Consider the following 72089-nt stretch of genomic DNA (forward strand, 5'->3'; position numbering starts at 1 on the left):
CCAAAGTCGGAATGTCGATTTCGTAGGCTTTGTTGGACTGAACACGCAGAGCTATGTTTTGAAGCGATTTACTGAGCATTAACGAATAGCTACTAAGTGGAACCTTACCATTCATTATGGTAACACTTGATAAATCATGCAGATTACAGCCATCATATGGGAGAACTCTGGAGCTGCAAGTACATGCTGATCTCTCATTTGTTGATGATTCCGACTTCAGAACATTTATGCCCATCTCAAAGTGTTGCACTTGTGAAGTGGACTCCGCCTTTGAACCGACAGTATTAAGAGGAAGATCAGACTGCACTTTCTGGGCTCCTATCTTTGCAATGCTCAAGTTATTCAGCCTCGTGCACTCACCAGAAACAAAGAATCCTCTGGTTTGAACCTCTATACCAGTTCCTCCAGCATTCTTCATATTGGAAATTACCTTAGCACACTGGATGCCCTTTCCGATGTCTGTACTTTGTGCCAGGAGGGCTTTGTAGAGCATCTTTCTTAGGCCATGGGTGGAAGTGTCAATAAGCAAAGTTTCAGTCTTATCAGAAGAGATAGTATCATTCATCTCGTCCCATTTCACTCTAATTTCGTTGGATTCTACGGAACAAACGTGGGTTTCCTCTCCTGTGGGTGAACACAGGTTGACACTGCCAAGTTGGTCCATCACAACACTTTTTTCAGCAGGAATATGTGCCTTTAGTGGTAAATCCTCAGACATAACACTGTCAGTATTGCTTGGTGTGGCAATGCCACTACCTGTTTTCTCGAGCTCACTATTTGTTTGGATAGATGATACACCCTGGAGGTAAGTTGCAGTTTTGGTACCAGTATTATCTTGATTCCATAGAGATATAATTTTCGGCGGAAAGAGAAGAGAGTTTTCCATAACACCACTGAGAAGACCTGAGGAAGATTCGTCAGCACAGCTGCTCATCGTTCTTGCATCCCTTTCGCTTTTACCGTTTTTTGGGAAGGCTCCTTCGCCATCGTTTTTGATATGCATTCCACAGCTCTGAATGACCATTCCATTACCAGCGTCTGGAGTCGTATCTACGCCATTTGCTCGTCTCTCATCGCCGCCACATGCGTGTATTGTTTTTCTTCCGATGGCCGGTGCTGCCTCTGGAGCGATCAAATGAGTTTTGGGAGCTGTCTTCAAGGAATCTGTGCTCTGCCAGCAGTCCCCAGTGGGCGCAGTACGCAGCTCTGCTGGAGCCACTCGATGAGCCATCTGCACGCGGCGGTCTCCCTTGCCCTCTCCAGCGTCCCATTTGACCAGTCTGTGCCGCATTTGACGCTCGCGACAGGTGTCGCTGACGTCACCACTGCGCGAGTCTGCCGACGTCGTTTCCGATTCGCTGCCGCTGCTGAAGCGATCGCGCCCCCCTCCGGGGGAACCCCCGGCGGCGAGAGCAGCTTCCGGTTCCGGTGGCGGCAGCAGGCGTCGGGGAAGTCCCGGGGGCCGTAGTGGGGGCCGGCGCCACTGGCGGCGTCGCGACGCAGCTGCCGGCGGCGCCGCCGCCACAGAAGTGCACACGCATGCCAGCATCCCGCATCGGCAGGTTCTACACGCGCGGCTGGGGCTCCGTAGTTCCTACAGCCAGCTCATGTGACGCCTGTGTGGAGTGGTCTCAGTACCATCGACGCTCTCGTCGCACACGGGGCAGCTACAGTTCTTCCGTGCACTGTGCAACTCTGGCCGACATTACTCGCTCAACCGTGTAAAGCTCTCCACTCGGCGCTAAGAAACCATTCTTGAGCCTTACTTTCCTATTAGTCACTCGTTTCCCGAGATGGTGAGGCTGGAAGTGTGAACAGAGAGAACACCTCAGCTCCGTAAATGACAGAAAACAGTTGAGCAGCTACCAAACAGATTATGATCCTGGATGGGTACATCTAAAGACTATATCAAGAAATGGGGCTTTAATGTTGGTCATCCATAGAGTGAATTCAGACAAGAGCTACCACACTCCACAAGCATCAATGCCCTTTACGTCCAACATCCGGCACAGAGGAGAATATAGCATTCACACCAGCCTGGGTACCTTAAACTTTTCAAAGTTTTCGGCACACGGGATATAGAGACACAAGTTCACTACATGTGTTATATTCTTCCAGTCTATTTGTTTATTTTCTGACACGATTGTAAGTCTGTGAATTTGTATTGTACGTTCAGCCTCTCGCACATCCAATCGGCGATCATTTTTCTTTAATATGTAGGTAATTCCAAAGCTAGCTGATGCCGCAGGGAGCAGGCGCAACTCCTGGCATATTGATCCAGTTTTCTAGCATCGATCAGCGGCGTACGTAACGTTCTCCTACTGCAGTTTTGTAAGACATGCTGTGGCCGACCAAACACAGCAGTACATGAGAAAATAACTGCTACAGAAGGAAATATTTGTTGACTCCGTACGAAAGAAAGTAAATAACTCTACAGCCCACTGCGAAGTTATCCACAGACTTTAATGTAGTTCCTCTGTGTACTGCTATGTATACCAGAGAGGCAGATGAAACAAGATTTTGAGATCTTACGTTATATCACTGCTCTCGAAACACATCTGTATGCCTTGCATCGTAGTATATAAAGTTACTGCGTTATTTGTAACGTGAGGTGGGTGCAGACAATCTGATTATATCCAATCTTGTCTCTTGCCACGATCAGTTATGTCTGTGTGCTGTGACAAGTGTTCATTTCTGGAACCCCTGCTGTTCTCCATCTCCAGTCAACAGAACAGTGAGAACCCATGGACACAACTCAAGATAAGCCCTCTTCTCTGCTCCACAGAAGAAGCACAAAGGCCCTGTTCAAAGCGCTATAATTGCATCATACACATATTTCAATGAGAAACTTGTTTCCCTTAAGTTTCACTTCATCATATGCATGACATTTCTAGGGATAAACATAAAAGGTAATGTTTGGCAGATCTTGCACTTCACTGCAGACTATATAATGGTCTCAGTCTTGAAAAAGTTCTGTATAAAAATGGCGATACCCTGGGACGTCCACCTGTTTCCTCGTTCATCCTTTCCAGCATTCGTGCAGGGAAGTAGGCCCATGGGCTCACATCCAGAACGGTGTGTTCTCACATAAGCTGACGGCAGAGCTAAAACGCCTGTACCGTGCGTGGAGCAGCGTTGGAATTCCGATACGAGCCAAGCACCCGCCACCTCACACCCTGTGTTTATCGCCGCGTTGCGTGCCGAGCCTCGCCATGTATTTGCAGCCGACGACGAGGCTGCACGTCGATCGCACCTCGCAGCAATGTGCTTTCACCTCACACAACCCAGCAACACGCAAATACGACGAAATCCACTCCATTCATAGGCCGTAAGCCCTCACGATAACGTCCAAAAGCGAGCTGGAAGTCGTCTTCACAGATTCTCCACGAGCTCTGTTGGATTTTCACATAACTAACATTCAGCAGTCGTCCATAGTCAATTGGCAACAGCTCTTGTTCGAAGCACAGAACTAATTAGGTTTCTCTCCGAAAATCAGACATTGCCAACGTTGGTGATACTTTACGTACAGACCTCCGAATACTGACATTATCAGAATCCTCAGCACATAATCACAATTAATTCAGTTACCTTCAGATTCAGAATGTCCGTCAAAAGAAAAAAAACTGTGTCTAGCAGTGAACTGAATGTCTTCCAAAGCGAATAATATGGTAAAGTTGGGAGTGTTCTTCACAGTCCCTCCACGAGTCGAATTTTCACGTCGTCATCGTTTGGAAGTTTGTCCATATTCAGTCCAGGACAGGTTCTTGATCGAGGTCCAGAATTAAACTGGTTCTTCTCCAAAGGTCACACGTTGCCGAGGTTGGAGAGCGTCACTGAAGATTACACCAGGATTTACGAGTGCCGCCCTCCCGGGGAAAAGAAATCTGCCAGGGAGAAGGACCAGGTAAATACAGAGCAGATGCAAATGTGTACAAAAATTCTAAACCCAAAAGTCCCACAAGGCGTACAGCAATGTTCTTTAAGACTGCTTTACACGGTAATCTTAGGTGGCTGGTCCAACGCAGGTCATGTGACACACATGCAACTAATTACGGGCCTATATTGCTATGTCAATGCGTTGTAGAAATATGGAACATGTTTTACTCTCGTATATTATGAGAGTCCTGGAGAACGAAAAATTTCATCCATAAAAATCAACACAGATACCGGAAAGTAGAGATATCGCGAAACACGGCTCGGTATTTTCGTCCTTGAGAACTAGAGCACCTTTTTGACATCGGCGACCACGTTGGTGCCGTGTTGTTTGACTTCAGCAAGAAACTCGATACAGTTCGGAACTGTCAATCAGAGACTCAGCGAGTATCGAATCAAACTCGAGGCTTCCTCGCAGACAAGACTCAAAAGCCTTTCCCAACGGAACAAGATCTGAGGATCCAAAGCTAGTTCCAGGAATATACCAAGGAAGTGTTCACGGGGCCGTTGCTCTCTGCAATACGAATACACTGGTGTTCACGTCTTAAAGACGAAAGCAACCTTCGCAAGAAGTCTCGCATCCAAGCAATGTAACTCGGCAAAACTTGGTCCAAACATAGAGACAAATGCTACGGTATGGAACAGAAGGAAACTGAAAGAAATACGCCAAGAGACGCAGAAATTACACTGCCTTTTAAAGACAGTAACTGCACTTAAGTCAAGGTGATTTATGAAAACTCCCTGCGCATTATAAAAGGCAGGACATATTTCTTAATACAGTAGAGTCTCGATAGTTCGAGTTTCCAATAATCCGAGTCTCATTATTTTTTAAAAAAGAAAGAAAAAAAGTTGCGACGATCTATTTTTTTTTTACTGACATGATAAATAATGAAAACATCATTGCAAAAGATAGATAGGGAGAGTACAGCTCAGTGACAAAGCAGACAACAATGCAATCAACACGGACGATTTGTTCGCTGCCCTGTTGCACGAACATCTGTTGTCAGTATGGCACGAAATACCCCGACTGCTGCCGGCTGCTACCAATCAAAACTGGGGAGTTCATACGCTGCTGTAGTTTCCAGTACCTGTACTGTACAGTGTTGTGTGTCGTTTTGTTTGTTGACTGTGTGTTCCGTTGTACACCTTACAAAGATCAGTGCTGTAACAAAAAAGAGGACCTTTGTGTCTTTGCATCTAATATTAGAAGCACTAAGACGACTTGACAATGGAGAAACAATAAAAAAAACTTGCTTTCGAATATGGTGTCGGTGAAGTTACTGTTGTTGACTGGCGAAGAAACCGACTAAAATTGGAACAGTTTTCTTCACAGAAATGCTCTCACGAATCTCTCAGTCGAAGTATAAAGAAGTCAGACTTCAAAAAAACAAGTGAGGCATTGTTCATGAGGTTTACACAACACAGACAGAAGAGTGCTCCGATTTCTGGCCCAATCTTGCAAGAAAAAGCTTTCTTTTTCAGAAACCAGCTGCAGGAAGGAGATGACAATTTCGCGGCTAGTGTGGGCTTGCTCGACAAGTGGAAGAAGAGATATGGAGTGCGTCAACTAGACGTACGTGGAGAAAAACTCTCTGGTCACGCTCAGGACGTTTCAAAATTTATCGTCGAGCTTAAAAAAATCATAACTGACGAAAATTTGTCTAATGAACAAATATATAATTGTGACGAAACGGGGCTAAATTTTAAAATGTTACCAGCGAGAACACTTGCTTCTTGTCAAGAAAAAAGTGCTCCAAGGCAAAGCAAAGAGCGGCTCACAGTTATGGCAGCTTGAAATGCAACTGGAAACCACAAACTAAAACAAGTTGTGATTGGGAAGTCTGCCAAGCCAAGAGTATTCAAGAATGTATCCATCTCAGCTCTTCCGGTTGTCTATAAACATCAGAATAATGCCTGGATGAATCAGGAAATCTTCAAGAACTGGTTTTTTGACTCATTTGTACCTGACTGCAAGATTTTTTTTAAAAGAAAGGAGACTGCCATGGAAAGCAATTTTGCTCATGGATAATGCGTCCTCACATTCAAGTGCAGGAGAACTGCAGTGCGACGGTATCCGCGCCTTGTTTTTCCCACCAAACGTTACCTGTCTCATTCAGCCCATGGATCAGGGCGTTGTGGAATGTCTAAAAAAAAAAAAAAAAGTATCGACGGCGATTGCTACAGGCAATCCTGCATCCCGAAGACAACGAAAGCATTGTAGGAGCTTGGAAGAAAGTGACTTTGAAAGACGTCGTGTACTGGATTAGCGAATCTTGGAGCGAAATAAAGTCAGACATCATTTCTAAGTCATGGAGGAAAATTCTACAGGAAAGTATGCCAAACACAGGAACTGAAGATTTAGCAGATGAGAACGATCAACCATTGTGTAATCTGAAACTTCCTGGCAGATTGAAACTGTGTGCCGGACCGAGACTCGAACTCGGGACCTTTGCCTTTCGCGGGCAAGTGCTCTACCAACTGAGCTACTCAAGCACGATTCACCCCCCCGTCCTCACAATTGGACTTCCATTCTCATTATTCCCTCTTGGTTCTTGTACGTATTGTACGAGTATATTACATAGAACATGCGGCATGAGTTTACACTGTCGGTCACTTTTTTCAGGTCTACAATTCTTATGATAGAGTCCTACATGCGTCTCGCAAAATGACTGCGACGTAGAAATTAGAGAACCTAAGAAGGATCCCACACGGCAACCGTATTATCATGTGAAATTTAGAATTCAGATATCAGTCAATTAAAATTGTTCGATACAACTCTCAAAAATTCTCGAGGAAATCGACTTTGAAGTTCTCCCAGCGTCTTTTAACATCCCAAAGCAACGGCGTTTTTTCAGTGTCTGCTGCGGCTCTGTGCAGGAATGCTTGCCTGCATTGTGAGCGGCCCAGGTTCGATTCCAGAGAGTGGTAAATTTTCAAAGAAAGCTGCATTTCCACTAAGTTTAAAATCCATAAAGATGGGACAAGTTATTTGTATTTTTTTTTCAATTTAAGCAATCTTTATTAACAAGTCAGTAATTAAGAATTAATAACCTCTTCAGTCCCAGTGTCCAGACATGAAAAATCTATATCCGGAGGAGCAGAAACAAAAACTTCCATTACAGTACTAATTTATGACATCCATACACCACACCTTATCAAAAGAGATGATTGAAATAATAGAAGAACTTTGCTTGTGACTGAAGAGGATATTTGCGACGAAAACTGGATTTTGTGTGCCAATGTAATGAGAAAAAGAAAACGTGCATTATTCATAAAAAATTACAGTTCCGTATGTGTTGATTAGCTCATATTTGATGAATTTAAATGAAGTAGCTATTCGACATGAAAGGATAAAAAACGAAAAAAATAATGGCAAAATGAAACTCGAACCAGTGATTATAAGTTTCGAGCGCTACTGATTTTTTCTTCATATTTATTTATCAAACGTTTCACGGATATGCTCGTCCAACATTCAACTTCATTTAAATATTTGCTCTGGGCAAGAATCGAACTCATTCCCCAATTCGCAGGCAAGCATGCTACCAGGGAGCCACGCTGTCTGCTGAAATATGGACCTAGCTTTATAGTACTCAAGACACTCGGAGAACTTCACCGTTAATTTTCTCGATAGTTTTTTATAGTTCTATCGAACTGCTTTGGCAGATCGATATTTGAGTTCCGAACTTCACGTACCGTACATATAGAAAATAAAATTTAAAAAAAAAAGTCCCATTGGCGTGTGGTCTCTTCGTAACGGCTAATATAAAGGCATAGCAACAGTCATCTTTCGACGCTCCTTTCGCAAAGTGGGAGATGATAGTTGGGTGCAAGGAGTAACCCGCGTGATAATTCGTTAGGTGGTTTGTGGATACAGTTACGAGATGAAATGAACTGGCAGTGCGAGCTGCTTCCCGTGTAGTCCTCTGCAGGGCGAGAAGAGGATGATGAGAGAAGTGGTGGTGAATTAGCCGGTACAGCACGAGACTTTGCCCCTCAGAGCAGGGCGCAGGGCAGGCTGTGACCGGGGCCTTGGAAGTTGGCACACCGGCCCAGCACCTGTTGAGCCGGCTGACGTCACACGCCCCCCGCCTGCCGCCGGGACTACCATCCTGCTCCGCGTCCCTCCAGTCGACCACTGTTCTCTGAAGTAACTCAAAGTCCCATCCGATTGCTTGCTGGGAGACCTTCGTCTCACGCACTTTGCCAGAGTCCTGTAGTATGAGTCAACCGCCCTACCGATCCGTTTCACGCTACCTGCACAACGCTGCGTCACAAACAGTATCGAGATAGGCGACAACCTCCTAATTGATTCAATTTCCCTCTCAGAGCTTTGGGCGATTGTTAACAAACGGAATCATACTGTAAAAAATACAATTGAAGTTTGGCCCTGAGTTACACGGTATTTTTGGACCAAGATATACCTTGGAAATTTGTAGTAAGTTCATATGGGACCAAACTACTGAGATCTTCGGTCCCCAGGCTTATACACTGCTTAATCTAACTTTAACTCACGCTAAGGACAACACACACACCCATGCCCCAGGGAGGACTCGAACCTCAGATTGGGGCAGCCGCGCGAACCGCGGCAAGGTGCCCCAGACCGAGCGGCTACACCGCGCGGCTGATATACCGGTTAATCAAAAAGTCAGTATAAATTTGAAAACTTAACAAACCACGGAATAATGTAGATAAAGAGGTAAAAATTGACACACATGCTTGGAATGACATGAGGTTTTATTAGAACAAAAAAAAAAAACAAAGTTCACAAAATATCCGACAGATGGCACTGGACAGCAAAACGTCAGTGACAGCGCATGACAATCGTGTGTAAAAGGAGCTGTAATGAGAGAGAGAATCAGATGCGCCAGCAGTCGCAGCATGTTGACGTTACCTGAAAAGGCGCTTTTAGTGAAGCTGTATTATCAGAATGGGGAATGTGCTAGTTCAGCGTTACGATCCTATCGCCATAGGAAGGGGATTCGAACGGGTAAAGGTCCGTTGACAAATCCAGCTGTGGCGAGAATGATTTAGAAGTTCGAAGCCACGGGTTGTTTAGACGATAGACCCCGTAGTGTCCGCCCGAGCACAAGGCGTAATGCTGCTGAGACAGTTCAGGAAGAAATGGAGACTGTAGCGGGTTCGTCTACGCACGGGGAAGTCAGCGCTCGTGCAGTCGCACGTCGCACCGGCATTCCATACACTACTGTTTGGTTGGCACTTAGGCGTACCCTCCGATGCTACCCGTACAAAATCTATCGGCATCATGAACTGCTAACTGGCGATTTAGTGAAGCGGAGGGCATTTGCGGTGTGGGCGTTTCAAAAGATGGCGGAAGATGACGATTGGTTGAGTAACGCGTTGTGGACCGACGAAGCTCATTTCACGCTCCGAGGATCTGTCAACACCCACAACTGCAGATTTTGGGCAACCGAAAATCCTAGAACTGTCGTGGAAATTCCTTTGCACGACGACAAAGTCACGATATGGGTTGGATTTACCACATCTACCGTTTCTTTTTTTTTTTTTTTTTTTTTTTTTTTTTTTTTTTTTTTTTTTTGTCATCAGTCTACTGACTGGTTTGGACTGGTTTGATGCGGCCCGCCACGAATTCCTTTCCTGTGCTAACTTCTTCATCTCAGAGTAGCACTCGCAACCTACGTCCTCAATTATTTGCTTGACGTATTCCAATCTCTGTCTTCCTCTACAGTTTTTGCCCTCTACAGCTCCCTCTAGTACCATGGAGTCATTCCCTCATGTCTTAGTAGATGTCCTATCATCCTGTCCCTTCTCCTTATCAGTGTTTTCCACATATTCCTTTCCTCTCCGGTTCTGCGTAGAACCTCCTCATTCCTTACCGTTATCGGACCTTTTTTCTTCGAGGAAATGCGTGATTCTGGTTTTGTAAGTGCTACCATGACGGGTGAGCGGTACGCCGATATGTTACAGAATCGCATCATCCCCAGCCTGGATGATAAACACTTGCTGGAATGTACGATGTTTATGTAGGATGGCGCTCCACCCCATTTTACTAGATGCGTGAAAGATCTCTTGCGCGCGTCGTTTGGCGATGATCGTGTGTTCAGCCGCCACTTTCGTCATTCTTGGCCTCCCAGATCCCCATACCTCAGTCCGTGCGATTATTGGCTTTGGGGTTACCTGAAGTCGCAAGTGTATCGTGATCGACCGACATCTCTAGGGACGCTGAAAGACAACATCCGACGCCAATGCCTCACCATAACTCCCGACATGCTTTACAGTGCTGTTCAGAACATTATTCCTCGACAACAGCTATTGGTGAGGAATGATGGTAGACATACAGGTTTTGGACGTCGCTGTTCCGTTTATAGTACCTAATCTTTCGTAAATGGTTCAGAGGTTATATACTGGAAAGATGTTACTTCCATGCTTCCAATTTTGATATCTCCCGTTTTTTTTTTTTGTTTCCGGTGTTGAAACACACTTCATAAGGTAACATTTCTGAACCATTTACGAAAGGTTAAGTACTATAAAAGGACTAAATTTACAGTGATATCAAAAACCTTTATATAAACACCGCTAATTACACAAAGAAAGACTGGACACACTTAGGTAAGTATGGCAGAAGCAAGGTATATCTTGGCCCAAAAATACTAAGTAACTCATGGCCAATTTTTACACTATGATACCGTTTCCTAACAGTCGTCCAGAGCTCTTACAGGGAACTTACATCGATTATGTAGCTGTCGCGTGACTAGATACCGTTCCTGTTACAGATGTAGTGTGACTTGCATAAAACGAATCGGTAGGTGAAGATGAATCAGCCTATATAATGAGCGAAATACTGGAGTTCACCGTATAGGTTAGGTGTCAGTGTACCAGACTTTAGGGATACTTCACATGTTACTCGCGTGCGTAGAGCGGGAAGAGTTACTGAATAAATGCCTCTAAACATGCCGTAATTAGTATAATCATGTCTCCTTCTAAGGTAGCGGTATACAGGAGACTTGAGTACGGGTGGAAGGGGAGTGTTGTTGCTAGTGGGTAGTGTACCGAGGAATACATGATGTTTACTGATCAGTGCTGCAATCTGCCGGCCGGAGTGGCCGTGCGGTTCTAGGCGCTACGGCCTGGAGCCGAGCGACCGCTACGGTCGCAGGTTCGAATCCTGCCTCGGGCATGGATGTATGTGATGTCCTTAGGTTAGTTAAGTTTAATTAGTTCTAAGTTCTAGGCGACTGATGACCTCAGAAGTCGCATAGTGCTCAGAGCCATCTGAACCATTTTTTTGAGTGACTGATTTTACAATCACAAAAAAGGAATGTGCACAATAAACCGCCATTATCAGTTTCCGCCATTTTTTGCTGTTTTCTTTATTGTCAACCATGTGATTGTGTTTTGTGCAGCGTCTGGTTGTTTAATACAACGATCAAACGATATGATGACTATTGGCGAAAATTTAACACTGAACCCTGTGACACAGAAATACAATATGATCTCAGTACACTTGTTTGTAATGTAGCTCTAGCTGAAATAGCGCATGTTCCTACCAAGAGGGGACGGTATGTGGAGTCTACGGCAACCGTTACACCGGTAAAATTGCAGTATGTGCACTCTGTTATTAGGTGAGTTGTGTTGCTTCAGGATGGCTCGGACAAGAATAATGTACGATCAGGTGCTCAGTATAGTCACTATATGGGGCAGTGACTAAGACAGGTGGACGTTGAAGCGAATGTCGCTGTCAGTCAGTGATGTCACAATGGTACAAGTTTACGGCGGCAGTTTCAAACACTTACAGGAGCGCATCTCTCACATCGCCGGCCCAAGTGGCCGAGCGGTTCTAGGCGCTTCAGTCTGGGGTCGCAGGTTCGAATCCTGCCTCGGGCATGGATGTGTCTGATGTCCTTAGAACTACTTACACCTAACTAACCTAAAGACACCACACACATGCATGCCCGAGGCAGCAGCGTGGTTCCGGACTGAAGCGACCTTAGCCGCTCGGCCACAGCGGCCGGCTGTAATGGAGGCCCGTTCCGAGCAGAGAGCTGTCATTGAGTTTCTCTTGGTTCAAAAATGGTTCAAATGGCTCTGAGCACTATGCGACGTAACTTCTGAGGTATTCAGTCGCCTAGAACTTAGAACTAATTAAACCTAACTAACCTAAGGACAAACACCACACACATCCATGCCCGAGGCAGGATTCGAACATGCGACTGTAGCGGTCGCTCGGCTCCAGACTGTAGCGCCTAGAACCGCACGGCCATTCCGGCCGGCGAATTTCTTTTGGCAGAAGTCCAGAGCATGTCAGATACTTAATGACGCTTGTGGAATGTTTACGGAGATCTGCCAGTGAACAAAAGTGTGTGATGCCTCTTTCGCGCAAACTTGTCCCATTTGCCGTGTGCCGGCCGCCCGCAAACAGCTGTGAATCGTGCAGTGTCCTAATCAACATCATTTCATCCCCATCGACGCGCAAGTCGCCGAAGTGGCGTCAAATCGAAAGACTTGCACCAGGCGAGCGGTACGGGAGGCCCTAGCCACACGGCATCTACATTTAACAGAAGACCAAAAAGGAGGAACGAAGGACCATATGTGCGGAATTGCATGCGCGTTATACGGCTGATCGTCACAGACGATGAAACATGGGTTCATCGCGGCAGCATACACCCTCTCCGTTAAAGAAAAAGTTCAAAGCCGCACCCGCAGCCAGTAAAGTCATTGCGACGGTCTTCTGGGACAGTAAATGAGTTATTCTGTTTGATGCCCTCACTAACAGTGCAACGATTAACTGTGAAGTATATTGTGCTACCCTTAGGAAATTGAGGAATCGATTTCAGCGTGTTCGTCGGCAGAGAAATGCAAACGAACTTCTCGCTCTCCGTGACAGCGAAAGGCCTCACACAAGTCTGTGCATGCGAGAGGAGATCAAATAAGTTTAATGTGCTGTTCTTCCTCATCCACCCTACAACCCGTATCTCCCACCTTCCTATTTCCATCTGTTTCGTCCAATGAAGGATGCACTTCGTCAGAAGCAGTGGGTGGCTAGCGAGGAGGCTATTGATGCTGCAAGACGTTGTCTGGGACGTCGACCAGTAGAGTGTATCATGCGGGCGTACAGACCCTCGCCGCGCGGGATGAGCCAAGCGGTCTAAGGCGCTTCAGTCATGGACTGTGCGGCTGGTCCCGGCAGAGGTTCGAGTCCTCCCTCGGGCATAGGTGTGTGTGTTTGTCCTTAAGATAATTCAGTGTACGTAGTGCGTAAGCTTAGGGACTGATGACCTTAGCAGTTAAGTACCGTAAGATTTCACACACATACAGACCCTCCTACTACGGTGGCGCAAGGTTGTCACACTGAATGGAAATTATGTTGGAAAATAGGGTTATGTAGAAAAAAGTGTGGGGAATAAATCGGTGTACTGGAATCCTGAATAAAATCAACCTGCTTTATCAAAGAAATGTGTTCCATTACTTACGAAGGCTTCTCATATTCTCGACTCATCAACACAAGTAAAGTAACTTCAGGCATATACCGGAGAAGTGTGTTGAGAACGTTGCTGTTCATGTCGTATGTTAACGACTTGGTAGGAAATGTTAGAGGTTACCCAGACTCAAAACAGTGAACCAACCAAATGAGCTTTGCCAGCAGAAATTTTTGGTGGATGTCGTCGAGCAAATATAGCATAGACTACCATAGACTACCCTGCACTTATACGCCACTTACTGGCAATACAAACCTGGAAATGATATTGAATTACAAGACTGACACTGGAGTTCTCATCTTTTTTTTTCCCACCATGAAGCGGAAGATTTGGAGGTTATCCCACATTCTATCTCATTTCACTTCCCAAACAGCACATTCCCGACCATGTGTTCCTTATCAAACCTTTACATAATAAGTCACCTCTACTATCTCCAGAAACCTGTAATAAGAATTGTGAAATATCCTGCATACAGACTCTCCAAGAGAAAAAGTTGTGAGACCCATATATCAATGGTGTAATCTTTGTTGTGTGCGCTACTGTTTTTTTAACTGTTTCAGTATCCACGGCAGAGATTGGGGATCAGACCAGCATTTGCCTAAATGACTGTGGAAAACTGCCTAAAAGTCACACTACGTGTGTGATTCCTAGAAGCCTACAATCATCAATCCTTGTGATCCCCTTAAGATTCTGCATGCCCATCAGCGTGCACTAGAACAACATCGTAGTGCCACTCAGAAGAAGCGAATTTCGAGCTTGCTGGAATAACTGTAGGTCAGCACCTTCCATTAATCAGTACAACGAAAAACCAAAAAAAGCTGCAAATTTCACTAATTTTTGTTCAGTAGAACTAGCGTCGGAGCGGGACCCATTTAGAAATCATCGTAACAGATAGTAGAAATGGTATCTCCAAAGATGCAAAAAAACATCTCAACACACGCGCAAACGAACACTTACATCGCATAGAGATGCGCTGTGGCTATTGTGCCCATAAGGTACTACTCCACTAGTAGAAGCCGTAGCCAACGTTTTGCTGCGTCAGTAGCCACCTGTTCACCCAAGTACTGCTCTTCGTGGAGTGCATCCTTTTTTGGACCAGACAGAAGTCTGAAGGTGAGAGATCCGGGCTGTAACGTGGACGAGCAAGTAAAAGTCCGATGAAATTTTGTGAGCTGCTCTCGGGTTCGCCGACTTCTGTGGGCCTTGCGTTGTCATGACACTGAGAAGTTCCTTTGCACTTTTGTGGCGACGAATACGCTGAAGTTGTTTCTTCAGTTTCCTGAGGTTCGTGCAATGCACTTCAGAGTTGATCGTTGCCCCACGATGGAGGACATCAAACAGAATAATCCCTACAGAATCCCAGAAGACCGTCGCCACGACGGTACCGGCTGATGGTGCGGCTTTCATATTTTACTTCGGGGGAGATGTGGTGTGGCGCCACTCAATGGATTGCCGTTTTGTTTCCGGTTTGAAGTTTCGGACCCATGTCTCACCGCCGGTTAACACAATCGAGAAAAAACTGTCACGATCGGCCTCGTAACGCGCAAGCAATTTCGCAGAGATGGTCTTCGTTGCTGTTTATGGTCTTTTGTTAGGCGGCGAGGAAACCGACGGACATACACATTTGAGTACCGCAAATGGTGGGCGAGTGTGACACCGCTACCAACAGAGACGTCCAGTTGAGCAGCGAGGTGTTTGTAATCCGTCCATCACCGCGAATGAGAGTGTCCGCACGTTCCGCCAATGCAGATGTTTGCGGGCGGCCGGCACACGAGCGATCGGGCAGGTTTGCGCGATCTTGTTGCAGTGACGACAGAGGCCCAACGACTCACTGTACGTTTGCTCACTGTAACGGACCTCCGTTACAGAAGCCGTTTTGAAGGCTATGTAGAGTCCCGCTACCTATCGGAAAGCAGAAAGGTGGAAGGAGTACATAGAGGGTCTGTACAGGGGCGATGTACTTGAGGACAATATTATGCAAATGGAAGAGGAGGTAGATGAAGATGAAATGGGAGATATGATACTGCGTGAAGAGTTTGACAGAGCACTGAAAGACCTAAGTCGAAACAAGGCCCCGGGAGTAGACATCATTCCATTAGAACTACTGACAGCCTTGGGAGAGCCGGTCCTGACAAAACTGTACCATCTGATGAGCAAAATGTATGAGACAGGCGAAATACCCTCCGACTTCAAGAAGAATATAATAATTCCAATCCCAAACAAAGCAGGTGTTGACAGATGTGAAAATTACCGAACTATCAGATTAATAAGTCACAGCTGCAAAATACTAACACGAATTCTTTACAGACGAATGGAAAAACTGGTAGAAGCCGACCTCAGGGAAGATCAGTTTGGATTCCGTAGAAATGTTGGAACACGTGAGGCAATACTGACCCCACGACTTATCTTAGAAGAAAGATTAAGGAAAGGCAAACCTACGTTTCTAGCATTTGTAGACTTAGAGAAAGCTTTTGACAATGTTGACTGGAATACTCTCTTTCAAATTCTGAAGGTGGCAGGGGAAAAATACAGGGAGCGAATGGCTATTTACAATTTGTACAGAAACCAGATGGCAGTTATAAGAGTCGATGGACATGAAGGGAAGCAGTGCTTGGGAAGGGAGTGAGTCAGGGTTGTAGCCTATCCCCGATGCTATTCAATCTGTATATTGAGGAAGCAGTAAAGGAAACAAAAGAAAAGTTTGGAGTAGGCATTAAAATCCATAGAGAAGACATAAAAACTTTGAGGTTCGCCGATGACATTGCAATTGTCAGAAACAGCAGAGGACTTGGAAGAGCAGTTGAATGGAATGGACAGTGTCTTGAAGGGAGGATATAAGATGAACATCAATAAAAGCAAAACGAGGATAATAGAATGTAGTCGAATTAAGTCGTGTGATGCTGAGGGAATTAGATTAGGAAATGAGACACTTAAAGTAGTAAAGGAGTTTTGCTATTTGGGGAGCAAAATAACTGATGACGGTCGAAGTAGAGAGGATATAAAATGTAGACTGGCAATGGCAAGGAAAGCGTTTCTGAAGAAGAGAAATTTGTTAACATCCAGTATTGATTTAAGTGTCAGGAAGTCATTTGTGAAAGTATTTGTATGGAGTGTAGCCATGTATGGAAGTGAAACATGGACGATAAATAGTTTGGACACGAAGAGAACAGAAGCTTTTGAAATGTGGTGCTACAGAAGAATGCTTAAGATTAGATGGGTAGATCACGTAACTAATGAGGAGGTACTGAATAGAATTGGGGAGAAGAGGAGTTTATGGCACAACTTGACTAGAAGAAGGGATCGGTTGGTAGGACATGTTCTGAGGCATCAAGGAATCACCAATTTAGTACTGGAGGGCAGCGTGGAGGGTAAAAATCGTAGAGGGAGACCAAGAGATGAATACACTAAGCAGACTCAGAAGGATGTTGGCTGCAGTAGGTACTGGGAGATGAAGAAGCTCGCACAGGACAGAGTAGCATGGAGAGCTGCATCAAACCAGTCTCAGGACTCAAGACCACAACAAACAACAACCTATCGGAACTTTATGAAACTATAGGGGCTTAAGTGGGTTCTACAACAAATTCCACATAGTTTTCAGCCTAAATTGACCGAGTTAAGAAAGTGTTGGATTACTTATTGAACCGTCCCTCGTGTGTTGCTCAGTTGCAGTTCGTTGTGCTATAACGGGTCGACACTAACAGTTTGGACACGTGCTTCGCTCCAGTAAACAATGTAACGGCAAAGTGTTGCCTTTGAAAACCTCGGCCGGCCACCACAACTGCGCGGGCCCCATTCGCAGCGGCAGCTATCTGCATGCACACAGGAGCGCGCTCTGTTGCCAGCACACAGCACCGGCGGCAGTGATTGGCCGGCAGGTTAGACCGGCCGAGCGCGCACACAAAGTGTCCACACAGCCGGCCCGCAGATAAACCAATTATCGGCGAATGTTTGGCGCCAATGCGCGGCGACAATTAGCGAGCTGGAACAGCGTGCGCAGCCATCGCCGGAATTACCTCTCCGAGCGGCAGCGAATGCGCTCCGACTGGCTTCCGCGCTTCAGTAGAGAGCGCGCGATTTCCTAGCCGTGATTAAAAGGTCTTCCTGTCACCGTAGCCGTAAGGCTGCTCAGGATGAAAACTCCTCGCTGTATTCGCTTCAAGACAGGTACACTGATGAGCCAAACCATAATCACCATGTGGAAGTATGTGGCAGTATATGTCTATGTACATGTCATGTTGTTGTTGTTGTTGTTGTTGTTGTTGTGGTCTTCAGTCCTGAGATTGGTTTTAATGCAGCTCTCCATGCTACTCTATCCTGTGCAAGCTTCTTCATCTCAAAGTACGTACTGCAGGCTACATCCTTCTGAATCTGCTTAGTGTATTCATCTCTTGGTCTCCCTCTACGATTTTTACCCTCCACGCTGCCCTCCAGTACCAAATTGGTGATGCCTTGATGCCTCAGAACATGTCCTACCAACCGATCCCTTCTTCTAATTAAGTTGTGCCACAAACTCCTTTTCTCCCCAATTCTATTCAATACCTCCTCATTAGTTATGTGATCTACCCATCTAATCTTCAGCATTCTTCTGTAGCACCACATTTCGAAAGCTTCTATTCTATTCTTGTCTGAACTATTTATCGTCCACGTTTCACTTCCATACATGGCTACAGTCCATACAAATACTTTCACAAACGACTTCCTGACATTTAAATCTATACCCGATGTTAACATATTTTTCTTCTTCACAAACGCTTTTCTTGCCATTGCCAGTCTACATTTTATATCCTCTCTACTTCGACCATCATTAGTTATTTTGCTACCCAAATAGCAAAACTCCTTTACTACTTTAAGTGTCTCATTTCCTAATCTAATTCCCTCAGCATCACCCGACTTAATTCGACTACATTCCATTATCCTCGTTTTGCTTTTGTTGATGTTCATCTTATATTCTCCTTTCAAGGCACTGTCCATTCCGTTCAACTGCTCTTCCAAGTCCTTTGCTGTCTCTGACAGAATTACAATGTCATCGGCGAACCTCAAAGTTTTTATTTCTCCTCCATGGATTTTAATACCTACTCCGAACTTTTGTTTCCTTTATTGCTTGTTCAATATACAGATTGAATAGCATCGGGGACAGGTTACAACCCTGTCTCACTCCCTTCCCAACCACTGCTTCCCTTTTATACCCCTCGACTCTTATGCCATCTGCTTTCTGCACAAAATATAAATAGCCTTTCGCTCCCTGTATTTTACCCCTGCCACCATATGAATTTTAAAGAGTGTATTCCAATCAACATTGTCAAAAGCTTTCTCTATGTCTACAAATGCTAGAAACGTAGGTTTGCCTTTCCTTAATCTTTCTTCTAAGATAAGTCGTAGGGGCAGTATTGCCTCACGTGTTCCAACATTTCTACAGAATCCAAACTGATCTTCCCCGAGGTCGGCTTCTATCAGTTTTTCCATTCGTCTGTAAAGAATTCGCGTTAGTATTTTGCAGCTGTGACTTATTAAACTGATAGTTCCGTAATTTTCACATCTGTCAACACCTGCTTTGTTTGGGATTGGAATTATTGTATTCTTCTTGAATTCTGAGGGTATGACATGTCATGCAATTCGCGTAAATAAGGAGGCGCTCATTTGCGTATGCGGTGATGGTGTCCGGTAGCGACCCAGATGGGTTCCATAGGATTTACATCAGTCGAATCTGGTCACCGAGACATCAGCGTCAGTTCATTATAATGCTCTTCAAGCCACTGTAGCACGGTTCTGGCTCGGAGACACGGTCAGCTATATTGCTGAAAGATGTCACAGCCGTCGGGGAAGACATCAAACACAAAGGGATGCAGCTGGCAGCATGTCTTCGATTACTACCACAGGTCCCATGCAAGCGCAGGAGAATCTCTCCTATAGCGTATGCTGCTCCCAGCAGTCTGTGTCCGTGAAGCACTCCACATTTCGAACCGCCGTTCACCTACAATTCCGATGGTCCCTCGCCTGTTGCTGGGCCAATATGTGAACACGTGGGTGTGGTCTGCTGAGGATCTCCGTGTTCAACATTGTACGAAGAACGGTGTGGTCCGGAACACTTGTGCGTGCACCAGCATTGTGCTACTTCCGCAGAGATGCCTATTTATCCCACTTTACAAAGTAGACATGCCACCCAATCCTATGTTCTGTGAAGAGTCGTGGACGTCCAACCATCTAGCGCCTAGAGGTAGTTTCACACTACTACTACCTCTTCCCGTAGATACAACGACAGTAGCACGTGAACATTCGACCAACTTCGCCATTTTCGAGATACTCGTTCACAGGCTTTGCGTAGTAATAATCTGCCCTTTGCCAATGGATTTCCCTTTTGCAGCCCATATCTCCGCTATGATGATACTCCGTCTGAGTTTGCCCCACTTACACACTTTTGTTAACACGTCACGTGCCAGCAAGGCGACCACGCGGCATCCAATCTCGCGGTGGGCAGTGGTCATAGCGGAACTTCCTGGCAGATTAAAACTGTGTGCCGGGCAGAGACTCGAAGTCAGGACCCTTGCCTTTCTTCCAAGAGCGCTAGCTCTGCAAGGTTCGCAGAAGAGCTTATGTGAAGTTTGGAAAGTAGGAGACGAGATACTGGCAGAAGTGAAACTGAGGGCAGGGTGTGAGTCATGCTTGGGTATCTCAGATGGCACAGCACTTGTCTGTGGAAGGCAAAGGTCCCGAGTCAGAGCAGAGTGAAAACCTCATAATGCTCATAGTTATTTTAAAATGCGGACAACTTCAGCCAGATTTCCACATTCTGAATGAAATGATCCGCACTGGCTGTAAAATACTTTTTATTAAACGTCACGACTGGTGTCGCATCAAGTGATAAAGATTCTTTTTAACGAGTCATAGCGGAAAGGTAACTGCTTAGAAACCACTCCCCTCATTTACGTCAAGTTTTAAACAAATACGGCGCTAAAAGAGGTAGTCCATACTTAAAATGAAAGCGACAGCAGAACCTCGCCACAAGCAGGAAGATGGCTGAACGGCAGCAGCCAGGGTACTATATTCCGATGTTACTGCAAAGGACATAGGCCTGTGGCTTTCCACAGCAGGCGTACATAAAATACCGTGCAATCAGGTGTACGTAGGAAGCACAAAAAGAATCATTAACACTCGCGTTAAAGTAACGTGCCTGTGAATCCGATTCGAAAAATCGATTTTTTGTTTTTCATCTTAAATCAATGTTTAGCGAATTTTGAACAAAATTCTGGTGAAAAGGACTGAACAGCAGAACAGGAAATTGTTTAAAAACCAACTTATAGATCAGTTGGTGTGTGTCGACGCCCATGTTTCCGCTGCTTTCACACGTCAGTGTTGTCATTAGGCTCCTGTTAGAGAACTGCAGCGTACAATTCATGTTACACACTTGTTGAGGTTGTAGAGGGGACTTAGTACATCAAGTTTTACATAGGATCCCATGCCCGTAAACGTCATCCAACGACGCTACAGAGCGTCAAAGTTATAGGCGCTGGCGGCTGTTTGTAACATTGAAGGGTGATGAAGAAGAATAAATTTATCAATTTGAGGTAAGTGCTCCTGGTTCGGAAAAAAAACGAGTCGAAAGTTATAAGCAAAAACCGCTCTGATACCTTTAACAGTGGAATACATATACTGGCACCGTTGTTGCTAAGATCGTAACGTAGCCAACTTTCATAGATCGTAGTATGGATAAAAACAAGTAAAAGTGTCTAGCAAACATGGGCTCTAAAATGCATACCTTCAGGGCTGTGAGCACTTGTTCAATAGAGGCGATTATTTCACAGCAGCGAAGAAGAACAAGCGCTCGTAGCTCCTCAGGCACGCATTTTAGTACCCAAGTTTACTGTAGATTTTTTCCCTGTTGTTGTCCATACTACCACCTCTGAAAGTTGCATATCCTAAAATCTTAGCAACGACAGTACCAGCACATGTATTCCGCTGTCAGAGATATCAGAACCGTTTTCGCTCATAACTTTCCACTCGTTCGTTTCCGGTACAGGGAACCTTACCCCAAACTGACACATTTATCCTTATCTCTCATCCTTGAAATTTTGTAATATCATTACGGAATCTCCCCGTGTACACATACATTTACAGGTGCCGGCGCCTATAACTGACGCTCTGCAGCGTCGTTGGGTGACATTTCCAGCCATGGGTTCCCATGTAAAACTTGATGTACTATGACCCCTCTACAACCTCTAGAAGTGCGTAATATGAATTGTGAAACACCCTGTATACAACTATTTTTCAAGTTGACATCCCTGTTAGAAGAAACGCTTTGCTATGCTGTTATGTTTCCCTTGCATGTCTTTGGTTTTCGAGCGTTGTTTTCCCTATAAGTAGTTTAAGTTGCTGCTATTTCGTCTTTCTCGAGTGTTATTATGTATGCAATTTGTTTTAAAGTGGGACAGTTAGCAAGTGTGAAGTTTTAGAGTTGCTAGGGATATTTACTGGGTTCAATATGAGACAATCAATGTTGGCAATTGATTCCATGGGTGTGGCATAAGCTGAAAAATGAGTTCATGAGGCAAATGGAGACATCACAATAGCATGGAGAAACAAGAAAACGAAGAAAGCAGATGAGGAACATGTAAACCAAGAATATTCCGCAACTAGAGTGTATTAGAAACAACAGCTGTGAGTCATGGATGAAATATAAATTTGAATTGAATTTTCCGAGAATTAAATTATCTGACATATTTATTTTAAGGACAAAAAATTTGTCTGAGCTAGAAGTCTGAAATTTCATGTGGTGTTTCAGGGTATCGGTTGGAGAAAAATATACTACAGACACTAACGTGCTGCCTATAGGAAGGAAAATACATACTTCTTAATAATAAAAGTAATCTTTATTTGTGATTATCATATGTAAATACTACTACAATAAAAACTTGTGGCTGAAGTAGTTTACTTTTTAGATAGACATGATGTTAATGTGTAATTAAAAGTTTCAAGCACCTAACAATAAGTAAGAAAGTTAATTAATGAATAGATTCCAACTACAAACCAGTATACGAAAATTTTATTATCAATCTTCACAAAAGAATTGTAATAAATTCATCGTGAGAACTAATGCGATTAATTATATCAAACAGTTCAGCAAGAAACATTCCTATTCTCATACAAATTCCATCTACTAAATATTCGCGTTTTTTACTTAGAGTCGTTAAATTTTATGAAAATTGTTGCTATTTTTCCAGGCGTTCACAAGCAAGTTACCTTAACCCTGTCACTGGCATTGGAATGAATGTGTCGCACGATAGGTTGTCAGAGAACCAGTGGGAAATTGTTCCATGTTATCGACATATCTCAATGTCGCACTCATAAAAAGAAGCTTGTTAATAATTTGTAGAATTATTATAATTAAAGCTTGCACTTGTAGGTTGCGCTGTGCTCAAGTTTCATTGTTAACCCTCTACCCCGTTCCGCTCCTTACTCTTCGCGCCTGCGCTTATATGCAACCCAATGAACAGAAATGCAAAGCGGGCTGCTGGTGTGCTTTCCCCGGCACTTCGTGTCTGCACTTCACGCAGGTATTGACGTTTACCGTGTCACAAACGGTGGACGTTTACCGTGTCACTAACGGTGCTCATATTTAATGTTAAACAAGGTAAACAGCGCCAGCACCTCCATAGTACAAGCCTCGTAACACTCGTCGGAACGGCTCCGTCAGACGCACATTCTCTCATTGTTTTCCAGCGAGAACTTAATAAGCTCAGAGCCTGGCCGCAAGTCTTGTTTAAATCGACACCTCCTTCTCAGTTTACTAGACTTTCCGACATCCTCTTTTCGACACACTCCTTAATACCTTTGTTCCAGACTCTTGCGCCACGATATTTGCAGTCAAAACCAACAACACTAGCGAAGTAGTCTGTGAGTAAGAAAGAAAAAGAATTACCGGGGTGTACAATGACCTCCAGGGTTTGTACGACAGTCTATCCTACAAATGCCAATTCTCTACTATACATCCGGCTGTACAAAAAAACATCTATAGTTGTAAGTATAGAAGGAACATATAAAGAAGCGATATAAATAAATGATGTATGGAGACACGGCTGTAGTTTACCTCTACTTCTCAATATATTTATTCTGACGTTGCAATTCACAGCTGGAATTCTATGATAAATACTGAGGTACAAGTAAACAATTCGGTAAAACTAAAAATCAGTCCTATTTGCTGGAGACCTTACACTGATTTTATCAAGAGATGACGATTTACAAAATGCAGTTAACGAACTACATAAAATATGTACAGAATATAATAGGAAAGTACACTGTAGTTAATCTAAGTCAAGGACATTTTGTGGAAAATCCTGAGTGAGAACTAAGAATTGAGGATAACTATGTAGGAAAAATGTTCCGTAGGTTAATGTGGCCCTTAATTTATCCTGACTCAATTTCTAGTACGTAGAGCAAAGCTCAGAATAGGATCTTAAACGGAATATGGCTACTTTTAACTTGGAATCAAGAGTGATTCGAAAATGATATGAAATACAGATGTTACAAATGTGCTTAACAATGACGCTTAGTCGAAATTAGCTAACTGCACGACTAAATAAACATCGCATTACCACCTACAACGGACCATTTTTACGTCTATTAAGCGTGTGTTGACTGTGGATCCCCAGAAATACAAAATTTTAATTTATAATAAGTTCACTACTCCTGGTGTCTAGGGAAATCTAGTAGGACACTGACCGCGTAAGTAAAGAAAGCGGCTGGTATGAGGTGGCGTCCGATAGATATCCAATATACGTAATGTACAGGTAACGCAGGCCCGACCATAACTGATCAAAGCTACTAGGAAAAGTGCCGTAGTCTGCGCTTACCTATGATAGGCAACGGTAGTTTTACAGCTGTAGTAATGAGGAGTCAAACAGCGCACCATGAACGATGGGAAAATATACAGTGTAAATCAATATGGCACGCCCCTCCTGCGAAACGAAGAAAATTTGGAAAGAAAACTGGGATGAAAACAAAGAACATGCATAAAGATTGGACCCAGAGAGATGACAGAGTTAGGTAAGGAATTTTGAATCAAAAGGGAAAAGAGAGCCAGGTAGACAGAGAAATAGATGGGTACCGTAACGGGCCGTAACTGGCTAGTTCGCAAGTGCAGAAGAAGAGGAGAAAAAAAATGCGCGTAAAGGCAAGCGTAATACGGCACGGCGACAGAGAGGACCCAGCGCGGTGCCCTGTGGGACGCGCATAGCTTTGGCGGGCGCCACAATGGCCTCCGCCGGCGAGTGAGTGGCGCGCCGCTGCGGCGTGAATAACACGGCCCGCCACCGCCGGCCGCCCACGCTAGCTGATGAGCGCCGGGATTGGCAATTTTCACGGCCTTGTCCTCCGCGGCCGGGCCGGGCACCTGTCCCTGTCCTGGCCCCCACACCACAGCAGGACACGGTTTTTTGCGACACCGCCCACCCACTCAGGCCGCAGCAGTGCTTACTGGTCAAGGGGCGGACTTCCCGGAGGTGGATGTTTCTCGCCATATATATCGGGTGCCTCGATTTGCTGCGGTTCGGCAAGTTCAGATACAAGGACACAGCTGGCTTGCTTCTCATTCCATCAAAAGGCTACAGATACATTTGGATTCAAAAATCTTCAAAAATTCTCGTGTTTGTGTTTGCCTCTTGCGTCATTAGAAGCGCAGAGATAGCTGTCTAAAATTTAATTTTCAATGTTCGAAATAAAACATCCACGTTCATAATGGTGCAACTTGTATAAAATTAATTTTATTTTTTGTTGGATATAAGCAGATTTTCTCTTCTAAGACGATGAAACTGTTAAAAGTGTATGGAAAGATAGACGATGGAAGCTGAATTCACACATATTATGAAAATATATGTATGCACGTCAGTCTCTCTCTCTCTCTGTGTGTGTGTGTGTGTGTGTGTGTGTGTGTGTGTTCCACATCTCGTCCTAAACCAGTGGACAGATTTCAACCAAACTCGGTACACATGTACCTTAGTGTCAGGCAACAATCACTGTGGGGGTAAGAACCTCCTACCTATCAAATCGGTGGGGGTGAAAAAGAAGCGTAGCCTGTGACGCATGAATTACTAGAATTTAGTCATCCAGTATCTGAGAATTAGAGCACTTAACGATTTGCATGAAACTTAACACATAATTTGAAAAATTTCAAAAAACTTTTCTCGCTGACACTTCCTACACAACAATGAAAGCTGTTTATTGCTTATACACCATTGAACCTAAGCGCAAAATTACAAAACTGTACGACACTTAAAAATAGAGATACGACGTCATATTGACATGTGTGAAAAACTGCCGCATCATCCATACTCCGCAAGCCACCTGACGTTGTGTGGCGGAGGGTACCTTGAGTACCTCTATCGGTTCTCTCTTCTATTCCAGTCTCGTATTGTTCGTGGAAAGAAGGATTGTCGGTATGCCTCTGTGTGGGCTCTAATCTCTCTGATTTTATCATCATGGTCTCTTCGCGAGATATACGTAGGAGGGAGCAATATACTGCTTGGCTCCTCGGTGAAGGTATGTTCTCGAAACTTCAACAAAAGCCCGTACCGAGCTACTGAGCGTCTCTCCTGCAGAGTCTTCCACTGGAATTTATCTATCATCTGCGTAACGCTTTCGCGATTACTAAATGATCCTGTAACGAAGCGCGCTGCTCTTCGTTGGATCTTCTCTATATCTTCTATCAACCCTATCTGGTACGGATCCCACACTGATGAGCAGTATTAAAGCAGTGGGCGAACAAGTGTACTGTAACCTACTTCGTTTGTTTTCGGATTGCATTTCCTTAGGATTCTTCCAATGAATCTCAGTCTGGCATCTGCTTTACCGACGATCAACTTTATATGATCATTCCATTTTAAATCACTCCTAATGCGTACTCCCAGATAATTTATGGAATTAACTGCTTCCAGTTGCTGACCTGCTATATTGTAGCTAAATGATAAGGGATCTTTCTTTCTATGCATTCGCAGCACATTACACTTGACTACATTGAGATTCAATTGCCATTCGCTGCACCATGCGTCAATTCGCTGCAGATCCTCCTGCATTTCAGTACCATCTTCCATTGTTACAACCTCTCGATATACTACAGCACAATCCGCAAAAAGCCTCAGTGAACTTCCGATGTCATCCACAAGGTCATTTATGTATATTGTGAATAGCAACGGTCCTACGACACTCCCCTGCGGCACACCTGAAATCACTCTTACTTCGGAAGACTTCTCTCCATTGAGAATGACATGCTGCGTTTTGTTATCTAGGAACTCTTCAATCCAATTACATAATTGGTCTGATAGTCCATATGCTCTTATTTTGTTCATTAAACGATTGTGGGGAGCTATATCAAACGCCTTGCGAAAGTCAAGAAACACGGCATCTACCTGGGAACCCGTCTCTATGGCCCTCTGAGTCTCGTGGACGACTAGCGCGAGCTGGGTTTCACACGAGCGTTTAAATGCAGTACTTCTATTGTACTCTGTTCGAAACAGATTTCGCAGAAAGTACCCAAATTCGCCGCTGAATGTACCTACAATATTATATCACTGTGCGACACATCGTTCAGGAGATACGACGTCATAAACAATGAGATTCGTGAAAAAATGCTGCATCATGCACGATGATTGAATTGATGACCTCATTGCTACTAACTCCCTTCGCAACGCATTTTGCAGCTACAGTATCCACATATACCGATGAATGTACCTACAAAATTATGTTACTGCACGACACATAGTTCTGCAGAAATGACGACAGAACATTAAGCACCAGGCATGCTGTATGGGCGTGGACGCATAGCTGTAAATAAATACGTGGGCAACGCCGGGTTTGTCCACTAATATAGTTATATGATTTAATTTTACGTTTGTCTTTTCCAATGTCGTTGACGCGGTGGGTACCCCCGTTCCTACCAGATCACCGAAGTTAAGCACTGCTGTGTGTGGGTCTGCAGGGCAACGTCGCCAAGCACTCGGCCCTTGTGAGGCCAGTCGAGGAGCTACTTCATCGATGAGTAGCGGCTTGCCACGAAAACTGACAACAGCCGCGGGCAGTGTACTGAGAGCACGCCCCGCCCTCTGGGCTGAGGCTGATATGGCGGTCGGTCGGTACCGTTAGGCCTTCCGAGGCCTGTTCGGAAGGACGAAGCATTCCAGCACAGGCGGTTGTGCTGGTTCAGCTTCAAGTACGGCAGATCGGCCAGGCGAGGCTATAGGCCTGGCTAGCTGGTGGACCCTCGACCCAGCGATGGCAGCCTCACGGAGGAAGTCTACGTTGTAGCGGGCACCGTTTCATCCACCCACCGATTTCATGCCCAACGACATCGAAATAAGTGTCCAAGGAATAGAAAAGCAACTGGAATCACTCAACAGAGGAAAGTCCACTGGACCTGACGGGATACCAATTCGATTCAACACAGAGTACGCGAAAGAACTTGGCCCCCTTCTAACAGCCGTGTACCGCAAGTCTCTAGAGGAACGGAAGGTTCCAAATGATTGGAAAGGAGCACAGATAGTCCCAGTTTTCAAGAAGGGTCGTCGAGCAGATGCGCAAAACTATAGACCTATATCTCTGACGTCGATCTCTTGTAGAATTTTAGAACATGTTTTTTGCTCGAGTATCATGTCGTTTTTGGAAACCCAGAATCTACTATGTAGGAATCAACATGGATTCCGGAAACAGCGATCGTGTGAGACCCAACTCGCTTTATTTGTTCATGAGACCCAGAAAATATTAGATACAGGCTCCCAGGTAGATGCTATTTTTCTTGACTTCCGGAAGGCGTTCGATACAGTTCCGCACTGCCGCCTGATAAACAAAGTAAGAGCCTACGGAATATCAGACCAGCTGTGTGGCTGGATTGAAGAGTTTTTAGCAAACAGAACACAGCATGTTGTTATCAATGGAGAGACGTCTACAGACGTTAACGTAACCTCTGGCGTGCCACAGGGGAGTGTTATGGGACCATTGCTTTTCACAATATCTATAAATGACCTAGTAGATAGTGTCGGAAGTCCCATGCGGCTTTTCGCGGATGATGCTGTAGTATACAGAGAAGTTGCAGCATTAGAAAATTGTAGCGAAATGCAGGAAGATCTGCAGCGGATAGGCACTTGGTGCAGGGAGTGGCAACTGACCCTTAACATAGACAAATGTAATGTATTGCGAATACATAGAAAGAAGGATCCTTTATTGTATGATTATATGATAGCGGAACAAACACAGGTAGCAGTTGCTTCTGTAAAATATCTGGGCGTATGCGTGCAGAACGATTTGAAGTGGAATGATCATATAAAATTAATTGTTGGTAAGGCGGGTACCAGATTGAGATTCATTGGGAGAGTCCTTAGAAAATGTAGTCCATCAACAAAGGAGGTGGCTTACAAAACACTCGTTCGACCTATACTTGAGTATTGCTCATCGGTGTGGGATCCGTACCAGATCGGGTTGACGGAGGAGATAGAGAAGATCCAAAGAAGAGCGGCGCGTTTCGTCACAGGATTATTTGGTAACCGTGGTAGCGTTACGGAGATGTTTAACAAACTCAAGTGGCAGACTCTGCAAGAGAGGCGCTCTGCATCGCGGTGTAGCTTGCTCGCCAGGTTTCGAGAGGGTGCGTTTCTGGATGAGGTATCGAATATATTGCTTCCCCCTACTTATACCTCCCGAGGAGATCACGAATGTAAAATTAGAGAGATTAGAGCGCGCACGGAGGCTTTCAGACAGTCGTTCTTCCCGCAACCATACGCGACTGGAACAGGAAAGGGAGGTAATGACAGTGGCACGTAAAGTGCCCTCCGCCACACACCGTTGGGTGGCTTGCGGAGTATAAATGTAGATGTAGATGTAGATGTAGAACGAGGAGGCCAGTATTTGCAAGCGCCAGGCTGACATTGCTGTTGACTGGTTGCCGCAGGAGTTACTTCCGTCATTTGCTTCAGCCTCGCCGATGTGACGAAAGGACGCACTAACTTCTCGAGGGAATAGACACCACGAATCCTGAAGGGCTGTCCAAAAATTCCGTAATAGTACGAGGGGGTTTAGATCTCTTCTGGACAGAACGTTGCAAGGCGTCCCACATATGCTCGACAATGTTCATGTCTGGGCAGTTTGATGACCATCAGAAGAGTTTAAACTCAGAAGAGCGTCCGTGGAGCCAATGTGTACCAAACGTGAGGTATGGGTAGTTGCATTGTCCTGCTGGAATTGCCCAAATCCCTAGGAATTCTCAAAGGACATGAAAGGATGCAAGTGATCAGGCAGGATGCTTACGTATGTGACACCCGTCAGACTCGTATCTAGACGTACCAGGGGTCCCATATCACTTCAACTGCACACGCCCCAGACCATTACAGAACCTCCACCAGCTTAAACAGTCCCTTGCTGACATGCAGGATCCATGTATTCATGAGGTACCCGTACACGTCTATCGGCTCCATACAATTTGAAACGAGACTCGTCCGACCAGGCAACGTGTTTTCAGTCGTCAACAGTCCAATGTCTGTGTTGACGGGTCCAGGCGAGGCGTAAAGCTTCGTGCCATCATGGATACAGTCCATATAGGTGATGATTCGTTGAATCGTTTGTACGCTGACACTTGTAGATGGCCGACCATTGAAATCTGCAGCAATTTTCGGAAGGGTTGCACTTCTGTCGCGTTGCACGATTCTCTTCAGTTGTTGTTGGTCCCGTTCTAGAACGATCTTTTACTGGCCGCAGTGCTGTCGGAGATTTGATGTTTTACTGGATTCCTGATGTGCACGGTACACTCGTGAAATGGTCGTATGGGAAAGTCCTACCTCGGAGATGCTGTGTCTCATCGCTCGTGCGGCGACTATGACGTCACGTTCAAACTGACTTAAATCTTGATAACCCGCCAATGTAGCAGCACTAACCGATCTAACAACTGCGCCAGACACTTGTTGTCTTATACAGGCGTTTCCGACCGCAGCGCCGTATTCTGCCAGTTTACATATCTCTGTATTTGAATACGCATGCCTGTACCAGTTTCTTTGGCGCTTCAGCGTATAAATTTATTTTAAATATGTTTCATGGACGCTATGCAACTAAGGTCGGAGCGAGAACACCGTTTAGGTATAAAGCAAGCTTAGCCCCTCGTTCTGGCTCAGATGGACGTATCGAGACAGACTGGTAGCCGGCTCACCCTTTATCAATGGTGTCAATTCGGATTAGGTATGGAGGGAATAAGGTCAGCACACAGTCCTCCCGCTCTTTTTCGGCTTTCCTGGCGTTGGAGTCTCTACTTCTCACTCGAGTAGCTCCTCAACTGGCGTCACGATCGTTACGGTCTTCCCACAACGGAAAAATCCCTGGCAGTACCGGGAAACAATCCCGGACCACCAGGTCCTCCACATAGCAACCGGACACGATGACTACCGACCTACAGAGTGGGACACCATTTTCATATAAGTAAACATTATTTGTTTACTATCACATACGCAAATGCTGATTAATATGACACATCAAGTACGACAGGTAATGTTTTACTTATCACCTCGAACCCATAAAGTAATGTACTTAATTTTTTAGGTACATGTCTGTAGTCCCGGTACACATTAAACACGACCCTCCCCGCCATAGCACCGTAGCACGCCGTTAATAGATCGTAACAAAATGGAGTAGCCCACCGATGAAGGAATTGCAAGTCACTCTCAAAGTGGTGTCATCGGGATAATTTGGGACATTTTTCGAAAAATGAAAGAGGCTGACGGACAGAAATGTCGCGTTTGCCTCGCAAAATACAGGCAACCAGAAAGAAGCATTAACAGGCGGTGGTTTATTATTATTATTATTATTATTATTAGCTTTGAAGTGCAACCAGAATCTCTTGAGGCCATCATTCATTGCCCCCATTCGTGTTCTGACAGAGGCGACCCCCTTCGTCTTTTGAGTTCTTTTCGCAACTTAAGGCCCCTGTAACTTTTCACAATCTATCTAGTTCTTCACAATTCGTTTAAATTCTCTGTGATTGTAATTTCACTAAGAACTTTATCACCGTTGCCGAATCATGACAATCATTTTGCCTTTGGCCTTACGATGTTTCTTTCTTGGGTGATCAGCGACCATATTATATTTTCTGTGCAGTTCCATATTTGACCTGAAACATATTTGCCAATCAGTCCGCCTGTTGTCTGAATTCTTCCCTTATGTCCCATTTTATCGACTGAAACTTCCCGGCAGTGTGCCATACCGAGACTGGACCTCGGGAACTTTGCCTTCAGCGGGCAAGTGTCCTACCAGCTGACTGGCGACCCGTCCTCACAGCTTTAATTGCGACAGCACCTCGTCTCCTACCTTCCAAACTTAACACAATTTCTCCAGCGAAAGTTGCGGGACTAGCACTCATGGAAGAAAGCCCGACAAGGGGACTGTCCGAATTTCCGCTCACCGATCTGATCGATACTGACAGGGTGTGTAGGCACGTCTACAGCATAATATGTGAACAAGAAGATGCAACTGTCAACTGTTTTCAAGAAAAATAAAGTTTGAAAATTGCAGCCGGGTTTATATACTTCATATCGACGCTAATACCCAAGGAGTCGAGCAAATAAACACTGAGTTTTATAAAGGCGAGGTGTCTGGATCGAAACTCGCGGACGGTACTAATGATTCTGGTCAGCTATCTGCACCAATAACCGTTTATAAATGTAATACAAGATTGTTTTGCAACACACACACTCAAAAAAACCATGCACATGCAAAAATTAGGCGTTCATTATATGTGCTATACGTCGTAGTAATTATTGTTGATCAGGTTTCTACGATCAGTATCATCCTGATTCGTCAGTGCCCCATAATTTGCATATTATACTCGTCTCAAATGGTTATACAACAATGCACCGAAGCGCCAAAGAAACTAGTATAGGTATGCGTATTCAAATACAGAGCAGGACGGCGCTGCCGTCGGCGACGCCTATGCGAGGACAAGAAGTGTCTGGCGCTGTTGCTAGATTGGTTACTGCTGCAACAGTGGCAGATTATTAAGATTTAAGTGAGTCCGACCATGGTGTTATAGTCGCCGCACGAGCGATGAGACGCAGCATCTCCGGAGATAGAATTTTTCAGCACAAACATTTGACGAGACTACCACGAATGTCAGGAATCCGATAAAACATCAAATCTCCGACATCGCTGCAGCCGGAAAAAGATCCTGCAACAATGAGACCAACGACGACTGAAGAGAATCGTTCAGCGTGACAGAAGTGCAACCCTTCTGCAAATTACTGCAGACTTCAATGCTTGGCCATCAACAAGTGTCAGCGTGCGAACCATTCAGCGAAACATTGTCGATATGGGCTTTCGGTGCCGAAGGCTCACTCGTGCACCATTGATGACTGCACGACACAAAGCTTTACGCCACACCTGGACCCGTCAACACCGGCACTGTATTGTTGATGACGAGAAACATGTTGTCTAGTCGGAAGATTCGCGTTTCAAATTGTACGGAGCGGATGGACGTGTACCGGTATGGAGACAATTTCATGAACCCATGGCCCATGCATGTCAGCATGGGACTGTTCAAGCTGGTCGAGGCTCTGTAATGGCGTGGGGCGGGTGCAACTGGAGTGATATGGGAGCCGTGATACGTCTAGATGGGACTCCGACAGGTGACACCTGCGTCCATTCATTTCCGTTGTGCATTCCGACGGACTTGCGCAATTCCAGCAGGACAATGCGACGTCCCACACGTCCAGAATTGCTACACAGTGGTTTCAGGAACACTATTCTGAGTTTAAACGCTTCCGCTGCCCAATTAACTTCCCAGACACGAACATTATGGAGCATATCTGAGATGCCTTGCAACGTGATGATGTGAATAGATCTGTACCCTCTAGTACTCTTATGGATTTATGGACAGTCCTGCAGGATTCTTGGTGTAATTTCCTCCCGCCTTACTTCAGATATTAGTCTAGTCCACGCCACGTTGTGTTGCGGCACTTCTGCATGCTCGCGGGTGCCCTACGCGATATTAGGCACGTGTACCAGTTTCTTTACCTCCTCAGTGTACATATCGCAGTAATTACTGTTGTCCAGATTTCTACGATCAGTTCCATCCTAACTCGTGCAGTGCTCAATAAGTTGCATATTATACTTGTTGCAAATATGTTTACAATAATATAAATAAGGTAACTATATTGATTTGGTGAAAGTTCGCGTGTATTCTTTTCTTATTTCTCAAATCATTAGATAGTGATGACTTGCATAGTCGAAATAAAGCTGTCGTTGGAATTAAGCGGTAATTAACAAAAAAAGTGAGTGATCGCTGATATGAAACTTACTGGCAGAATAAAAGTGCGTGGCACGGGTTGTGGAGTCGCGCTCGGGTAGCTCAGTCGATAGAGCACTTGCCCGCGATAGGCAAAGATGCTTAGTTCGGCACACAGGTTTAATCTGCCACGAAGTTTCATATCAGCGCACACTCCTCTGCAGGGTAAAAATTTCGTTCTGAAATTTATCTGCTATCCTCGTCTATTCACAAAGTCTCCGAAGATATAATCCTTGTATTGCTGTGTTGAATACTCCGCATAAGTTTCTGATAGTACACTGAGTGGACAATGAATACAATACTGGGAACATTGCGGAATGCAGACGCACCACAGTTGCGTGCCAAACGCATTTAAGGGAAACGGGTCACTGACTCTTGGCAGACCGCGATACATTTTCTCTCGCTTCAATACCCGTGTATACAGAAAGGAAGAAAGCGACAGCGAAAGCAAAACAGATGAAACCGAAGTTGCGTAGCCAGAAAAACACACTGCCGGATGTTATGGAGGGTTGGGGGTGGTTACAGGGTGAGCGGGAGGGAAGGAAACGGGGAAGGGAAGCTGAGATGCGGTAAGCGCAGCGACTCCCACGCACAAAGTTCGGCCTGCCGCAGAGGAACGTTGCAGCGAAAGGCGATGGTTGGCCATTCCACGTCATGGCTCTACTGCAGTGCCCTGCATCCGTGAGGGACAACCAAATGAAAATCGAACACCCGCCGCGACAGGACCGTGTATTGGTTCTCTTCAAAAGTAACTACCACGCATGTTAAGACTTTTATGCCGCTGGAAGACGAGACGATCATTTTGTTTCGTAAACGCGGCCGGCCGCTGACGGATCCAAACCCTACCTACTCCCGCGCTTGCTCGTCCTCCTGAAACCGACGTCCATATACATCTTTCTTCAGGATGCCAAAGACGTGAAAACCAGGCAATGAGAGATCCAGGCTGTACGGAGGATGCTGCAGTGTTTCCCAATCAAATCACTGAAGCCTAGCCTTCGTCTGTATGTCAGTGTAGGGGTGGGCGTTATCGTGCAACGGGATGATTCCGTCCGACTGTATTTCTGGGCGTTCCGTATGGCGCGTCTCATTCTCTGCAAAGAGTCTTCGTAGCGCTGCTCGCTGATTGCGATTCCACGCTCGAGGAACTGGACGAGCAGAGGGCCCCCGCAGTTGAAGAATGAGGTCGTCCTGACTTAAGCGGAACTTGTGCGAACAACTTTGGATTTCTTTAGCTGGGGAGATGGGGGACGTCTCCACTGTTGACTTTGTCGTTTGCCCCCGGGCTGTCGGTAGGCAATCGGAATCGTCCTGTTTCTCGGTAACGCCCGCCCCCAACACTGACAATCAGACGGAGGCTACGCTTTCGCTATTTGGTTGGCAGACACTGCGACCTCCTTCGTACAGTTCCGGGTGATTTTCACGGATTTGGCGACCTGAAGAAATACGCGTGTGAACGTTGGTTTCAACTGGACGAGGATGTGCAAGAGTGGTTGTGGTTGTGGATCTATCAGCAGCCTACCGCGTTCTACGAAATACCAGTCTCGTGTCTCTGTGGGATAAATGTCTTAACACGTGTGGTGGTTAGTTTCGAATGGACCCGTTCCATGGACCAGTTTCGGCCGTCGGTCGGCTTTCATTTCACTGCACCTTATACGTTTTTAAACGACTAAAACTGTCATTCGGACTGTCTAACGGCTTCCAAGGACACAAATATTAGATTTTCAGTATTACATGTAATTACTAACCAAATTTAAAAATTAAAACGCTATCATAACTCACTATTAAGGGGAATAAGCTTACGTTAAAGACTTAAAACAAGAACTTAAGATAGGAACTGTGTATACGACTTACGGCAGCGTAATTCACGAAGGGCAAATTACGCAAACTACACTCATTCAGTGCCATATTTGACAATGGCAGCACCCAGCAACTTCCAATAAACTTTACACAGACTTTGAAACGGTTTCGAAACTTTTTCTCGCTGACACCCCCTGCTACGTAATTGCAGGAAAAAAAGCTTTTCGCGTACTATATTTCCGCTGCTCACGCAGCCTACGACGATAGCGACTCACACCTTTTTCTTTTCAGATGTGCAATATCGAGCTGAAACCATTCATGGATGATTACATCATGTAGATCTGCGACACTGAGGCGATGCTGAATGCTCTTTTCCACCGTCTGTTCCAAATACACTGTCCAGTCACAATAATGTGACGGCTGCGAGACGTCCAGGAAGAGGGTCAGCGCCGGCCACTGTGGCCGAGCGGTTCTAGGCGCTTCAGTCCGCAACCACGTGGATGCTACGGTCTCAGGTTCGAATCCTGCCTTGGGCATGGATATGTGTGATCTCCTTATGTTACTTAGGTTTAAGTAGTTCTAAGTGTAGTTAAGTCCCATAGTCCTTAGAGCCACTTGAACCATTATTTGAAAAGAGTCGGCGAGGTTCTGGAAGCTACCGACTGAGACGTCGTGTAATGCCGGTTGAGAACAGCCCGATAGAAATGTTTCCACTCATTCTCGACTAGGTTTAAATTCGGGGAGTTTGGTGGCCCGGGGAGTACAGTACAGTCTACATCTACATCTACATGGATACTCTGCAAATCACATTCAAGTGGCTGGAAGAGGGTTCATCGAACCACCTTCACAATTGTCTTTTATTCCAATCTCGTATAGCGCGCGGAGAGAATGAACACCCATATCTTACTGTAAGAGCTCTTATTTCCCTTATTTTATCGTGGTGATCGTTCCTCCGTATGTAGGTCGGTGTCAACAAAATATTTTCGCATTCGGAAGAGAAAGTTGGTGATTGGAATTTCGTGAGAAGATTCTGTCGCAACGAAAAACGCCTTTCTTTTAATGATGTCCAGCCCAAATCCTGTATCATGTGTGACACTCTCTCCCATATTTCGCGATAATACAAAACGTGCTGCCCTTCTTTGAACATTTTCGATGTACTCCGTCAGCCCTATCTGGTAAGCACCCCACACCGCGCAGTAGTATTCTAAAACAGGACGGATAAGCGTCGTGTAGGCAGTCTATTTAGTAGATCTGTTACATTTTCTAAGTGTCCCGCCAGTAAAACGCAGTTTCTGGTTAGCCTTCCCCACAACATTTTCTATGTGTTCCTTCCAATTTAAGTTGCTCGTAATTGTATTACCTAGGTAGATATTTAGTTGAATTTACGGCTTTTAGATTAGACCGATTTATCGTGCAACCGAAGTAACGAGTTCCTTTTAGCACTCGTGTGGATGACCTCACACTTTCCGTTATTTAGGGTCAACTGCCACTTTTAGCACCATTCAGATACCTTTTCTAAATTGCTGTGCAGTTTGTATTGATCTTCTGATGTTGTCAATGAACGACAGCGTCATCTGTAAACAACCTTAGACGGCTGCTCAGATTGTCTCCCAAATCGTTTGTGTATATAAGGAACAGCAGAGGTACAGAGCGAGCTGTGTGACACATTGCATTGTCCTGCTGGTAGATACCATCATTCCAAGGAAAACTAAACTGCATGTAGGGGTGGACATTGTCCCCAAGAACAGAGGCATACATGTGTTGATCCATTCACCCTTCCCGAATGACTAGGTGACCCACGAAATACCACGAAAACATTCCCCCGACCACAACGCTCCCTTCTCTGGTCTAAACCATTCCGATAATCCATCTGTCGGATGGGCCATAAATCGTGATTCATCTGCAAAGGCCACATACCGCCTATCAGTAGACGTCCAGTTGCGGTATTGGCTTGCGAATTCCAGCCTTTGCCGCCTATGAACGGCATTCAGCACGGGTGCCTGAACCAGGCGCCCTGCTGCGGAAGACCGTACGCAGCACGTTCGCTGAACGGTCGTTGAGGAGACACCGTCGGTAGCCCCTTGACTCATCTGGGAAACCATCTGGTAAACAGTTGCGTACATTTACATCTACATGATTACTCTCCAATTCACATTTAAATGCTTGGCAGCAGGTTCATCGACCACAATCATACTATCTCTCTACCATTCCACTCCCGAACAGGGCGCCGGAAAAACGAACACCTAAACCTTTCTGTTCGAGCTCCGATTTCTCTTATTTTATTTTGATGATCATTCCTACCAATGTAGGTTGGGCTCAACAAAATTTTTTCGCATTCGGAAGAGAAAGTTGGTGACTGAAATTTCGTAAATAGATCTCGCCGCGACGAAAAACGTCTTTGCTTTAATGACAACCATCCCAACTCACGTATCATATCTGCCACACTCTCTCCTCTATTACGTGATAATAAAAAACGAGCTGCCCTTTTTTGCACCCTTTCGATGTCCTCCGTCAATCCCACCTGGTAAGAATCCCACACCGCGCAGCAATATTCTAACAGAGGGCGAACGAGTGTAGTGTAAGCTGTCTCTTTAGTGGACTTGTTGCATCTTCTAAGTGCCCTGCCAATCGAACGCAACCTTTGGCTCGCCTTCCCCACAGTATTATCTATGTGGTCTTTCCAACAGAAGTTGTTCGTAATTTTCATACACAGGTACTTAGTTGAATTGACAGCCTTGAGAATTGTACTATTTATCGAGTAATCGAATTCCAACGGATTTCTTTTGGAACTCATGTGGATCACCTCACACTTTTCGTTATTTAGCGTCAACTGCCACCTGCCACACCATACAGCAATCTTTTCTAAATCGCTTTGCAACTGATACTGGTATTCGGATGACCTTACTAGACGGTAAATTACAGCATCATCTGCGAACAACCTAAAAGAACTGCTCAGATTGTCACCCAGGTCATTTATATAGATCAGGAACAGCAGAGGTCCCAGGACGCTTCCCTAGGGAACACCTCATATCACTTCAGTTTTACTCGATGATTTGCCGTCTATTACTACGAACTGCGACCTTCCTGACAGGAAATCACGAATCCAGTCACACAACTGAGACGATACCCCATAGACCCGCAGCATGATTAGAAGTCGCTTGTGAGGAACGGGTGTCAAAAGCTTTCCGGAAATCTAGAAATACGGAATCAACTTGAAATCCCCTGTCGATAGCGGCCATTACTTCGTGCGAATAAAGAGCTAGCTGCGTTGCACAAGAACGATGTTTTCTGAAACCATGCTAATTACGTATCAATAGATCGTTCCCTTCGAGGTGATTCATAATGTTTGAATACAGTATATGCTCCAAAACCCTACTGCAAACTGACGTCAATGATATAGGTCTATAGTTCGATGGATTACTCCTACTACCCTTCTTAAACACTGGTGCGACGTGCGCCATTTTCCAATCTGTAGGTACAGATCTGTTCGTCCGAACATCCCCCGGCAGTTTTGGTTCACCCCTGTCATCTACGGCCCGTGTGCGTCACAACAGCCCCAGTGCCGTTTATGGATGGAGCCATTTTACTGTGCACGGTTCACATTAATGACTACCGGGGCACGAGAAGTTTACAGACTCGGCCGTTTCGGAAATGCCCCCATCCTTGGCCCGAAAGCCAATGGTCATGCCCTTTTGGACATCAGATAAATCGCTCTCATTACGCATTACAACGAGTTTAATGTACTGTGGTGTCCCTGATGCGCTTTATATACCCTCTACTGCTAGCGCTGCCATCTGCCGTCTGTGAGTGGTTACTGCACTTTGACGACGAACACCGGCGGTAGTCACATTAATGTGACTGGGCCGTGTAGTACAGAGTTATTGTACCCTCTACGACAGTCTTCTACACACGCCACGGTATGCGATGCTCGCCCGCAGCTCTGCACCTGCGACGCGCCATTATTTTCCACCCCGCTGGCGGCGTCCGCTGTCAAAGAAATGCGAGTAATTTAATTTGGCCCGCGCCGCCGCAGCAGGTGCGTGGGTGGAGCCCCCGCCTCTCCCCTTTCCCCTCTACCTGTTAATCACGTGGCTCACCGCGGCAGGCGGCGCGAATTACTGCTCCCTGCTAGAGACCCTTTGACGGCACAGCTAGCAGAGGCCACCGCCAGCGCGTTAACCCGCCATCTCATCTGTCGTTTCGACCGCCTCCGTGCTCCACCGATAGCGCCGATGGCTACTGATTACCGTGTCCCAGTTTCGATTCCCGTTGAGGATATTAGTGTTTACTGGGGAGGATTGCAGCGGTAAACTTTTCAGGCAGATTACCACCGAATGGAACATTAAAAGAGACGCTGTCACGAGCGGCAAAGTATGATCTGTAATTATCAGCTGAATTTAATACGACGACAACGTAATCGTGCTAGAGACGGCAAAAGGGCTTGGAAGATCAACAAACATAGTAATGCAACCAGTTTAGAATAGGTACCTACTATCTACAGTCTACATCTACATCTACAAACATACTCCGCAATACACCATACGGTGCGTGGCGGAGGGTACCTTGTACCGCAACTAGCATCATCTCTCCCTGTTCCACTCCCAAACAGAACGAGGGATAAATGACTGCCTATATGCCTCTGTGTGAGCCCTAATCTCTCTTATCTTATCTTTATGGTCTTTCCACGAAATGTAAGTTGGCGGCAGTAAAATCGTACTGCAGTCAGCCTAAAATGCTGGTTCTCTAAATTTCCTCAGTAGCGATTCACGAAAAGAACGCCTCCTTTCCTCCAGAGACTCCCACCCGCGTTCCTGAAGTATTTCCGTAACACTCGCATGATAATCAAACCAACCACTAACAAATCAAGCAGCCCGCCTCTGAATTGCTTCTATGTCCTCTCTCAATCTGACCTGATAGGGATCCCAAACGCTCGAGCAGTACCCGAGAATAGGTCGTATTAGTGTTTTATAAGCGGTCTCCTTTACAGATGAACCACATCTTCCCAAAATTCTACCAATGAACCGAAGGCGACTATCCGCCTTGCCCACAACTGTCATTACATGCTTGTCCCACTTCATATTGCTCTGCAATGTTACGCCCAAATATTTAATCGCCGTGACTGTGTCAAGCGGTACACAGTAGGCTTAACAGAGACAGTAAAAAAGCTCCTTTAAGTTGTTCTCTACAGCCTTGCCAAAACAATTTTTTATGCAGGGTGAACAAGAATTTTCAGAGGTGGTAATACGGACCAAAACAAGGAATAATTCTTTAGCAAACAGGAGTTCCAAAGATCCATGATGACTTGTTGGTCTTGGCCATTGTGAGACACATTTCTTCTGCTGCAAGCTCGTTGCGTTCCATATTTTGGTAGGAGGTTGTATGGACCAAAAGAAGTAAAAAAAATTGCAGTACACACTGACTCTAAAATGCATAACTCAAGAGCATTTGTTGGTACGTCCCTGTAGCTGTGCTGTCAGCACGGTGGATTGCTAACCGAAAGGATACGGATTCGATTCCCCACCGGGTCGACGATTATCTGCGCTCGGGGACTGGGTGTTGTGTTGTCCTCACATTCCTATCGTCGTAATTCACATTCCACTGCCGCGCAGGATTAGCCGAGCGGTCTGAGGCGATGCAGTCATGGACTGTGCAGCTGGTCCCGCGGAGGTTCGAGTCCTTCCTCGGGCATGGGTGTGTGTGTTTGTCCTTAGGATAATTTAGGTTAAGTAGTGTGTAAGCTTAGGAACTGATGATCTTAGCAGTTAAGTCCCATAAGATCTCACACACATCACATTCCACTACTGAGATAGCTGTATGGGCACGTCCAGGTAGCCAATACATTGAAAAGACAGAGCTTGTTCAGTAGGAGCGATGTGTTCCACAGTAGCGAAGATGAACAGGTGCGCGTAACTCTCAAGGTATACGCTTTAGAGTCCACGTTTACTGGACATACTTTTCTTGTTTTGGTCCACACTATCACCTCTCAAAATACGGAAAGCAAACTTCTTTCAGTAGAAGAGATGTGTCGCACAACAGCGAAGATGAACAAGTAGCCTATATGTAACTCTTAACGTATCCATTTTAGAGACCATACTTACTAGATTTTTTTTGCCCTTGTTTTTATCAGTACTATCACCTTAGCTGTGGAGTTCTGGATCATCCTGTATTTATCACAAAAATTCTGCTACAAAACATATTTTACTTAACTTTCTCCGCGAATCGGATAAGTCTGTGAGTAAAAAATTAGATCTCTTACTAAAATTTCTTTATAAATAAATAAAGTTTAATATGGGATATGGACAGTTTTATTCACAAAATATTCGCAATGAATGCGGAGTCATGCAGGAAATTCATTTTGTTTATTAATAATGAACTGGTTAATGTCTTGAAAAGGGGTTATAAGGTAATCATCAAGATAAGAAACGCAAGGGTCAAAGGCTGTAGTCGAATTCAGTCACGCGATTCTGAGGGTATCTGATTAAGAACAGAGATACCAAAAGCAACAGAAGCGTGTTTCTATTTGGGTAGTAACATTACTTGCGATGGAAAAGTAGAAACTGGTAATAGCAAGAGACACGTTTCACAAAAAGAAATATTTGTTAATATTTAACATAAATTTAAGTGTCTGGAACTATGTTCTGAAAATATTTTTGAATTTTGTGGTAAGGTCTTATGGGACCAAACTGCTGAGGGCATCGGTCCCTAAGCTCACACACTTCTTCATCGAACTTTAACTTACGCTAAGGACAACACACACACCCTTGCCCCGAGGGAGGACTCGAACCTCCGACGCGGGCAGCCGCGCGAACCGTGACAAGGCGCCCGGAGACCGCTCGGCAACCCCACGAGGCTGAAAATTTTTATTCAGTGCTGAAGAGGTGAATGATGAATCATACATCACGCCCACTTGCTTCCACACAACCAGTTATGTATTGCAATAATGGGTATTTCATATATATAATTTCAGTCTCTGAAGTCTGCGTTCTTGCAACCTGTAGCTGGAGTCAGCCCAAACAATTACTGCTCGTCACGGCTTTCATGTGATGCTCAGAGTCGACGGAAAGCGTTGGTTTGTTTTCCGCTACAAACAAACTCATTTTTAACAGAACTTTACGTGCCCATTCGACAGTGTGGTCTATCCATGTGTGTTAACAGGGACAATAAAACAGGAAGAATAACCAGAACTCCAGCAACGACTGGGCAGCGCTACTCCATGGCAGAAGCAGTCAGTTCACGCCAAGGCAATGACGATCACGGTGATGAGTTAAGAATGCTGTAAGTAGTAAGAAGCTATTACAAAGCGGTAGCTGCCTTCCACTACACACACTGTTCTACTCTGAAATCCGTATTCATTTGCAGTCTCCGACATGCTATGGGTCAGGCGTCCTGCAACCGTCATCATGTCACGTTCAAAGTAGGCTCAGTCGAGACGAGCTGGCATGTTCACTACACACTTCACACTTGTCAGCAGCAGACTGCTCAGATATCGCGCCTACACACACGCATCTAGTCGCAACATTTGGAAGCATTACACGGCGCATCTTCAAATGAGACAACCCTTACCGTGATTTTCGGCCATTCGTTTCATAAACTGTGTGTATAAGGGAGAGAAAAAGAGAGAGGGAGAGAGACAAGAGGGAAGAGTGGAAGGAAGGAGACAGGGAGAGGTAGGAAGGGCAGGGAGGGATGGAGGTGGACGGAAGGAGAGAGAGAGAGGGAGGGAAGGAGAGAGACAGGGGGGGGGGGGAGAAGCGGGAGACAGGGGATGAATGGTGGGGGAGGAGGGATGGAGGAAAACGTAGGCAGACGGAGACAGGCAGAAATTTCACAGCAGTGATTTGCATGGTGCGGAGTTCCAGTTGTGCGTGCGATCATTCCAAGACATGGCATTCCAGAGGATAGCACTCATATCCTCATCAGGCTAGCCAGATACCGGTTTTGCGTTATTTCCGTGCCTCACCTCAGTGGAAACACCGGTTGCCGTCAAATCCCCTCAGTTAAACGCTGTCCTGCTTGGCTGCACTTGGATGGGTGACCGTCTGGGGTGCACTCGGCCCTTGTGAGGTCTATTTAGGAGCTTCTTGACTGTGAAGTGGCGGCTTCGGTCACGAAAACTGACAACGGTCGGGACAGCGGTGTGCTAACCACATGCCCTCAATAACCGCGTCCAGCGACACCTCTCGGCTGAGGACGACACGGCGGTCGGTCGGTAACGTTGGGTCTTTCAAATCGCTTAAGACAAATGTCAGGATTCTTTCTCTGACTGGACACCGCCGATTTCTTTCCCAAGCTGTGACTGCGCTCTGTGTCTGATGACCTCGTCGACGACGCGACTTTACTCTACCAAGATGTGCCATTCTCCTGATTAAAATGTACACACCGTACCGTAGTTACCTGCAACCTCTGCCTTGCTGGTTAATAACAGGTGAATATTCTGCTGTATCATTCGAGTACACGGCTCCAGAAATCAGAGGTGGAGTTCCACTCCCGTACGGAATCCTCATTACGGCACGAGACTGCAGCCGTTCGGCTTTTTGCCAGCAGAACGCCATTTCCTGCGGCGCATTACGAGATGGGAGGGACGCGGTATTGGGTTGACGTCTGCATTAAAACTGCGTTCCCCCTACGCTCCTCTTTACACTCTGCCTTCACAAACGAGACGGAGTAATTCCGGTTTTTCCGCCTTTCAAATGACGCTCGCTCGTTAGCCCTATTCATTCCATTCACACTATTCTATTACGCACATCACGTGTCATGCGTGCGCGATGAACAAAGCGCGGTATGTCTAATGAATTTCCGTATCCAGTCGTGACAGGGTGCACGGAGGAAGATGACTATCCAAGAAGCGTTAGGAACACTGTCAGTGTCACTACAAGGTCATTGGGAGACCCAGAGGTAGCACGAAATGATCTGGAGACCTCGTTTTACAAGTAATGCATCTAATTTGGGTAAGAGCCTCGTACTGAAATATTAAAATGTGCTTTCCGTTTGTATTGTAAAATAAATTACAGTAATTACCGCTCATTCATTACGTTTTTCAGCTGGTACGATTTTTTTACTGTGTGAAGAATAGAAAAAGACGAAATAAAACTGATGAGCCCGACACAGTCTGCTTAATAGAGGGTGGTTAAAATTAAAGTGCAGGTACTCACAGAGGTCAGGTGTAGGGAGTCACTATTGTAAGGAAGCGACATGCGATATTCATCTTATGAATGCTGTAGTTCTAGTGCCTTGAATCGCACCTCATTTACGCTGAAAACCATATATACCGTTCCTAATCAATTAGCTAAGTAACTATATTAGTTCCAATTTTAACCACCAGGAGCAAATCTGGCACTGTGACTGTAAGTAAGACGTTAATATTACTTCACGGTAAATGACGACAGCCAAAACAGTTGCAGGATAAAGGTTTATTAAAATTCTTGACCAAGGTATCGGTATGTATAAACATACCTTCATCAGAAGTAAAAAACCCTGAACATGAAGACACTTTCATTAGCAAAATCTTAGCATCGGAAATGAGAAAGAAAAAACAATAAAGCTTAAGTAACCGTAAAATTACCAGAGTAATACAGGCACAAAATCTTTTAGTTACTTACTAAAATGACATCCTGCAATGGAGATTAATAAAACAATTGTGCCAAAGGCGTCGTCAATAGTTAAGACATCATCTCCATTTGTACAACATGATTATGGACACAGGGTCAATGCGAACACAGTTTAGCACCAGTACTTCGCCTATGAACTATCGTGACGAGAGTGTGAAAGCACTAGGGCAGATGGTTTCGCCGAGAGAGGGCACTTGTGGTATGTGCCAGACACTCGTGCATATTAAAATCCATGGATGCATACACAAGCGCATCAAAACTATTAAAAGTTGTGCTAAGTCAAACCTTCTGCTTTAATAAATAAAATATATCAGACCATTTAAAAACATCTGTGTAAAATAGAAAATATGGAGCCAATTTACCTGTGTCCTAGTGTCAAACAGATGAAGGTTGCGCTATGGAACACATCTAACGAGAGAGGGCACTATCGTAATGCGCGAGAATCTCGCGTAACGTAAGCGGAAAAATACATACCAGCGAAAACAATCAATATGTTACAGTGAAACGAAACCATCTGTCGTTGTGAATAAAAACATACCAGTCAATTAACCACACGTACTTATCGAAAATCACAAACAGCAAACCTCAAAAATACGTATAATATTACCTTAGCCATTGGATTAGGAACGGTACTTGTGCAGAATAGGCCAGACAAGTGAAAATGACATAATACCTATCTTATTATTAACTGTCGCTTACAAAATCTGTTGAATATGAATATCACAGACGTCGAAGAGATGTTGTACAGCGCAGATTTGCAATGGTTCAAATGGCTCTGAGCACTATGGGACTTAACATCTATGGTCATCAGTCCCCTAGAACTTAGAACTAATTAAACCTAACTAACCTAAGGACATCACACAACACCCAGTCATCACGAGGTAGAGAAAATCCCTGACCCCGCTGGGAATCGAACCCGGGAACCCGGGCGTGGGAAGCGAGAACGCTACCGCACGACCACGAGCTGCGGACACAGATTTGCATATCTACCAAGTTTCGCTGTCATATAATAATTACAGTCCACACTGAACCTCCCTGAGCAGTTGCAGTTTAATTACAACCACCCGTTGCTTAATAGCAATTGCCATTCAATTATGTAAGTTTGATCTCAAACACACACACAGCCCCCAATCAGACACGTGATTATACACAACACTAATAACCAATGCAGACGAAGTAAATAAAAATATCCGACAGATGGTGTTAGTGATCGGTTAACACTCACAGTTATAATTGAATTGCTGACTTCATAAAATAGCAAACATGCGATTCTATGTAGCGTACCTAATAAACATTGAGTCGAAAACAAAATAACGTACACCATAGCAGGAGCAAAACTGCAACAAAGACGAGAAAACACATAGCAGTGTCGAGCATCAACAGGCTGAGTAACATGTAATGGCCTTAATGGAATTACAATAATGTTGCATGACAGTAAAACATCAGTAAACGAATTTTATACACATCTAAATGCTTACAGGAATATTCGTAACCTTACGTAGAGGTTCCTTCGTACCCAACAAGTTCCTTAATTGTTATATATGATGTCCCACATATTTTCCAAATATTTTTAATATACACAATGACTGTAGCCTCGTTTAGGTTTTTCTTACCTTAATAACAACGATCTGGCAGCCACAGAAATTGATTCAAGGAAACAATCGAAAGGGCAGGACTACAGGTAAAACTATTTATCATGAAGCGCACCGAAATAGCGGCGTATATAATATGGAAAATTCTAAGAGAAGTAGTGTACTCTAGCTAACCGAGAACTGTACATATTTATCTAGGTAACTCGTGGCCCATAACAAATATCTACGGTACTTTGTAGTTATACTTGACAGAAAGCTGTCATTTAGAAAGCATGTGATAAGACAGCAGGTCAAGAATATTCTGCACAATTTACGTAGAACAATAAGAGGTTCCGCAGCTTCGACGTTACGACAATCTACCCTCGGCCTTGTCTATTCAGCGGCAGGATATTGCAGCCCTATTTGGATAAGCAGCAGCCACACGACGCTGGTAGATACAAACTAAATCAAACACTGTGGAATGTTACTGGCACAGTCAAATCTACTCAGGTATTCTGGCTACCTGACCTGAGCCGCATTCCACCACCTAACCTGAGAAGAAAGAACATTCTTCTGAGAGAATGCAGAAAACCTGCAACAACCAGCCGCTTACAGTTCATGAGGACATACCTGCTGTCCAAATCAACACACTCCCCTCCCACTCATAACAGATAGCGACCTGGCGGAGCGTAACTTCAATCTCCACGAAGCTTGAATGCAAGAGTGGTATAACAATACTCCACCAGAGCTTTCTCCGTACGAACAGCAAACCATGGGAACTTCATCTGCCCCAGAGGACGTGGAGTACACTTGACGGGATCCGGACTAACCATGGGAGATGCGGTGACCTGCTGGATGGATGGGGAAAGACTGCCACTGTGCACCTGTTCAAATGGTTCAAATGGCTCTGAGCACTATAGGACTTAACATCTGAGGTCATCAGTCCCCCAGAACTTAGAACTACTTAAACCTTACCAACCTAAGGACATCACACACATCCATGCCCGAGGCGGGATTCGAACCTGCGACCGAAGCAGTTGCTCGGTTCCAGACTGAAGCGCCTAGAACCGCTCGGTCACTACGTGTGCACCTGTGACTTTCCGAGAAAGGTTATCAGACACGTTTTTGAAGAGTGCCCTCAAAATTCGTACCCTGGAAACCCCTACCCTGGAAACCCCTCAGCCTTCTTGGATACTACGCAAATGTAATACATTATATAAATAATGCTTCTGTAAATATGTAAATTGTGTGCATATATTTGCATTTCTAAAGTGATGTGTAATTGTCTTACAGTTACTAATAATAATAATACTTTAGTAGACCAAAAACTGAGATCAACCAAATACCAAACAAAAAGCTTGAAAGAGAAGACGAAATACAGGGTGACATTTATTGAACTGTATGAAATAAAATTGTTATAACTTCTGAACGGCTTGCGTTAGGATATCAAACTGCACGGTCGGCCGCGGGGCATGATGGGAATTAGTATGCGCATGCATGCTGTGGTTTAGCGACGAAGCCCAGTTTGATTTGGATGGGTTCGTCAATAAGCAAAACTGGCGAAGTCTGTTCACCCTAAACGAGTGACTGTGCGGTGTTCAATGTCCAGACATGGAATAATCAGTGCCATATTTCTTGATGGCACGGTGACTACAAAACGTTACGTGAAGGTTTTGGGAGACGACTTCATATCCATTATCCAAAGTGACCCTGATTTCGACAAGATGTGGTTCACGCAACACGGAGCTCGACCCCATTGAAGCAGGGGAGTACTTGATATCCTGGAGGAGCACTTTGCGAACCGCATTCTGGCTCTGGGGTACTCGGAGGGCACTGGCATGCGACTCCTTTTCGTGGTCCTGTACTAAAGACAAGGTGTACAGCAATAGCCCAAAACCATTGTTGAGCTGGAAGCAGCCATTCAGGATGATATCGACGGCATCGATGTTGCGAGAGTTCAGCGGGTCATGCAGAATTTCGCTATTCGTCTGCGCGACATCACCGCCAATAAGGGTAGGGATATAGAACAAGTAACGTAAATCCGAATATCAGATGCCGTTAACATGTTGAATTCAATGTGTGCACGCTGTGGTTTGTAATTAATTTACTTTTTTTTCATGCAGTTCAATAATTGTCACCCTGTGTAAGGGGCAGTCAAACGAAAATAAGTTAGCAAACTGTTTATCATCTCAAAAGTAGTCGCCACAGCTATTAGTACATTTACCCAACTGTGAGACAAGATGGTCAGCTCCTTCGTGGAAAAATGTACGCAGTTGCCTAGGGTATCATGATTTCACCCAGGCTTGCGCCTCTTCGTCCAAAGTAACTCGATGGCCACAAATGCCTTTCTTCAGGGCTGCAAAATTATGGAAATGTTATGAGGAGAGCTCGGGACTGCGTGGAGGATGTGAAGGGCTTCGCAGCGAAACTTCCGCAGCGTATTCGAAACAACTTTCGCAACACAAATAAGCACAGTAGCGTCATTTGGAGTACAGACAATCCTCACGAACTAAGGAAAAAATGTAAATGTACTCGCATGAGTAATAATAATGTGTTCATTAATGATTAATCATGTATGCACATACAGTAAACAGACTCGTACCACATCACTTCGATAAAAGAAGCGTTCAAATGATCTATGGAACATGTAAGTAACTAACTAACCCTCCGAAACTTAACGTACTGTGCGGTATTTCAAAGTCTGGAGTACTTGGTCCATATTTTTTTAGTGATAAGACAGTAGTGGGAGATTATTGCCAAGATATGTTGCGGAAATTTTGTTGTTGATAATTTTCCCCACCATATCGTAACATCAGGCTAGTACCAGCAAGATGGCGCTCCGCCACATAATTCCTTAAAGGTTCGGCATTACCCGGATGAAGACGCTGCACTGGAAGAGGTGCACCTTTGGCGCGGCCACCACGTTCACCCGATTTGAATCCACGTGATATCTGGCTCTGGGGAATGGTGAAAGAACGCGTGTGTGCTACAACACCTACTGACATTAGTGACCTTAAAGAACGCGTAACTCAGGTTATCCGCTCTGCACCTAGAAAGTGTGTGAATGAGTTACGGCCTATTTGGTGACAAAACTTTGCACATGCATTGAGAACCAGGAAGTACAGGTCCAAGAAGTGCACTAACTTCGTTTGGACTTTTATACGCATTGTGCGTTCTTACATTAAAATCAATAAAATAAAATAAGAATAAAATAAGAGGGTAAAACAATCAGTATCCGCAAAGTAGTTCTAAATTTTTATTGTAATCAAATAGGAAACTTACAAGAACATTATTTTTCGACATAGTCTCCTTGCGTTTCAACGCACATGGTCCATCGTTGTACAAGCTTCCTGATGCACTCATAAAAGAAGGTTGTCGGTTGAGCTGCGAGCCAGGAATGCACCGCTTCTTTCGCTGCTTCGTCTGAGGCAAATCGAAGGCCTCTTAATGCCTGTTTGAGTACACCAAACAAGTGATAGCAAGTAGGGGCAAGATCTTGACTATATCGACGATGATCCAGTATTTCAAATTTGAGTTTCTGGAGCGTTTCAGCAGTGTGGGCAGCAGTATGCGGACGGGCTTTGTCGTGCAACAACACAACACCTTTTGACAGCAATCCTCGGCGTTTGCTTCGAGCTGCAAGCTTTAGCCTGGCAGTAAGCATCTCACTGTAACGTACACTGTTTATTGTTGTGCCCCTTTCCCCACGATGTTCCAGTACTGGACCCTGTGCGTCGCAAAAAACCGTAAGCATTAGTTTCCCTGAGGACGGTTGGGTCTTGAACTTTTTCTTCCACGGCGAATTTGGATGTTCCCATTCCATACTCTGCCGTTTACTCTCCGGCTCGTAATGATGGATCCATGTTGCGTCACCAGTAATGATCCTGTCTAAGAAGTTGTCCCCTTCGTTATCATTGCGATCGAAATGTTTTTTGCAGATATCCAAGCGTGTTTGTTTATGCAGCTGCGTGAGTTATTTTGTGACCCATGTCGCACAAACTTCATGAAACCCAAGTCTGTTGTGGATGATTTCGTAGGCAGAACCGTGACTAATTTGCAGACGATGTGCCACTTCGTCAATAGTTAATGGTCTGTCTAAGAGAATCATTTCACGTGAACGATCAGTGGTTTCTTCATTTGTGGTCGTCCGGCTCCTTCATCGTTCGTAGCACCTGTGCGACCATTTCGGGATTTTTCGATCCATTCGTAGACACTCCGTTGTAGCAAAGCACTGTTCCCCTACTGCACGGAGAGTCTTCGATGAATTTCGGCCCCTCATACGCCTTCCCACCACAGAAAACCGATCACTGAACGTTGCTCTTCTTTGGTGCAAATAGACAGCGGAGCAGCCATGATTAACAGCACGGCAGTGGTAACGAAACTAACCTAGCAGCTCGAAAATTGCAGAGATATAACAACAAATAAATAAAGCATGCGTCATCAACGTAAATGGACAGTACTACCAAAATAAATAAAAATATAACTAAATTGCGAAAAATAACAAATACTAAAACAAATGTCAGTGCCACATAAAGGGTAATATATTTTTGTAGAATCCAGTATTTGTTGCTTTTTGGGCGTTCTACTGCCTTCCTCTCTGCGACGAAGACCGTACCAGAGAGATCATTTTGCGTTCATCGGCTCATTGCATTACACGTTTTTCGTCGAGCTCAGCAATCTATAATCAGCTGCTATTACAAAAGGCATAATTATCTGAATAACACTGCGAAAACATATTCCAAAAATGAAACTTATTTAATACCGTATATGAGCGCTTCTCTGGGACTCCGATAATTTACCTGCTCAAAAAACAAAACACAAGGTAAACGAGAATCTTCTTCCGTTATTTCTGTGTGTGAACTAATCAACCCACAGTTATATGTTCCCACATTAATCTGCTACGTTGCAACGGAAGCAATAATTATTGTTCTCATATTTCAAATGCTAAGAGGCCACAGCATAAACAGCAATTAAAAACACAGGAGGGGTCACCACTCATTTTGTGTTTATTTTACTGCAGTATGAGTTCACAGCGCGGCATGACTGCCATCTTGCCCGTGTCGCCGCAACATATGAACAGCCTTGTCCACAGTGCGTTGGAGCGCTGGAACGAGTGTAGACCGGTCTGCGTCGACTGTTCGACGGCTTCTGTTGAGAACTGAACTGGCGGTGAATGTGTCGTTGCACCGGCTTCCATTGTTCAGAAACCTCTAACACCTGACACTGCTATGGACAAGTGAACACCGTGGCAGACGTCTGAGTAGCTAAATGTAGTGTTTTCGAACGAGTTCCGCTACAACTTGTCCTGCAGTGATGACGGTTTTACGTGTTAGGCGCTACTTCGGTGACAGCTATCGGGGAAACTGCGTTGTTGAGCGGCACAGATGACCAAATGTGATGGTTTGCGGCGCCCCCTACTGTGACATGGGATCTCGCCTCCTATGTACTCACGTCAATCTCAACATCAACGGCACACCAGGGAGAGCCGGAGACACTGCCCCTCCTACAGTCTGTTCCCCATGCCTTATTTCAGCAGGACAACGTTCGGCCGCATGTAGGGAGTAATATGCAAGCCGTCTTCGAAAAACCACTGGTACCACTGCTTCTCAGGCTTGCGCATTCGCTTGGTATGTCCCCACGGAACCTATCGTCGGCCGATAACTTGTTCGTTCTGTCGATGCTTTGTGGTCGAGCCTACAAACCGCGTGGCAGAGTATTGCCCATCAGCACACCCAGGGCCTCTTTGAATCCATGCCACGACGGCTAGAGGCTCTGATTGCAGCACGTGGCAGCTTCACACTACACTGAATACGCCCAGTCAGTGTGAAAGTACAATTCTGTAATTCTGACCATTTGTGTGCAAGTTGTTGTTGTTGTGGTCTTCAGTCCTGAGACTGGTTTGATGCAGCTCTCCATGCTACTCTATCCTGTGCAAGCTTTTTCATCTCCCAGTACCTACTGCAACCTACATCCTTCTGAATCTGCTTAGTGTATTCATCTCTTGGTCTCCCTCTACGATTTTTATCCTCCGCGCTGCCCTCCAATACTATATTGGTGATCCCTTGATGCCTCAACACATGTCCTACCAACCGATCCCTTCTTCTAGTCAAGTTGTGCCACAAACTCCTCTTCTCCCCAATTCTATTCAATACCTCCTCATTAGTTATGTGATCTACCCATCTAATCTTCAGCATTCTTCTGTAGCACCACATTTCGAAAGCTTCTATTCTCTTCTTGTCCAAACTATTTATCGTCCATGTTTCACTTCCATACATGGCTACACTCCATACGAATACTTTCAGAAATGACTTCCTGACACTTAAATCAATACTGGATGTTAACAAATTTCTCTTCTTCAGAAACGCTTTCCTTGCCATTGCCAGCCTACATTTTATATCCTCTCTACTTCGACCATCATCAGTTATTTTGCTCCCCAAATAGCAAAACTCCTTTACTACTTTAAGTGCCTCATTTCCTAATCTAATTCCCTCAGCATCACCCGACTTAATTCGACTACATTCCATTATCCTTGTTTTGCTTTTGTTGATGTTCATCTTATATCCTCCTTTCAAGACACTGTTCATTCCATTCAACTGCTCTTCCAAGTCCTTTGCTGTCTCTGACAGAATTACAATGTCATCGGCGAACCTCAAAGTTTTTATTTCTTCTCCATGAATTTTAATACCTACTCCGAATTTTTCTTTTGTTCCCTTTACTGCTTGCTCAATATACAGATTGAATTCTAATCATTTGTGTACTGTCATGTCCCTAAACTGAGGAGTATATTTCATTGCAGTCACAAGTCTTCTTCTTGGTGCTGCGATTTTCACGAACAGTAGCGTAGATGCAGGTTGTCGTGACGCGCAATACCACTCTGATACTCCGTATCTACCACGTTTTATTCTGAGTAGTTTGCTAGAGGTCCACTGTACTGGCAGTGGTACCACTCACCCATGACTGCCGCAGGAGGTAGCTCACTGGCTTCTATGTATGGACTCAATCTGTGGACATCCGTGAAGTCGCTCTACTCGCTGTGGGCTGAGCGTAGCTTGATTACAGAAGTTATGTTATCATGCGGATATATACACTCGATCTGCGTGATTGTCTGCCGCCGGTTGTAATTCCGACTGGTGTCTACGGAAGGTGTGGCAATACAGTTCCGTCAGCTGTAGTGTCCTCGTAAACTATCAGACGTGTCTGACAAAACTGCTGCGGATTTGCCAAGCAAGCCAGTACACGTTCTAACAACGTTTGTCAGTTTAACCTCACTTTGAAGCAGACACTGTCCGACTTCGTAAGCCCTTTGACAATAGTGAAAATGGCGACAAATGTAGACGAAAAAGTCCAGGCACTGACTTTTGCGCTGTGTATAAAGAAGAAGAAGAAAACAGACTCAGGTCCAACGGCTTAAAATGTGAGATTTGCCCAGGAATACAAACACTACCCTCCGAACCCGTGATTACATTAACTTCCTTAGAATGGATACTGAAATTTTTTAAAACTTGTTAAGGAGCTCCCAAACGGAGCAGAGTAGTCTATCGAGTTCACACTTATCTAGCCACGGATGTGTCAAACAAGCCTGTACGTGTACCAAGAAAGCTTGTCAATTTAACCTTACTTCTGAAGGAAAAGCTTTTCGTGTGCTATGTATTTTGGTGTTTGATGTATTTTCGCACCAGTGAAAATAGTTACAAAAGCAGATAAAGCATTTATAGTAGCAAGGAGAGCTGCATTAAACTACTCTTGCGACTAAAGACCCCAATAAAACAACACTGGCTCCAGTACCGCGTTAAAAGAAGAAGAAAACAAGACGCTGGTCCAGGGAATGATTTAAAATGAGAGAGAAATAAGCAACTGAAAATCGTTTAATGGAAATGATACATTCAGAACCTGCGGATAGGCAGTGAGAGGTTCAGTAACTAGTTTACTTCGCCCTCGTACTGAAAAAGAAGACAGAAGTATGCGAAAATTTGTTCTCTTCTACTTATTCCTCTAAGATAGTTCATTAAAACATCACAACATAGCGACATGTAGCCCACATCGTCTGTGGAACAACCGGAGAGCTTCGATTTCTTTTATTTTATCCCAGTTCCGCTAGTACGTGACTGTATGTGTAAATTATTGATTTTGTTCATAATCTTTTCATGCGTAAAATATGGCTGGGAAGGATGCTATACCTCTACAATTTTGGTAATTGTTAGTGCTATTTTTTTTTCTTGACCGCAGTTTTCATGGCTGTGGAAACTCAGACATAAAGAGGTAAACTGTAATAAAACAACTTAGCACTAAACATATGCGACGGAACATCGTCACGAATAACGTCCGCCACCTTGTCAAACTTTCCGTCAATCAAAATTTCTGGCAAACGCGTCAAACACGATCTATGCTTCACAAACACGTCAAACAGCACCGTACACGGTCAGATATTTGGCAAGCACAGCTAAGTTTGACAAAATGTTTGATCGTTAACAGATCCTTAAGAGTTCTATGAACCTTGTCGAACACCCGCGCCTGCTATTTCTGCAACCGGTGACACAGCGCCGTACTGCAGGGTATCGTCCAGTGTGCGACGCAGATCGTAACACGCGAAATGGTAAATTCCGTCTTCCTAAATTTCCGAAAGGTGCTCCAGAGTGTGTCGTACCTTCGACTACTATCGGTAAATCTCCGTGTGAGCCGGCTCTAATAATTTCGATTCTTTCGTTGCGGTCATTTCGCGAACCGTATGTGCAAGGAAGTAATATGTTGCCCAACTTCCCAACCAACATTCTCTCTGAATTTCACCCGTAAACCTGTCTTTTAAGCACAACGCTTGTCTTGTAGCGTCTATTACTGGGATTAAAATACATTCGTAACTTTATCGTGCTTCGTAAATGGAAGATACGATCACACGGTGTATCACTGCAAATATGTGACTCGCTCGAGTAGTAGTACATGGCCGACAGAACCCAATAGGTTATGCAGGACAGTCACACAGAAACGAAAGTAACATCCGATGTGCTCCAAGCCAGCGCAAGAGGACCTTTGACAAAACCTCTTCTCAGTATATACCGCATAAAAGATTTACGAGACATGTCTTTCGGCAATATAAGATTTTTCTTTGACAATGCCCTCGTTTGCAGGAAGGTATCGTTGTTGGTCGATTTTAAGCAAGTGCAGAAAACTTTGACATATTTTCCGCTTGGAGTAATGAAGGGCAGATGCCTCTACATATGGATAAAATTAGCAAAATGCTGATGACAAAGGGAAACAATATACGCCGCTACATATCTGATGATATGACTAACAAGGCATATCAAACGTTTACAGAGAAGGGTAGCACGAATGATAACAGGTCATATTGAATCAAAGGAGAGCGCCATGGAAATACTGGAATAACCACGTTCGAAGACAGACGCCAACTATGTAGTGTAAGGATGGTTTCAAGAATCAGTAATGAAGAATCCAGCAGTAGGATACAGCCTCCTGCGTATCGCTCCAGTAGTTAGGCGGAGACAGATCAAACACAGGCATTTAAGCAGTTATTCTTCTTGTGCTCCGTATCCCGATGAAACAGGAGAGAAAGCCTAGTGCACTCAGGCTGCCTGATAGTGATGTGACTGTGAAGTGGAAGCGGCAGAAACAACCATAGCCAAACCAAGACCAGGCAAATTTCATGTATTGGCGGCCGGGAACCATCGAGCAATGCATGGGGGGTTGTAAAAAATCAAATGAAGTCGGCTAAAGGAATCACCCGTGAGTGCATAAGAACTACCAAGCAGTCCAGCTAGCACAATGATCGTGCGTATGTAACTACAAGACTCGGGTAAAATGGTCGAGTAGCTGCTCGTAAGCCACACATTTGTGTAGTCAGTGCTAAGAGACGTTTGAGGTGGCGTAAACAGCGGCACCACTCGACAGTGGATGTGCAGAAACTAGTGATTTGGAGTGACGAGCCACGCTATACCCTGTGGCAATCCGATGGAAGGGTTTAGTTTTCCGAATACCTGGAGAATGATAACTGCCATGATGATGATGATGATGATGATGATGTTTGGTTTGTGGGACGCTCAACGGCGCGGTCATCAGCGGCCAAGACCCAATTTTCAGTCCAATGTTTTTACACAATCCAATGTAGCCACTGTGAAGAATGATGATTATGGGGTCGGCCGGAGTGGCCGAGCGGTTCTAGGCGCTACAGTCTGGAACCGCGCGAGCGCTAAGGTCGCAGGTTCGAATCCTGCCTCGGGCATGGATGTGTGTGATGTCCTTAGGTTAGTTAGGTTTAAGTAGTTCTAAGTTCTAGGGGACTGATGACCACAGATGTTAAGTCCCATAGTGCTCAGAGCCATTTGATGATTATGAGGACAATACAAACACCCAGTCGCCGGGCAGGGAAATCCCCAACACGTCGGAAATCGAACCCGGGACTGCCATCATGTGTAGTGTCAACAATGAAGTATGGAGGTAGTGTTATGGTATGGGTGTGTTTATGGTGGTTAGGGTGTGGTCTTCTAATTACATTTAACAAAACGCTAAATATCGGGAGTAATGAACACATTTTACAAAATTGTATATTGCGCACTGTAGAGAAACATTTCGGAGACGATCATTATTTGTATCAGCACGACAATGAACACTGTCATAAAGATGGGTCTGTAAACCAGTGGTTTGTGGACAATAAAATTCCTGAAATCATCTGGCCTGCCCAGAGTCTCGAGCAGAACCCAGTTGTGTTATAATGTCGACTTCTTTCCAGACGCCAGCGTACAACATCGGTATCTCCTCTGCTTGCGGTTCTAGTGGAAGAATTGGCTGCCATTCCTGCACAGACATTCAGACAGTTCACTGGAATTGTCCCCAGCAGAGTTCAAGTCGTCATAAAGGTGAAGGGTGCACACTAGCCCAATAAATTCTGCTACCAGGAGTGCGAATACTTTTGATGGGATAGTGTTTGCGTCACGGCGGAAGTATCCCCCACCATGCACTTCAAAGTCCCTTGTAGAGTGTGGATGTGGACGTACACAGGTACGCTTTTCGTGGCTGTTGCAGTTCCATTCGCCCTTCGTTCGCCACAAACTGAGTCCAGCCATCCAGTTCGCAGTGAGTGGCGTGTCAGCGTAACATGCCTTGGCTTATGTTGGCAACGCTGGAATGACAACGAAAGCTCGGGAATCCCCCGACGCGGCGCAGCTGCACCCGGGAGCCTGGCTTCGCGACCAGCTGTGCCGCAAGCCGAGTGAGCGCCATAAATCAAACGTTTCCACCCCCGCCGCCCCCACTTGCTGCCTCAGCCTGGCCTGTCAATTGACTGCCAGTGCAGCCACGCTACGGCCAGTTCATAAATCAGTTTCCCGGTCGGCGGACGCTTGATGAAAATTAACAACCGCGTCCTAGCGCCACGACTGTCGCTTCAGCACTAGCTTCATAGCATTCGTACGTCACTACCCTACAGCGGAAATACATATACCGCGGATAAAGCTAATGGCAATGCACTTAATCGACCACGTTGCTGACGAAACCGACAGATGTAAAAATAATCTGGAAAGAGTTTAGAATATACACAAATGATCTACTGGAGCCCCGTGAAGCTGTACGTGAACAATGCTGTTGTGTACCATATAATCAAAAGTACCCGGGCACTTCTAAGTAACGAGCAAGTGATCCCTAGATGTCGCGAGAGGCAGACCCGCCAGTATAAAAGGAGGCGGGGAGTACTGGGTGATCAGTAGCGAAGCAGAAACACCAGAATGGGTCGGTCGGAAGAGTACAGTGAATTCTAACGTGAACTACTCGCAGTATGTCACCTCAGTAACAAATCCATCAGGGTGATTTCACCTCTTCCAAAGCCACCCACTGGTACTGTTGGTGCCGGCCGGGCTGACCGAGCGGTTCTAGGCGCTGCAGTCTGGAACCGCGTGATCGCAACGGTCGCAGGTTCGAATCCTGCCTCGGGCATGGATGTGTGTGATGTCCTTAGGTTAGTTAGGTTTAAGTAGTTCTAAGTTATAGGGGACTGGTGACCTCAGAAGTTAAGTCCCATAGTGCTCAGAGCCATTTGACACTGTTGGCGATGTGATTGTGAAAAAGAAACGCGAAGGACTGATGACCTCAGAAGTTAAGTCCCATAGTGCCCTGAGCCATTTGATACTGTTGGCGATGTGATTGTGAAAAGGAAACGCGAAGGAACAACCACAGTTCAAGGAAGACCAGGCCAGAGACCGTCGATTATTGGGAAGAGCGGCTGTAAAATCGCATGAAATCAGCAGAAGGAATCAATTGTGAATTCCAAAGTACTATCAGTTGTCCAGCTAGCACAGTGATCGCGCATAGGGAGTGAAAAAGAATACGTCGAGCAACTTCTAATAAACCTCAAATTTCTGTTGTCAACGCGAGGCGACGCTTGAGATAGCGTGAGGAGTGACGACTATGGACAATGGGTAATTGGAAACTAGTGACTTAGAGTGATGCAACACGCTATACCTTGTGGCAGTCCGATGGTAGCGGCTGGGTTTGGCGAATGCCTGGAAAACGTTATCTGCCATCCATCACTTGCGGTGCTGACAGTGAAGAACGGAGGAAATGGTGTTACAGTATGGAGTGCTTTTCACGGTTAGAATGTGGTCCCCTTATTGCGCTTCAGAAAACACCTGATCCAGACGTATATGTAGACGTTTTACAGAATTGTGTACTATGTACAGCGCAGGAACAGACCGGAGATTTGTCATACAGTAGCATCTGTGAGACAATGATTTGTGGACGATAACATTCTTGAAATGAAGTGACCTGCCCATATGTTCAAATCTGTGTGAATTACTAAGGAACCAAAATGCTTGTTCAATGAATTAGAATATCAGACCGAACATCCAGAGTCACCAGCTTCTCTGGTTTCGGCTCCTGAGGCATTCCTCGACAGTCATTTAGACACCCTGTTGAAAGTGTCACCAACAGAGCTCAGGATGTCATAATGGCGAACGGTGGGCTCACCCCATATTGACGTTCGGATACATCATATACAGGGTGCGTAAAAAGAATACATACACACTTTGAACCGTTATAGACAATTTATTTCCCGTTCTACAAGGTTAAATATCTGTGAGAAAGTAATGTTATGTTTCTTCAACAGGTGGCAGCAGCGGCAAGGAAGTAACTGCAACATGGCGGACGTGCATTTGAGCTTTGAAGCGCGGAAGCAGATAATTAAGTGGTACTGGAACTTTGAGAATGTAGCTGCGGTTCGAAGACAGTGGAGAAGTGAGTATGGTACAGAACCACCTTCAAGGTTAACAATTACACGTCTACGAGACAAATTCGAAATTCATGGAACAGTATGTGATGTGCATAAAGGTCGATCAGGGCGACCTAGTACAGCCACAAGTGGTGATTCCACAATTGCGGTCTTGGAACTGTTTCAGCGGTCGCCTCAAAAATCTTCAAGGCAAGCGGCACGTGAGAGTAATGTAAGTGCTAGTAGTGTGCTACGCATTCTGAAGAAAGGCAAGTTTCGTGTGTACATTCCAAGGCTGGTGCAACACCTAAGTGATGACGATCCGGATCGAAGGTTAGAATTTTGTGAATGAGTTCGGGAGATGGTGAGACGTGAAACGGAATTTATGGGTAGCATAATTTGGTCGGATGAAGCCCAATTCAAACTCAATGGAACTGTCAATAGGCTCAATTGTGTGTACTGGGCTGAAGATAATCCTCACATTACAGTTGAAAAGGCTGTGAATTTGCCTGGTGTAAATGTGTGGTGTGGTTTGTCTGCAAGGGGACTCATTGGGCCTTTCCGCTTTGAAGGTACTGTTACTGGAGAAACGTACCGAACAATGCTTGCTGACTCCATATTCCCTGCCATTCGTGCATTATACGGTAATGATGAGTTTTATTTCCAACAAGATGGCGCCCCGCCGCACTATCATAGGGACGTATGAGCATACCTGGATCACAATGTGCCAGGCCAGTGGATAGGACGCAGGGGACCAATCGAGTTTCCTGCACGCTCTCCAGACCTCACGCCGCTGGATTTCTTCTTATGGGGCACAGTAAAAGATGAGGTGTACAAACGTAAACCACGTAACCTGGACACACTTTGGAATGAGATTCAGGCGGTGTGCGCAGAAATCCTCATTGGACACTTTGGTACGATGTACGGCATCAGGGGTGACTCATACTCAGAAATGTATTGATGCTGAAGGCCACCAGTTTGAACATTAATCACATTTGCAAAGTACATTTATTTTTTCCAATTGGACTTTAAGCTTTCCATTTCCAAAAATTTAACATTCTTGAACGGGGAATAAATTTTCTATGACGCTTCAAAGTGTATATACATTTTCTTGTACAGGATGGTTAGAATCAGTCTCAAAAGCTTGCCACGGTGTTGCAGGGTTGGTTGTGTTGAGAAGTAATGGTTAAGAAATAAATTCGACAAACGGCACCGTTAATTAGCATTGAAGTTAGCCAACTACGCCAGAGACGATGTCGCCAAACGTCTTGTTCGCTTGGTTTCTTAAAGCCGAACAAGAGAGCAATACAGCAGTAGGACTTAGTACGGTAGTAAGGCTCGAGTTCCAACCAAAGCCGAGCAGTTTAGTGCACCATCATCTACACTAAGAAAACAACTGGCACTAATTGTATCTGGCGGCCACTTGAATTTACGTGCGCAACGGCTCGATTGGCTAACTCCAACGCTAGTTAACCCGAAAACGACGCAACGTACCTAATTTTTTTATTAACAATTATTACACAGCACAACCTACTCCGCAACAGCCTTACAAACTTCTCAGACCGTTTCTGACCACCCTGTGTACGAAGTTTGCAACGCCAGAAGACGTCAGCGAAATCTAGGAAGACCTGTAGAGAAGCCATGGCTGTCCCAGGGACTCTCAGTAAATAAATATAACGTATTGAGTATAGACAGGGTGGAAAGATCTGTTAGTGTTAATTTACGACTTCGGCGATTAATCACTGGATAATCTTACATAAGAAAACATTAGGAAAATCAGATGTCAGACAGTGAGGAGCACCTGTAAAGTCTGCAAGGTAGGAGACGAGGTACTGGCAGAAGTGAAGCTGTGACGACGGGGCGTGAGTCGTGCTTGGGTAGCTCAGGTGGTAGAGCACTTGCAAAGGTCCCGAGTCCGAGTCTCGGTCCGGCACACGGTTTTAATCTGCCACGAAGTCTCACGATAGAAAATGGCTAGCAGTGGCCACCCCGCACTGTACGGTGGCTTGCGAAGAATGTATGAATAAATGAAACACATAGTGAAACAGGCCGATTATACCTGAAAATTCAAGGTGTGGCGGGGTGGGGGGTAGTTGGTGTTTGAAATGTTTGCACGGAGCGGCAAAATCCCTGGAGGCGGTCCTGTGAAGGAACACTGGAAAAAGAGGAAGTCGTAGCGTGATCTTAAGTGATTAATTCGCCAGTAAAATAATAATAGCAATTGTAGAACAGCAGCTCTAGTTTGTCACGTGATTGACGCAGAAAAGGTAAAAACAGAAAACTTTCCGTCTTCATCTCGCAGCGGTGAAGACAGGAGACCTTCCCGCCGTGACGCGATGGAAGGGGGTTGAGCTTTTATTAGAAATTCTGACACAGCACTTTGGCGTGAAAACAGAGCGGCCAACTCAAACAAAACTGCGCCGTCTTTCCCGGGACGTAAACTCCTCGCGGCAGGATTAGGTGCGAGCCGAGCCGCCGTTTATAAGACGGCCAAAATCCCCGGCAAATTCCACAGGCAGTATTAATGCGTCAGGAGCGAGCTAAAAAAGGCGGGCATCGGGACTAGCTCCGGCTTAAATCAGTTCTCAGTGCGGCAGTACACTCGCCATTCAGGTGCAAAGCGCTCTTCATTATCCTCTTCACCAAATTCTCTGCACCAGATTATGGTTTTAGGAAGGTACAATGCAATGGTGAAGACGACACAGAATTGAATTAAACTTCGTTATACACACACAAACACACACACACACACACACACACACACACACACGCTCTATACCGTACGCACTAGGGGTAAAACTGCACGCACACGGGACGACGCAGCTAACGTTCACGCGGGCGTGGACATGAATGTGAACGGGACACCATCACACCTCACGAGATACAGCGCCGTCGGCACACAGTACGGACTGGTTATAACGTGGTTTGCGCTCTCAGAGCTCCCCAGCGGCAGCTGTCGGCTTCATTTGGCTCGCAAGACACACAGTTTCTTTACGGAAACGGTCGCGCGTAAAATAACTGCATTAACTCTATTAGCGAGTGGCAAAAATGAGAAAATTGCGAAGAAGATTCTGGACTAGACGATGGCCTGAAGAGCGAATAGCTGATACAGGGTCACTACTGAATGCTCTACAACGATTCAGATACATACTAGTAGAAGTTACTCGTTAACTTAGTTGTTTTTTCATACAATTTTCTGTTTTAAATTGAATATACACTACTGGCCATTAAAAATGCTACACCACGAAGATGACGTGCTACAGACGCGAAATTTAACCAACGGAACAAGATGCCTCGTGTAAGGAGGAGAAATGCGTACCATCACGTTTCCGACTTTGATAAAGATCGGATTTTAGCCTATCGCGATTCTGGTTTATCGTATCGCGACATTGCTACTCCCGTTGGTCGAGATCCAAAGGCTGTTAGCAGAATATGGAATCGGTTGGCTCAGGAGGGTAATACGGAACGCCGTGCTGGATCCCAACGTCCTCGTATCACTAGCAGTCGAGATGACAGGCACCTTATCCGCATGGCTGTAACGGATCGTGCAGCCACATCTCGATCCCTGAGTCCAGACGTATCAAGGCCGTTATTACGGCCAGAGGTGGTTGTTCCGGGTACTGATTTCTCAAGTTCTATGCACCCAAATTGCGTGAAAATGTAATCACATGTCAGTTCTAGTAGAATATATTTGTCCAATGAATACCCGTTTATCATCTGCATTTCTTCTTGGTGTAGCAATTTCAATGGCCAGTAGTGTAGTTAAATTATAGTGTCTAATGTCAGTTTGAGCACGTATAATATTCATATTCTCCATGCACTGACTACCGACGTTTTGAAATGACGTACTTCATCACATAGATTTCAAGATCGAGATTTTTTGAAGCTGCTCACCATCACTGAAAAAGATATTTAGCAGCAAAACACCAACATGAGTCAGTCCAAAAACCCGGAGACAGGCATAAACATACATCTCACAGAAAGTTTCATACTAGCAAAAACGTTCAGTGTGCAACTTGTGTTTACTTTCAGACAAGGTGGCAGTCACATTAAGATTTCTGGCCTCTGGGAAAACATTCCATAGTTGGCATTTAAACAAGAATTGCAGCAAATACATTATTTATTATCAATAAAGTCGGCTTTTGTAAACCATTCAGAAGCAAAACGTGGAAAAAAACTGGATGAATTAGAATCGATCCTGCTTCCTTTCTAAGTACAACTGCAGCATAACAATTCCACGCTCACTACACTATCAAGTGAGCTACGCTTTCGATTGTGCAACTATGCCTCCGTATATGGCCTACACTAACTAAAGACTGTATCTACAAATGTCATTATTTGGTATTTACATGCAAACTGTGCCAAAAAGACGCTCTTTCGATACATCATCATTTTGCTGTAGCATTGAAACGGTATACTTTCGTAGCGCACAATATAAAAAAGTGGACTACCGGAAGACTTTGCCTATCGATATGTAGTTTCCTGTCATTTTATTATAACAAACCGTACTTATAACGAAGCGTTCCCGAGAGATCCTCAATTTGCTGGTGCTTTGAGAAGTATTATATTTCTATCACGTACTCTCTGAAGAAAAACCTATCAAATATGATCTTTAAAACCATACAATTTGGCAGCTCCTATGTTCTATGAAAATTATCGAACTGTCAATTTAATAAGTCACAGCTGCAAAATACTAACGCGAATTCTTTACAGACGAATGGAAAAACTGGTAGAAGCTGACCTCGGGGAAGATCAGTTTGGATTCCGTAGAAATGTTGGAACACGTCAGGCAATACAGACCCTACGACTTATCTTAGAAGAAAGATTAAGGAAAGGCAAAGCTACGTTTCTAGCATTTGTAGACTTAGAGAAAGCTTTTGACAATGTTGACTGGAATACTCTCTTTCAAATTCTTAAGATGGCAGGGGTAAAATACAGGGAGCGAAATGCTATTTACAATTTGTACAGAAAGCAGATGGCAGTTATAAGAATCGAGGGACATGAAAGGGAAGCAGTGGTTGGGAAAGGAGTGAGACAAGGTTGTAGCCTCTCCCCGATGCTATTCAATCTGTATATTGAGCAAGCAGTAAAGGAAACAAAAGAAAAGTTAGGAGTAGGCATTAAAATCCATGGAGAAGAAATAAAAACAGAGGTTCGCCGATGACATTGTAATTCTGTCAGAGACAGTAAAGGACTTGGAAGAGCAGTTGAACGGAATGGACAGTGTCTTGAAAGGAGGATATAAGATGAACATTAACAATAGCAAAAGAGGCTAATGGAATGTAGTCGAATTAAGTCGGGTGATGCTGAGGGAATTAGATTAGGAAATGAGACACTTAAAGTAGTAAAGGAGATTTGCTATTTGGGGAGCAAAATAACTGATGATGGTCGAAGTAGAGAGGATATAAAGTGTAGACTGGCAATGGCAAGGAAAGCGTTTCTGAAAAAGAGAAATTTGTTAACATCGAGTATTGATTTAAGTGTCAGGAAGTCGTTTGTGATAGTATTTGTATGGAGTGTGGCCACGTATGGAAGTGTGAAACATGACGATAAATAGTTTAGACAAGAAGAGAATAGAAGCTTTCGAAATGTGGTGCTACAGAAGAATGCTGAAGATTAGATGGGTAGATCACATAACTAATGAGGAGGTATTGAATAGAACTGGGGAGGAGTTTGTGGCAAAACTTGACTAGAAGAAGGGATCGGTTGTAGGACATGTTCTGAGGCATCAAGGGATTACCAATTTAGTACTGGAGGGCAGCGTGGAGGGTAAAATTCGTAGAGGGAGACCAAGAGGTGAATACACTATGCAGATTCAGAAGGATGTAGGCTGCAGTAGGTACTGGGAGATGAAGAAGCTTGCACAGGATAGAGTGGCATGGAGAGCTGCATCAAACCAGTCTCAGGACTGACAACCGCAACAACAACAACATATGTTCTGGTTGTCGTGAATGCTCAGTTCCGACAGGGCCCACGGGAAATAAATATTTAGTCGAAAAGTTGTCCAATAAAGGTTTTAATTTTATCGTGTGCTATCGAGAACTTCCAAGCATTTAAACGCCCAGTCAAGAACAACTAAATTCGCCTGAAATAGCTACTCGCTCCCCGTCCGAGACGGCTACTGGCCCTCGTAAGACCTCCAGTGTGACGTGCTGTGACGTACGGCCGCGGCCTCTCTCTCGTGGGTCTCGCATTTCACGCTGTGACGTCACCAGCACCCAGTCCACCTGCGTTTCCACGTCCCGTTAGAGGGCGGCTTGAGGGTGTCGGAGAATTCTACGTTGCGTTTTGATGAACCACGGGACGTCAACAATACGAATCATGAGTCAGATGCTGATGGCCAAGCTTATTCTCTTTCGTAATTTCTTTTGTTTCGTAAATGAAGATAGCTGATATTTTGCCTCCTAGCAGCCGATATTTTGTTTCACTCGCAAGCAATTTAAGCTATGCTCCTAGGTTCCCGCCTGGCCAACCGCTCGTAATCGCGAAACATTCGGAATAAAGAGCCACATACTTGTGATAACAAAGACGATAAATATTATTGCTACTCGTTTCTTTTGCAACAATTTAAGCTGTGCTGTTAGGTCTCAAAATAGGTACAACCTCTGAAATCGTGACATATTTGGAAAAAAAAGCCACATATTTTTGGTAACCGAAATTACAAGACTTTTTATCAGAGATGATGACTGTATATCACAGATATTAGAGTCTTGTTTTAACTACACTTAAAGATTGTCTATCGGTTTTGAGTTTCATATAGCTTTTATTGCTTTTTTTTCTAAAATTTCTATAAAGTTTTCGAAATAATTTTTATGCTTCATATCGATCTGTTCGTTAAGGATGTCATCCGGGTATTTATTCGTATGTGTGTAAATTTCCAGTTCTTCCAAAACGTTAATAGTAGGGCCTTTATCCACTGTACGTAGAATTGTTAAATCATTTTCGACATCTTCTGCTGTGTGGTTTTGATTCTTTAGGTGTCAGTGGAAGCACAACAGGTTTCTTTTACAGTTTCTCGTTAACAACAAAACACTAATATCTATGATATAAAACCATTATCTCTGATCTTCTGACATACAATTCCCATTGTAAGCAAAAAGCATCACAGGAGCGAGAACTGTCATTCTATATGTCGAAATTAGTGTTATATACAGACAAAATTATGCGGTTCACACAACATGGCACCATACAAATTTCCGCTTCAAGATGCGTTACGAACGTCATTCCACCCAGAGCAGGGTGTCCCAAACTGTGTTCCGCGGGAAGTGAATAAGTGCTGCGCGAAAAACTATTAATAATATGGTGATTTTTCGCGAAATTCTTACGGTGCTGTTTTTTTTATTTTATTACGATCACCGTGTTATTAGTTACGATTTAAAATTAATCACTGAATAAAACCAAGTTTTTCTCATTTTTTTAAAAAATACTGTGCTCCAAATAAACAAGATATTTCATCAAAGTACCAGAGTTCTCAGACCGTTCGCTCATAGAGAAGTTTCAGAAACTCCTGACCTAGATGTAAGTAAAAATATGTAAAACAATTTTATGTGAAGCGTACATAGACTTACGTAAACTACAGTAATTGCAACTTCAACAGTTACAATTGACAATGGCATAATAAGCGAAGCAAGCTTGTGATGAAAAAATACGACAGGCATAAGTTAAAAAAAATATGTTGCAACTAGTTGGTATTTTATATATGCTGAGGATCCACTACAGAATAAATTTACGAAACTATAGGACTGAGCGTCTCTTACTGGCTACCGTATATTCTCACCTGACTGGCTCGAGACCAACGATAACGAATTGCCAATAGGAGGACGCAACGGAAATCCGCTGACACCGTAAATGCACTTTAACCCCCACTGGGCGTCTGGAAGCACTGGTGGTTGGGTCTCGGAAAGGATCACATTTCGGGGGTCCGGTTCTGTCAGTAGGAGCAGAGCTCCTTGTGAGAGAATACAACACGTGGGCCGTCACAGGGGATGTCCCAGCCCCTGGAGGTCCGCTGCACCCCCTCGAGGGAAATACAAGCTGCAGGGAGGTCGCCTGGAAATACTAGATGGGAACTGCAGACGGCACTGGGCGCTCTGTGTCCAGAGACGCCGCAACCAGTATGTAGTGGGAGGCCACGGACACAATTGGCCCTACGGAGTCGGTCACAAGTAAGAGCGCAAACGTTATTATTTGACAACGTCAAACAGACAGACGGACGATTTGTTATGTTAAAAAATATCGATTACAATTTTAAGTCAAGATCACAATAATTCTTTTATTGAAAAATAATGCAGCTCATTGGCGAGCCGTCTTCAATAAAAATTATTACTTAATTCGGTATCTATCAGCAGCCACTAGGCATTTGTTGTTGTTGTGGTCTTCAGTCCTGAGACTAATTTGATGCAGCTCTCCATGCTACTCTATCCTGTGCAAGCTTCTTCATCTCCCACTACCTACTGCAACCTACATCCTTCTGAATCTGCTTAGTGTATTCATATCTTGGTCCCCCTCTACGATTTTTACCCTCCACGCTGCCGTCCAATACCAAATTGGTGATCCCTTGATACCTCAGAACATGTCCTATCAACCGATCCCTTCTTTTTGTCAAGTTGTGCCACAAACTTCTCTTCTCCCCAATTCTATTCAACACCTCCTCATTAGTTATGTGATCTACCCATCTAACCTTCAGCATTCTTCTGTAGCACCACATTTAGAAAGCTTCTAATCTCTTCTTGTCTAAACTATTTATCGTCCATGTTTCACTTCCATACATGGCTACACTCCATACAAATACTTTCACAAACGACTTCTTGACACTTAAATCAATACTCGATGTTAACAAATTTCTCTTCTTCAGAAACGCTTTCCTTCCCATTGCCAGTCTACATTTTATATCCTCTCTACTTCGATCATCATCAGTTATTTTGCTCCCCAAATACCAAAACTACTTTACTACTTTAAGTGTCTCGTTTCCTAATCTAATTCCCTCAGCATCACCCGACTTAATTCGACTACATTCCATTATCCTCGTTTTGCTTTTGTTGATGTTCATCTTATATCCTCCTTTCAACACACTGTCCATTCCGTTCAACTGCTCTTCCAAGTCCTTTGCTGTCTCTGACAGAATTACAATGTCATCGGCGAACCTCAAGGTTTTTATTTCTTCTCCATGGATTTTAATACCTATTCCGAATTTTTCTTTTGTCTCCTTTACTGCTTGCTCAATATACAGTTTGAATAACATCGGGGAGAGGCTACAACCCTGTCTGACTCCCTTCCCAACCACTCCTTCCCTTTCATGTCCCTCGAATCTTATAACAGCCATCTGGTTTCTATACAAATTGTAAATAGCCTTTCGCTCCCTATATTTTACCCCTCCCACCTTTAGAATTTGAAAGAGAGTATTCCAGTCAACATTGTCAAAAGCTTTCTCTAAGTATACAAATGCTAGAAACGTAGGTTTGCCTTTCCTTAATCTTTCTTCTAAGATAAGACGTAAGATCAGTATTGCCTGACGTGTTCTAACATTTCTACGGAATCCAAACTGATCTTCCCCGAGGTCGGCTTCTACCAGATTTTCCATTCGTCTGTAAGGAATTCGCGTTAGTATTTTGCAGCTGTGACTTATTAAAATAATAGTTCGGTAATTTTCACAGCTGTCAACGCCTGCTTTCTTTGGGATTGGAATTATTATATTCTTCTTAAAATCTGAGAGTGTTTCGCCTGTCTCGTACATCTTGCTCACCAGATGGTAGAGTTTTGTCAGGACTGGCTCTCCCAAGGCTGTCAGTAGTTCTAATGGAATGTTGTCTACTCCCGGCGCCTTGTTCCGACTCAGGTCTTTCAGTGCTCTGTCAAACTCTTCACGCATTATCATATCTCGCATTTCATCTTCATCTACATTCTCTTCGATTTCCATAATATTGTCCTCAAGTACATCGCCCTTGTATAGACCCTCTATATACTCCTTCCAGCTTTCTGCTTTCCCTCCTTTGCTTAGAACTGGGTTTCCATCTGAGCTCTTGATATTCATACAAGTGGTTCTCTTTTCTCCAAAGGTCTCACAAGGCATTACACATCGTAATAATTTATTGGGCCGAACTGTTCTTGTTGCCATGCACATACGACATGGTTACGTAATTCACGACATTAGTCATATACTGATCAACCAAAACTTAATGATCGACTATCGATGTAATCCCGTCCTGGGGATAGCAGCGGCCCATTACTGCTAGTCAGACACACGCACGGTACATGTAATATCAGTGAGCGTGCTGTCCCTGTGTAGAACAGGGAAGGCGAGCGATCGAGGGCAGACTCTGATGGCCCCAAGACTCGGCACGAGCATTTCGGAAACTGCGTGACTTGTCAGGTGTTCGAGGAGTGGTGTGGTGATTGTCTTCCACATGTGGCGAAACCAAAGTTAAACCACGTCCAGATATCGTGGGGTTTGGCGGCCACCCCTCGTCGTACGCTTGCAGGCAGGTAAAACAGGACAGACGCTAATTGTGCCGGAACTAACATCAGACTTTAATGGTGGGCAGAGTACAAGTGTGTCTGAACATACAGTAAACCGAACGCTCCTTACGACGGGCCTCCGCAGCCGATGACCCATGCACCTGCAATGTTAACACCACGACATCGGCAACTATGACTGAAATTGGCACCTGACCATCGGCACTGGACGCTGGCGCAGTGGTAGATCGTCATAGCGCAGATGGGAGACCGCAAATCCGTCGCATTCTAGGAGAAAATACAGCTCCTCGACAGCTGTACTGCGGAACGGAGACTAGCTGGCCGCGGTTGCATTATGCCTTCGGGAACATTTACGTGGGCATAAATGGGTCCAGTGGAACTCGTGCAAGGTACCATGACGGTCAAGGAGTATCGTACACTGCTTGCAGACCACGTACGAGGTGCATTCAAGTTCTAAGGCCTCCGATTTTTTTCTCCGAACTGGAAAGAGATACAATCATGCGCATTGTTTTAAAATGAGGCCGCGTTCATTGTCAATACGTCCCAGAGATGGCAGCACCGTACGGCAGATGGAATTTTACCTCCAGCGGCGAGAATGAGAACTGTTTTAAATACTTAAAATGGCGACGTTTTCCTTACTTGAACAGCGTGCAATCATTCGTTTTCTGAATTTGCGTGGTGTGAAACCAATTGAAATTCATCGACAGTTGAAGGAGACATGTGATGATGGAGTTATGGATGCGTCGAAAGTGCGTTCGTGGGTGCGACAGTTTAATGAAGGCAGAACGTCGTGTGACAACAAACCGAAACAACCTCGGGCTCGCACAAGCCGGTCTGACGACACGATCGAGAAAGTGGAGAGAATTGTTTTGGGGGATCGCCGAATGACTGTTGAACAGGTCGCCTCCGGAGTTGGCATTTCTGTGGGTTCTGTGCACACAATCCTGCATGACGACCTGAAAATGCGAAAAGTGTCATCCAGGTGGGTGCCACGAATGCTGACGGACGACCACACGGCTGCCCGTGTGGCATGTTGCCAAGCAATGTTGACGCGCAACGACAGCATGAATGGGACTTTCTTTTCGTCGGTTGTGACAATGGATGAGACGTGGATGCCATTTTTCAATCCAGAAACAAAGCGCCAGTCAGCTCAATGGAAGCACACAGATTCACCGCCACCAAAAAAATTTCGGGTAACCGCCAGTGCTGAAAGAATGATGGTGTCCATGTTCTGGGACAGCGAGGGTGTAATCCTTACCCATTGCGTTCCAAAGGGCACTACGGTAACAGGTGCATCCTACGAAAATGTTTTGAAGAACAAATTCCTTCCTGCACTGCAACAAAAACGTCCGGGGAGGGCTGCGCGTGTGCTGTTTCACCAAGACAACGCACCCGCACATCGAGCTAACGTTACGCAACAGTTTCTTCGTGATAACAACTCTGAAGTGATTCCTCATGCTGCCTACTCACCTGACCTGTCTCCTAGTGACTTTTGGCTTTTTCCAACAATGAAAAATGTCGATGGGATCCGGTTGCATACCCGGAAATTATTAGAAGAATGAAAGACACACACCGTGGCTGCACATTCCCCAGCCGTGCTGCTATTGCCTCAGCGATTTTCCAGTGGTCAAAACGACTCCTAAAGAAGCCTTCGCCGCTGCCATGGAATCATGGCGTCAGCGTTGTGAAAAATGTGACGTCTGCAGGGCGATTACGTCGAGAAGTAACGCCAGTTTCATCGATTTCGGG

The sequence above is a fragment of the Schistocerca serialis genome, chromosome 10, assembly GCF_023864345.2.
Source record: "Schistocerca serialis cubense isolate TAMUIC-IGC-003099 chromosome 10, iqSchSeri2.2, whole genome shotgun sequence".
NCBI classification, from domain to species: Eukaryota; Metazoa; Arthropoda; class Insecta; order Orthoptera; family Acrididae; genus Schistocerca; species Schistocerca serialis.